Source organism: Mustela nivalis (genome assembly GCF_964662115.1).
Source record: "Mustela nivalis genome assembly, chromosome: 17".
NCBI lineage: Eukaryota > Metazoa > Chordata > Mammalia > Carnivora > Mustelidae > Mustela > Mustela nivalis.
The window spans coordinates 38,369,842-38,438,942 of record NC_139036.1 but is presented as its reverse complement, the minus strand read 5'-3'; the positions used below and the strand labels follow the sequence as shown (position 1 = coordinate 38,438,942).

The 69,101-nt window shown below is 47.9% G+C and overlaps 4 protein-coding genes across 8 annotated transcripts; 2 read left to right on the top strand and 2 right to left on the bottom strand.

Moving 5' to 3' along the window:
• Window positions 1–17,262: 17,262 nt before the first annotated feature.
• On the top strand, window positions 17,263–27,852 carry ATP5MC1 (ATP synthase membrane subunit c locus 1). Of its 4 annotated transcripts, none has more exons than XM_082704853.1 (5): window positions 17,263–17,715; window positions 18,281–18,328; window positions 19,121–19,198; window positions 19,694–19,875; window positions 20,227–20,443. In XM_082704853.1, the coding sequence occupies exons 2-5, from the start codon at window positions 18,290–18,292 to the stop codon at window positions 20,339–20,341; spliced, it is 414 nt and encodes a 137-aa protein (XP_082560979.1). In that variant the 5' UTR covers window positions 17,263–17,715; window positions 18,281–18,289; the 3' UTR covers window positions 20,342–20,443. The 4 variants fall into 4 exon arrangements, with proteins under 4 accessions (XP_082560979.1, XP_082560981.1, XP_082560978.1 ...); XM_082704855.1 differs by lacking the exon at window positions 20,227–20,443 and adding an exon at window positions 27,635–27,852 and having other exon boundaries at window positions 17,560–17,715; XM_082704852.1 differs by having other exon boundaries at window positions 17,668–17,785.
• Window positions 27,853–28,082: 230 nt separating this feature from the next.
• Window positions 28,083–43,018, top strand: UBE2Z (ubiquitin conjugating enzyme E2 Z). The gene is made up of 7 exons (XM_082704790.1): window positions 28,083–28,480; window positions 30,438–30,510; window positions 32,423–32,610; window positions 34,990–35,101; window positions 37,600–37,712; window positions 38,594–38,684; window positions 40,959–43,018. The coding sequence occupies exons 1-7, from the start codon at window positions 28,158–28,160 to the stop codon at window positions 41,127–41,129; spliced, it is 1,071 nt and encodes a 356-aa protein (XP_082560916.1). The 5' UTR covers window positions 28,083–28,157; the 3' UTR covers window positions 41,130–43,018.
• A 1,326-nt stretch (window positions 43,019–44,344) lies between these two features.
• On the bottom strand, window positions 44,345–53,117 carry SNF8 (SNF8 subunit of ESCRT-II). Its single transcript, XM_082704833.1, has 8 exons — window positions 52,941–53,117; window positions 52,528–52,578; window positions 49,289–49,427; window positions 48,301–48,405; window positions 47,538–47,610; window positions 46,461–46,602; window positions 45,573–45,647; window positions 44,345–44,579 (listed from the first exon to the last, which is right to left on the bottom strand). The coding sequence occupies exons 1-8, from the start codon at window positions 52,992–52,994 to the stop codon at window positions 44,442–44,444; spliced, it is 777 nt and encodes a 258-aa protein (XP_082560959.1). The 5' UTR covers window positions 52,995–53,117; the 3' UTR covers window positions 44,345–44,441.
• A 4,972-nt stretch (window positions 53,118–58,089) lies between these two features.
• On the bottom strand, window positions 58,090–62,074 carry GIP (gastric inhibitory polypeptide; the record flags this gene model as incomplete). 2 transcript variants are annotated; one of them, XM_082704850.1, is made up of 5 exons in its annotated part: window positions 58,090–58,211; window positions 59,060–59,149; window positions 59,842–59,928; window positions 60,422–60,568; window positions 61,989–62,074. In XM_082704850.1, the coding sequence occupies 5 exons, from the start codon at window positions 62,072–62,074 to the stop codon at window positions 58,202–58,204; spliced, it is 420 nt and encodes a 139-aa protein (XP_082560976.1). In that variant the 3' UTR covers window positions 58,090–58,201. The 2 variants fall into 2 exon arrangements, with proteins under 2 accessions (XP_082560976.1, XP_082560977.1); XM_082704851.1 differs by lacking the exon at window positions 61,989–62,074 and adding an exon at window positions 60,668–60,717.
• Between the last annotated feature and the right edge of the window lie 7,027 nt (window positions 62,075–69,101).

Here is a 69,101-nt window from a genome sequence, read left to right as displayed (position 1 = left end):
TAAATAAATATTATATATACAGAGAGAAAGATCACAAGTAGACAGGGAAGCAGGCAGAGGCGGAAGGGGAAGCAGGCTCCCCACTGAGCAGAGAGCCAATGTGGATGCGGGGCTCTATCCCAGGACCCTGAGCGGAAGGCAAAGGCTTAACCCACTGAGCCACCCAGGCGCCCCAATAAATATATTTTCTAAAGGTGCTAAATACTATAAAGGATATAATAGAGCTAAGGAAGGAATTTGGGGAGAGTGGGAGGTGGTGGTTGTATTTTTAAATAGGGAGGTCAGGGCAAGCTTCATGGAAAAGGCAAGCTTTGAGCAAAGACACGAAAAAACAAAGACAAAAAACAAGGCGTGAGTTCCATGGACTTAAAGGGGAAGAGCAGGAGCAGGCCCGGGTGTTCAAGCAACAGGAGGGGAGCACTGGGGAGCGGAGGCGCAGGGGCGGTCAGGCAGGCGTCGGGGGACCAAGGGGGATGGGCTTTAGGACTTTAGCTTTCGTTCCAAAAGAAATGGCAAGCCCGTGCAGGATTTTGAGCAGAAGCATGACGTAATGTGTGTATATCTTGAAAGGATCTCTCTGGCTGCTGGGCGGGAGGAGGAAGATGTTAAGGTTGTAAGGAAAAGCAGACGTGTTAGGCATTCCGTGCAGTGATACCGATGAGAAACTGGAAGCGGCTGGAACCAGAGCGGTAGCCCTGGAGGTAGCCAGGAAAAGTGGCCAGACCCTAGATGCATTCTGGAGGCAGAACCAGCATGGTTTCCTGGGACGGAATATAGGGCGTCAGAGAAACCAGCTTTGTTTAAAGGACAGAAACAAACCCCCCAAAACCAAAACTTCAGATCTCTCCAAAGTATCTTCCCGTTGAGCCCCCTCTGCTGGACAAATACGAAATTGCCTCCCTTTTAAAAGACCACGGACTGCTGCGGAATGCAAAAGTGCAGGTTAATTAACCTTCCAGGCTGATTAGTGGAGAAATGCTCCCCTTAGACATTTCCACACACCTCCCCATGCGTAACATTCATACCCTTGGGTCTAAGACCCTTAACTGAAGAGGAATTGGTATAGATGAGCAGAGCACCCTAGCCAAGCCAGGTTCTGACTCTTGACTCTTTACCAGGCCTGGGAATTATCAAAGAAACATAAGATTTCTGGTTTGGGCTTTATAGCAGAGACCCCCCCCCACACACACACACCAAATAAAATGCTCAGGCCAGCAAGGTTTTATGGGAATTGTAGCACCAGCAAGAATATGTGTACAATGCTGGCAATCAGAGGTCTGAGATTTTCTTAACCAATGTTGCTGGGAGACTCCGTTCCAAAGCACATCAAAAGGGTACCCGCAGTAGTAGGACGTGAAAGGCACAATCCTCACAACTCCCTGTAGGAGACCCTACCCACTGGTCTTCTTTGGACAGTCTTGAAGGATGCAGGTTGTACAAAAGCCATCCTCCAAGCGGGTAGATCATAGGCACCAAGGAATTCACTCCAACTGCCCAAAGAGTTAGTTACATGACAGCACCTGTGCGATTTGCTGGTTCTGTCATTTACCTGCACAGACTTGTTCAGCAAGATAGAGCACAGCTTCTAGATCAATGGCCAAGTACGGCGCTTTCATAGAGCCTTCCCACTAAATCCTTTGCTTAAGGGTACCTATTATGGTCGTCTTTTTTCTTTCCCACTACTGTATATGAGTAATGGTTAATGGTAGGTACTCCCAATTAGAACTAAAATTGGAATTTTGTTAAGGTTGGTAATATAGAGGGAAATATACCTTATAATTGATGCTAATGTGAGCATGGATGTTTAGGAATATTTTGTGTCAGGAAAAATGTAAGAAAATTAGATGAACACCGCTGATGGTCACAAAACAGTGTGAATGTGCTTAATGCCCTCGAACTGTAATGGTGCATAAATGTAAGTGGTTAAGTTGGAGGTGCACCTGGGTGGCACGGTTGGTTAAGCATCTGGCTCTTGGTGTTGGCGCAGGTCCTGATCTCAGCGTTGTGGGATTAAGCCCTGCATCAGGCTCCCCACTCAATGTGGAGTCTGCTTATAATCTTCTCTCCCTCTGCCCATCTCCCCTGCTCACTCTCTCTCTAAAATAAATACATCTTTTTTATAAAAATGGTTAAGATGGAGGGAGAGAGTATATTTTAAAATGGCTACAATGGTAAATTTTATGTGGTGTGTATTTTTAAAGATTTTTTAAACTTTCTTTTCTAAATTTTTAAAAAATTTATTCATTTGAAAGAGAGAGAGGGAGCACAAGCAGGGGTGAGGCAAAGGGAGAAAGAGAAGCAGAGTCCCCATTGAGCTGGGAGCCGGACATGGGGCTCCATCCCAGAACCTAGAGATCATGACCTGAGCTGAAGGCAGATGCTTAAACGACTGAGCCATCCAGGCGCCCCTCATTTGACATTTTTTTAAATCATGAGAGAGGGAGGAACTGGGCTGGAACTTGGAAGTTCCAACAACTTCATTATCTTTGTGCAAAGATAACGACAGATATAAGTTGTGGATAAAATGAAATACAATAAACCCAGGTGCTCCGAAAGGACTTGACACTACACCTTCACAAAGGAACCAAGTGTCCGTGAGTCTGTCCTGACACTTTGCATCAGCAGAGAGCTTTGCTGCGTGGCAGGAAGCCCACGTGAGCATCAGGGAACAAGAACTCCTGTCCTTTGCAAGGGTCCCTCTGGCTGGGCCAACAATCAAATTGACATGAGACAGATTAACAGGAGAAAATCAAATTTAATAGCATGTGAGTGGGGAATCCACACAGACGTGGAACTTCCAAAGACAGTCAGGCAAAATGAGGTCTATATGCCATTCCAAACTAAAGAGAAGGGGTAGAGGTCTGGGTAAAGGTCTGGTAGAGGACTTCAGAGGGAAGAAATGCAATTCACAGGAGAGTGGAAAAGGGTCATTGTTTGGTGAACAAATGTGTGCCCTGCCAGACAGATGGGTTCTCGGATAATACTCATCTCTGCAAATAATCCTTATTTTGGAAAGACCCTCCAGTTATATGCAGTTAAGGGAGGGGCAAAAGTTTGTATTGAGCTCATAGGATCTCCATTGCCATCAGAATAACCTTCATGGCAAAGTGGCCATCTTGGGGTGGCCTGCCCTTGGCCCCTACCTGAGCATAGGGTGGGGCAGGTGGACATTATATTCAACGCTTAGTCTGGAGATGACAGAGTGATGTGGAGCCATACCGAGGTGAGACTGAGCCTGAACTACAAGTCATTCGTAGGTTACATACTTGGGGAACAGCCACCTCATCATGGTGCCTCTGGAAATGAGCTGGACGTGGATGATTTTTAACTTTGGGAACATGAGTTGTAGTTGTCTTTGAGGTGATTGGGTCATGCTTAGTGAGCTCATCTTGGGCTGTGCTGGGAGAAAGATGTGTGCATGTGTGTGTGCGTGCACACACACACATGACTAGACAACATGGTGAAGACCTTTTGGGGTGTCTGCTTGGTTAGGACTCTTCACTTACCCTTTTCCCGAGACAACCCCTCAAGACTTGATATGACTCCAAGTCATATTTGAAAGGTTTTTTTTTTTTTTAATGTCTAAATGCATAGATTCTAATGTCTTGATTTCTTATTTAATTACATTGTGGTCTGAGAGTGTGGTCTGTGTGATATTGATTCTTTGGTATTTATTGAAGCTTATTTTGTGGCTCAGTAAGTGGTCAATTTTTATAAGTGTTCCATGTGTGCTTGAAAAGAATCCATATTCTCTAATGACTGAGTTCTATGGAAATTCAGTAAGTGAAGGTAGTTAATTGTGCCCTTCAAATCTTCTTTACCCTAGTTAATTACTGGTCTGCTAGATCTGTCTATTACAAATAGAGATGTGTTAAATCTCCTATTATGCTGATGAATTTCTGAATTTCTCCTTATAATTCTGTCAGTGTTCACATTGCATGCATATTATTAGATGCATACAGTTTAGAACTACTATAGTCTCTTTATGAATTGAACCCTTTACTAATATATATGTGACCCTCTTGTCTATAGTAGTGCTTTCTGCTTTACAGGATATTGTGCCCAATATTAACATACTCACCGAAGACCAGCTTCTTGATCCCAGGACCTTGAGATCATGATCTGAGCTGATAGCAGAGGTTTAACCAACTGAACTACCCAGGTGCTGCCCCCCAGATAACTATGTTCTTAAACCCACCCCAGTCATTTTTCACACCCAGGGATCCACAAAATTTCTCTTGTGAAGTTCACCAATCACCTCTAGGCTTCCACATTCAGAGGTCAAGTCTAGACCTCATCTACTAGATCATTCCTTCCTTCCTTTTCTTTTTAAGATTTTATTTCCTGGGACACCTGGGTGGCTCAGTCAGTTGGGCGTCTGCCTTCGGCTCAGGTCATGATCTCAGCATCCTAGAATCTGAGTCCTGCATTGGGCTCCTTGCTTAGCGGGGACCCTGCTTCTCCATCTCCCGCTCCCCCTGCTTGTGCGCGCTCTCTCTCTCTCTATCAAATAAATAAATAAAATCTTCAAACAAACAAAAACAATTATTTATTAGCAATAATCGCGCCTCGGATAAACCTTATTGGCTACGATACTGCCACTGCGCAAAGCTAAACAATTATTTGTTTATTTGAGAGAAAGAGCGTGCACAGGAGCAGGGGGAGCAGGAGAGGGTGAGGGAGAAGCAGACTCCCCGCTGAGCTGGGAGTTCAATGTGGGACTTCATCCCAGGACTCTGGGAATCATGACCTGAGCTAAAGGCTGTTGCTTAACCAACTGAGCCACCCAGGTACCCTGATCACTGCCACCTTAAAACACACTTCAGGGGCCTGGGTGGCTCAGTGGGTTAAAGTCTCTCCCTTTGGTTCAGGTCATGATCTCAGGGTCCTGGGAACAAGCCCCGCATTGTGCTCTTTGCTCCGAGGGGAGCCTGCTTCCACCTCTCTCTCTGCCTGCCTTTCTGCCTACTTGTGATCTCTGTGTGTCAAATAAATAAAAGGAAATCTTAAAAAAAAAAAAAAAACCACTCTCCATTTGACTTTCAAGACAACACTCTGCTTTAATTATCCTCCTACTTCGCTAACCATTCCTTCTCAGCCTCCTTTGCCAGTTCTCATTTCCCTGACCTCTCAGTATTGGGGTGCCCAAAGCTCCCTCCTTGAACTTCTCTATCTATACTCATTCCTTTTTTTTTTTTTTTAAGATTTTATTTATTTATTTGACAGAGAGAAATCACAAGTAGACGGAGAGGCAGGCAGAGAGAGAGGGAAGCAGGTTCCCTGCTGAGCAAAGAGCCCGATGCGGGACTCGATCCCAGGACCCTGAGATCATGACCTGAGCCGAAGGCAGCGGCTTAACCCACTGAGCCACCCAGGTGCCCCTCATTCTTTTTTTTAACCTTGAACCAGAATGTATGCTTTCTTCTGAATTTGTATGCCATTTATTTATTTATTTATAAATTTAATTTTTTTAAAGATTTTATTTATTTTTTTGACACAGAGAGAGCAAGCGAGAGAGAGCATGCAAGCACAAGCAGAGGGAGTGGGAGAGGAAGTAGCAGGTTCTTCACAGAACAGGGAGCCTGAAGTGAGGCTCAATCCCAGGACCCTGAGATCAATGACCTGAGCTGAAGGCAGACACTTAACCAACTGAGCCACCCAGGCACTTCTATAAATTTAATTTTTTATTTGAGTATAATTAACATGCAATGATACACTAATTTCAGGTGTACAACATAGTGATTTAATATCTCTATACATTATCCCATGTTCACCCAAGAGGTACGTTTTTTTTTTTTTTAAGATTTTATTTATTTATTTGATAGACAGAGATCACAGGTAGGCAGAGAAGCAGGCAGAGAGAGAGGAGGAAGCAGGCTACCCGCTGAGCAGAGAGCCCGATGCGGGGCTCGATCCCATGACCCTGGGATCATGACCTGAGCCGAAGGCAGAGGCTTTAACCCACTGAGCCACCCAGGCGCCCCAAGAGGTACGTTTTTATCATTAACTAATATATTTGGTCTTTCAAAGTAAATGTGTAATACATATGATTTTGTACAACTTCGACAATGCAAAAAAGTAAAAAAATAGATTAATTAAAGCATCTATTACTTTACAACCTAAAAACCCAGAGGAAATCAAGGTTTTGTTTTGTTTTTAAAGATTTTTATTTATTTGTTTGAGAGAGTGAGAGAGAGAACGTGAGGAGGGGGTGAGCAGAGGGAGAGGGAGAAGCAGACTCTCCGCTGAGCAGGGACCCCCAACGTGGGGCTCGACTCCAGGACCCCGGGACTATGACCACAGCCAAAGGTAAAGGCTTAACCGACTGAGCCACCCAGGCACCTCAGGAAACCATTGTTAATAGATGTATCTTTCAGATTTTTCTGTTTTTCTCTCTCTGTCTAGGAGTTGTGACATGCCATTAAAAAGTATTTACATATCACTTCGATCTATTTTCCTCCATATTGTCATGTGTATTGCATGTATGTGTGATATACATGTATATATTTATAATTGTAGTTAAATATACATAGCAAATTTACCATTTTAACCATTTTTAAGTGTACAAATTAGTGGAATTAAATACATTTACATGGTTGTATAGCTTAGAATTTTTTTTTTAATCTCTAAACATTTCACAATTTACATAACATATAATTGGACTACTTGAAATTTACAATTCAAGAGTTTTTAGGATATTCAAAAGAGTTGAGCAATCAGCACCATGGTCAGGTTTAGAACATTTTCATCATTTTATTATTTTTTAAAGATTTTATTTATTTATTTATTTGACAGAGAGAGATCATAAGTAGGCAGAGCAGCAGGCAGAGAGAGAGGGGGAAGCAGGCTCCCTGCTGAGCAGAGAGCCCGATGAGGTGCTCAATCCCAGGACCTCAAGATCATGACCTGGGCCAAAGGCAGAGGCTTACCTGACTGAGCCACCCAGGCATCCCTGGCCATTTATATATTTTTGAAAGGGAAATGTCTCTTCAGATCATTTGCCTATTTATAAATTAGGTTTGGTTTGTTTGTTTGTTTACTGAGTTATAAGAGTTCTTCATATATTTTAGACTTAAGTCCCTTACTAAATCTATGATTTGCAAAAATTTTCTTGTTTATGTGGGTTGTCCTCTCACTGTCTTGCTGGTGTCCTTTGAAACACAAAAGGGTTTAATATTAATTTTGTCCCATTTACGTATTTTGTCTTTTGTCATTTGTGCTTTTGGTGTCATATCTAAGGAAATACAGCCTTAATCCAAGGTCAGGAAGATTTATACCACTTTTCTTCTAAGAGTATTATAGTTTTAGCTCTATGTTTAGGTCTGTCATGGATTTTTTTTTAAAGATTTTACTTATTTATTTGACAGATAGAGATCACAGGTAGGCAGAGAGAGGAGGAAGTAGGCTCCCCACTGAGCAGAGAGCCTGATGCAGGGCTCAATCCCAGGATCTCAGGATCCCAGGCAGAGGCTTTAACCCACTGAGCCACCCAGGCACCCTGGTCTGTCATGGATTTTGTGCTAGTTTCTGTACCTGGTGTGAGGCTGGGATCCAGCTTTATCCTTCTGTGTGCAGGTATCTGGTTTCCCTGGCACTATTAGTTGACACAGTATTCTTTTCCCTATAGAGCTGTCTTAGAACACTTTTTTTTTTAAAGATTTTATTTATTCATTTGACAGACAGAGATCACAAGCAGGCAGAGAGGCAGGCAGAGAGAGAGGAGGAAGCAGGATCCCTGCTGAGCAGAGAGCCCGATGCGGAGCTTGATTCCAGGACCCTGGATCATGACCTGAGCCGAAGGCAGAGACTTTAACCCACTGAGCCACCCAAGTGCCCCTCTCTTAGAACCCTTTGTGCAAATGAGCTGACTATAAATGTAAGGATTTATTACTGGACTCTTCCTTTTTTTACCTTGATCTGTCATCTCTCCTTACACTAGTACCACACTGTCCTGAGTACTGTCACCTGCAGTAAGTCTTGAAATTGGGATGTATGAGTCCTCCAACTTTGTCCTTCTTTTTCAAGATTGTTTTCAAGATTGCATGCTTTGAATTTTCTTTTTTTTTTTTAAAGATTTTATTTATTTATTTGACAGAGAGAAATCGCAAGTAGGCAGAGAGGCAGGCAGAGAGAGAGAGAGAGAGGAGGAAGCAGGCTGCTCCCTGCTGAGCAGAGAGCCCGATGTGAGACTCGATCCCAGGACCCTGAGATCATGACCTGAGCCGAAGGCAGCGGCTTAACCCACTGAGCCCCCCAGGCGCCCCCATGCTTTGAATTTTCATTTGGATTTTAGCATCAGCTCTTCCATTTTTTTTTTTTTAAAGATTTTATTTATTTGTCAGAGAGAGAGGGAGAGAGAGCGAGCACAGGCAGACAGAGAGGCAGGCAGAGGCAGAGGGAGAAGCAGGCTCCCTGCTGAGCAAGGAGCACAATGTGGACTCGATCCCAGGACACTAGGATCATGACCTGAGCCGAAGGCAGCTGCCCAACCAACTGAGCCACCCAGGTGTCCCGCATTTCTTTTTTTTTTTTTTTTAAAGATTTTATTTATTTATTTGAGAGAGAGAGTGCAGAGCCAGAGAGAGAGAGAGCGAGCACAAACAGGGGGAGGAGCAGATCCCAGGACCCCAGGATCACGACCTGATCCAAAGGCAGATGCTTAACCAAATGAGCCACTTAAGCACCCCCTAGCTCTTCAATTTCTCCAAAGAAGCCAGCTGGGATTTTCACAGGGATTGTATTGAATCCTTACTGCAAAGAGTCCCTTCTATTCCTAGTTCATTGAATTTTTTTTATCATGAAAGTATGTTGTATTTTGTCAGTGCTTTTCCTGTATTTATGGAGATGGTCATGGGGGTTTTGCTCTTTATTATATTAAAATGCTATATTGCATTAATTGTTTAGTGTGTTAAACTAACCTTGCATTCCTGGGATAAATGTCATTCTGTAATGGTTTATAATCCTTTTTATATGGTGCTGGATTTGATGTGCTAGTATTTTGTTGAGGGCCCTTGTGTCCATATTCGTAAAAGATATTTGGCTTGGGGTTTTCTTATGATCTTATTATCTGGTTTTGATAGCAGTGTACTATAGGTTTCACAGAATGAGTTGAGAAGTGCTGCCTCCTATGCTCTTCTATGTTCTTAAGAGTTTGTAAAGGACTGATGTTAATTCTTCATTAAGCATTTGGTAGAATTAATGGGTGAAGCCGTCTGGACCTGGACTTTTCTTTTTTTTTTTTTTAAGATTTAATTTATTTATTTGATAGAGAAAGACACAGCGAGAGAGGGAATACAAGCAGTGCGAGTGGGAGAGGAAGAAGCGGGCTTCCCGCCAAGCAGGAAGCCCGATGCGGGGATCTATCCCAGGACCCTGGGATCATGACCTGAGCCGAAGGCAGAGGCTTTAACCCACTGAGCCACCAAGGCGCCCCTAAAATTTCTTTATTTATGTGACTACTCTCTACATCCAGTGTGGGATTTGAACTCGCAACCCATGCTCTTCCAACTGAGCCAGCCAGGTACCTCAAAATTTTCTCTTTCTTCTTAAGTCAGTTTCAACAGTCTGTGACTTTCTAGGAATTTGTCCATGTCATCTAAGTTGTCTAATTTGTTGGAATATAATTGTTCATAGTATTCCCTTATAATCCATTTTATTTCTATAAGGTCAGTAGTGATGCTTCCTCTTTCACTCCTGTTCTTGGTAATTTGAGTCTTCTGGTTTTCTTGGTTACTCTACCTAAAGGTTTGTCAATATAGTTAATCTTGGGGATGCCTGGGTGGCTCAGTTGGTTAAGTGTCTGCCTTTGTCTTAAGTCATGATCCCAGGGTCCTGAGATCGAGTCCCACATTGGGCTCCTTGCTCAGCAGGGAACGTGTTTCTCCCTCTCTCTCTCTCTCTGCCTGATGCTCCCCTGATTATGCCCTCTTTCTTTCTCTGGGAGGCTCAGTGGGTTAAAGCCTCTGCCTTCGGCTCAGGTCATGATTTCAGGGTCCTGGGATCGAATCCCACATCGAGCCCTGCATTGGGCTCTCTGCTCAGCAGGGAGGCTGTTTCCCTCTCTCTCTGCCTGTCTCTCTGCCTACTTGTGATCTCTCTGTGTGTGTCAAATAAATAAATAAAATCTTTTAAAAATAATAAAATAAATAAAAAACATAGTTAATCTTGTCCAAGAATCAACTTTTAGTTTTGTTGATTTTCTCTACCATCTATTTTCTATTTCATTTATTTTCATGTTATCTTTTTTTTTTTAAGATTTTTTTTTTTTTATTTGAGAGAGAGACAGAGAGAGAGAGCATGAGAGGGTAGAAGGTCAGAGGGTGAAGCAGACTCCCCATGGAGCTGGAGCCTGATGTGGGACTCGATCCTGGGACTCCGGGATCATGACCTGAGCTGAAGGCAGTCGCTCAACCAACTGAGCCACCCAGGTGCCCCTCATGTTATCTTTTTTTTTTTTTTTTAAAGATTTTATTTATTTATTTGTCAGAGAGAAAGAGAGCACAAGCAGGCAGAGTGGCAGGCAGAGGCAGAGGGAGAAACAGGCTCCCTGCCAAGCAAGGAGCCCAATACAGCACTCAATCCCAGGACCCTGGGATCATGACCTGAGCCAAAGGCAGCCACTTAACCAACTGAGCCACCCAGGCATCCCTATTTTCATGTTATCTTTATTATTTCCTTCTTTTCTGCTTGTTCTGGGTTTAGTTTGCTTCTCTTTTTTCTAGTTTATTTTATTTTATTTATTTGACACACAGAGAGAGAGAGAACAAGCAGGGAGAGTGGAAGAGGGAGAAGTAGACTCCCCGCTGAGCAGGGAGCCCGATGTGGGACTTGATCCCAGGACCCTAAGATCATGACCCAAGCTGAAAGTAGTCCCTCAACCAACTGAGCCACCCAGGTGCCCCCTTTTTTCTAGTTTCTTATGGTGGAAGAGTGTGTTATTGATTTGAGATCATCCCTCTTTTTTAATATAGGTGTTAACAGCTGTAAATTTACCCTTAAGCACAGCCTTAGCTGCATCCTATAAAGCTTGGTACATATGTTTTCATTTTCATTTATCTTAAAGCATTTTCTAATTTCTCTCATGATTCTTCTTTGACCCATTGGCTATCTCAGAGCATATCATTTAATTTCCACATACTTGTGAATTTTTTCTTTTGGGTTAAATAGACATTTCTAGTATGTCATTTTAATTCTCTTGTTTCTTTCACTGTATTTCCTTAGTTATTATTTAATGGCTTCTGTGGGGATTTCAATTAGCAGCTTAACTTAAAACACTCTACTTCAAATTAATACTAACTTGATTTCAATAATATGCAAAAACTTGGGGTGCCTAGATGGCTCGGTGGGTTAAAGCCTCTGCCTTCGGCTCGGGTAATGGTCCCAGAGTTCTGGGATCGAGCCCTGCATCGGGCTCTCTGCTCAGCAGGGAGCCTGCTTCCCCCTGCCTCTCTGCCTACTTGTGATCTCTGGCAAATAAATAAATAAAATCTTTTTAAAAAAAAATAATAATAATATGCCAAAACCTAACTCCAATATGGCTTAATTCCCTCACTCTCCTTTGTATACTTACTGTCATACAAATTATGTCTTTAGATATTATAAAGCCCTTTAACACAGCTTTATAATTATTTCTTATGTAATTGTCTTTTAAGTAAGACAGAAGAGAAAAAAGTTACAAACAAAAACACATTATATCGTCTTTTTTTTTTTTAAGAGAGAGAATCTTTTTTTTTTAAGATTTTATTTATTTATATGACTGAGAGAGAGATCACAAGTACGCAGAGAGGCAGGCAGAGAGAGAGGAGGAAGCAGACTCCCTGCTGAGCAGAGAGCCTGATGTAGGGCTCGATCCCAGGACCCTGGAATCATGACCTGAGCCGAAGGCAGAGGCTTAACCCACTGAGCCACGCAGGTGCCCCCACATTATATCGTCTTTTATATTTACCTGTGTGCTTACACTTACTAGTACTGTGGGTATGAGTTACTGTCCAGTGTCCTCTCATTTCAGCCTGAAGGACTCCTTTTATTATTTCTTATAGCTCAGTTCTGCTAGTGATTAATTTCTACTACTGATTAATTTCTACTATAATTTTTGAAGGATAGTTTTGCTGTCCTTCAACAAAGCCCTGCAGAAACCTGAAAACTTATTCAATTTTAAATAATAACAAGTTTGGGATGTGTGGGTGGCTCAGTCAGCTAAGCATCTGCCTTTAGCTCAGGTCGTGATCCCAGTGTCCTAGGATGAAGCCCCACATCAGCCTTCCTGCTCAATGGGGAGCCTGCTTCCCCCTCTCCCTCTGCCACTCCCCCTGCTTGTGCTCTCTCACTCTCTCTGTCAAATAAATAAGTAAAATATTTAAAAATAGATAAATAATAACAAACACATCAGGGACCCTATGTGCCAAGCACTGTTCTATGATTTTACTTATTTATTTGACAGAGATCACAAGCAGGCAGAGAGGCAGGCTGAGAGAGAGGAGGGGAAGCAGGCTCCCCGCTGAGCAGAGAGCCCGATGCAGGGCTCAATCCCAGGACCCCGAGATCATGACCTGAGCCGAAGGCAGAGGCTTTAACCCACTGAGCCACCCAGGTGCCCCCAGTGTTAGTCTTAGTCTGAGCCACCCAGGTGCCCCAGGGCATAGATTTAAATTCAAAATCAGCATAAAATATAATCCTGTAGTTACAAATTCTTAGGAAAGGTGTGTGTGTGTGTGTGTGTGTGTGTGTGTGTGTGTGTTTCACCCAGAGCAGGGAATAGGTAGATAAGCTTCCTTGTTGCCTCCCTATGGATGGATTTTTTTTTGGGGGGGGGGGGTCCACCCATCAAAGAGTATAGCCTTTTGAGGATCTTAGCTTTATTTGGAAATTTCAATTCCGGCTCCCTTTCTCACACAGACCCCAAACCCTTCTGTCTTCATGGAGGGTTAAAACTCAAGCCCCTTAATGGGGCACCTGGGTGGCTCTGTCATTAAGTGGCTGCCTTCAGCTCGGGTCATGATCCCAGGGTCCTGAGATCGAGCCCCACATTGAGCCCCGCATTGAGCCCTGCATCGAGCCCCACATCGGGCTCCCTGCTCAGCAGGGAGCCTGCTTCTCTCTCTCCCTCGGCCTGCTTGTGCTCTCTCTCCATCTCTCTACTAAATAAATAAAATATTTAAAAACAAAAAAACACTTTACTTGAAAAAAAAAAAAAAAACTCAAGCCACTCAATTCCTGCAACTAACACTCCTTTCTCTATCCCACCATATTCCCAGCCATGGCTGCTTCAGTTTAATATAACATGTTTACTGCTCTGGTTTTATGTTCTTTCTTTGTTTCGGGTCCCTAAGGATTTTCCTCACTTTCTTGTGAGGCCAGCTATGCATTTAAAAGCCAGCATTTATCACCATGAGTCATCTTTCTCCTAAACCCCCCCTCCCCAAAAATCCCTCCTTTTATATTTGTTGCTATTGTTGTCCCAGAATATATCATTACCAGCTGGGTCATTTAGGAGAGGAGGTGTAATGGAAAATTGGTAATTTAATATGATAGAGAACACATTTTATTTTAGCTATCAAAAATAAGGCCATGCATTTAAAAATATATTTGTCATATTTTTTCTTTCGGTAGCATCTTTAGGTGTTGTGTCAGAGGACTCAGAATATTTAATATAGTTGTAGTGCCAGAAACGGAAGAGCAACAGTCACATTTGTGCCATGTCATGGCCATTGCTGACTGGTCTAAGATTGGATACACCAACTCTCCTGTGTTTTTATACATGTTGTTCGCTGTGCCTGGAATAGCCGCATCCATTCTCACCCTCTCCCCTGACATATCTAGCTAACTTATATTTATCCTCAAAATTCAACCCAGAAATTTTTTTTTTGTTTTCAAAAAGGCCTCCCTTGGTTCTCTTCAGAGGAAGTTAGTCTCTCCCTTCTTTGTATTTTGTAGGTAGTTTTCTTGTGGTGCCCATGAAGATGATTCGTTTTAATGATTTGTTTGCATCGTGATTTTCTTGCTAGTTTTGAGTTTGTTTGGGGTGGAAACTGGTATTATTCATCTGTGTTCAAAAATGTTTGTTGAAGTGAATTTCTAGTGAGGAACTGGGCTTAAAGGAAGAAAGAGAAGATGTTGCAATAAGACTCTAGGCAGGAAAGGAGGGTTTTAAGAGTCAGAAATGCCTTTGGAAAGAGGGCCCACCTGACTTATTATCCACAAGTTTGCTCTTTGCCACCTTCATCAATAGCATTTCTGCCTACACAGCAATCCTCTGAGTTCCCACAGTTTTTTTGGCCCCTCCAAGAAAGCTTGTCTCACCCCAAGATGCCAGGGCCAGATTTGAAGTTTCCCAACTACCTTTCACTTCACATCCACTGCTGGTTACTAGTACTTTTTAGTTCAATAATGAAAAGTCCACCTCCACATATACTATCTCATTTACTCCTTAAAACAATCTTGTTGAAAAAGGAATATCTCTCTTTTATAGATGAAGACTGAGTCTTAAAGAGATTAAGAACCTTGCCCCAAATCACACAATAGTAAGTGGCAGTGCCAGGATTTGAAACCTGCTAGTTAAGACTTCAAGATTCACATTGAACGGCCTGAATTATAGTAGGTCAAACTCGACAACTTTGAGTGTATGCTAGGAGTACAGCTGTATGACAAATCTGTATTTGAAAAAAAAATTAATACATGTAGACAGAGATAATCCACATGAAAATATAACTTTTCTTTTTTTCCTTTTTTAAAAATTTTATTTATTTATTTTAGAGAGAGAGAGAGAGCACAAGCAGGGGGAGCACCAGGCAGAGAGAGATGGAGAAGCAGACTTTCCACTGAGCATAGAGCCCAATGTGGGGCTCGATCCCAGGACCCTGGGATCATGACCTGAGCAGAAGGCAGACACTTAACTGACTGAGGCACCCACATGTCCCAAAAATATAACTTACTTTCTTTTTTTTTTTTTTTTTTAGATTTTATTTATTTGACAGACAGAGATCACAAGTAGGCAGAGAGAGAGAAGGGAGGAAGCAGGTTCCCTGCTGAGCAGAGAGCCTGATGTGGGGCTTGATCCCAGAACCCTGAGATCATGACCTGAGCGAAGGCAGAGGCTTTAACCCACTGAGCCACCCAGGCGCCCCAAAAATATAACTTTCTTTAGAGTAGGAACAGAAAGAGAACATTCACCAGTCACCAACCTATGCCTCGCATTTATTTTATTTCGTATTTCTATAAGGCAAGTAGTATTAACCCTTTTTTACATGTTCCTCGGTTTTAGGAGGCCCAAGAACCTCCTTAGCCATTAGGTTAAGAGTTTCTGCTTTGGACCCAGACACACTTGGGTTCAAATACTGACTTTAGTGGTGCCTGGGTGGCTCAGTTGTTGGGCGTCTGCCTTCAGCTCAGGCCATGATCCCAGGGTCATGGCATGGAGCCCCACATTGGGCTCTCTGCTCTGCAGGAAGCCTGCTTCTCCCTCTCCTACTCCCCGTTTGTGTTCTTTCTTTCTGCCAAATAAATAAAATCTAAAAATATATATATATACTGACTTTACTTCTTTTTTTAAAGATTTTTGTTTATTTATCTGAGAGAGAGAGCATGCCTAAGTGGGAGAAGGGGCAGATGGAGAAGCAGGCTTCCCACTGAGCAGGGAGCCTGAGGCAGCTCAATCACAGGACCCTGGGATCATGATCGATTGCAACCCCAGACAAAGACAGATGCTTAATGAACTAAGCCACCTAGGTGCATCCTGACTTTACCTCTTCACCAAAGATGTCAAACTGGAGAAAGATATTCTGTGAAATGGAGTAATCTGTAAAATGAGGATAATAATACCTACTTAAAGGGTTGTTCTAAAGATTAAATCATCTAAGAGCTGAAGGAATTTTAACACAATACTTGCCCATCATATGGCAAATATGATGAGGCCTCAACCAATGGTAGCTTCTAACACTAAAGCCAAGAAAGATTTGGTAATTTGGTAATCTCAGACACAGGTGTATCCATTTATATGGCAGAGCCATGCCAGGAACTCAAGCCTGTGTTATCTCAAAACTCCACATTCATTCCTGGGGCACCTGGGTGGCTCAGTGGGTTAAGAGGCTGCCTTTGGCTCAGGTCGTGATCTCAGAGTCCTGGGATCCCAGCCCCGCATGGGGCTCTCTGCTCAGCGGGGAGCCTGCTTCGCCTTCTCTCTCTGCCTGCTGCTCTGCCTCGCTGTGATCTCTCTCTCCGTCAAATAAATAAATAAATAAATAACTCCACATTCCTTCCATTTTACCATGCCAGCAAGCTATCCTAATCTCCGTCATAAAATATTTTTCTAAGAATCCAGAGGTCTAAACTTTCAGATTAGTATGATTTTTAATCTTTTGCTGTGATTATAGACTCATAAAAATATAAATCAACCTTACTACACTATCCAGAATTAGCTATTAGTATTTTGTTTTATTTTCCTCCAGTCCACATTGTTCTCCGGAAAGGTTTCCTAACTCAGAATTTCACTGGCAATAGTATAAGATAGCGCCTGGCTTACACTAATAAAAAATTTTGAGGGGCGCCTGGGTGGCTCAGTGGGTTAAAGCCCCTTCCTTTGGCTTAGGTCATGATTTCAGGGTCCTAGAATCCAGTCCCCCATCAGCTCTCTGCTCAGTAGGGAGCCTCTGCTTCCTTCTGCTTCCCCTCTCTCTCTGCCTGCCTTTCTGACAACTTGTGATCTCAGGCTGTTAAATAAATAAAATCTTAAAAAAAAAAAAAAAAAAAGAATGCTGATAGCTTTTAGGCCTTTTAGCTAATGTCAAGTGTTATATCTATTCTTATCAGCGTAATATCTGACACGTCCTCTATCCTAGAACAATATATTAAATGGATTTTTGGAACTAGGAGCTAGAATAAGACCTTGCTCCATCCACTTCACTTCTATTTCTTTGATTAGCGAACTTAAATATTGTTTCCTTGAATGTCTATTTCTACTTTAGCGGACTGCCTGTTCCTATCCTTTGCTCGTTTTTCTGCAGGAGTATTAAGTGTTTTATCCGTAGAATTTGCTTTTTGCAATACAAAAAAAAAAAAATCTTGCTGGTTGTCCATGGCTTCAGAACTCTGGTGGAGGCCCACAAAGCCGCGGTAGCCCACTAGTTAACTTTCAAGGCCAGCGGGAGGCCTTTATTCTCCAAGGCGGAAGGAAGGCTTCCACGAATCACGAGGGCGCGAATTGCTGCAAAGGCGTTGGCTCTCCGGGCCTCGGGAGGAACTTCTCGCGAGATCTCAGCCGTCCTTGGTCCTCCGACCTGACTACAAATCCCGACATACAACGTGCCTGAAGGTCCAAGCGCACGAATGAAGGCGTAAGTCCAAGGTCATGTGTCTGTGTGCGTAAGGCGTCTCGTCATCTCTCCCACGCCTTTTTCTGCGGCGTCCACCTTGGCAGCCATTTTGTGCGGCAGGTTCTGGAACCTCTGAGCCCCGCGGACTCTATGGTTGAGCATTTCAGGGACTGACCAATCGGAAGCCAAATCTCTGATGAAAACCCCGCCTTCACCCGCATGAAGGCGGGAACTGCCACGAAGCTCCTGTGGAGAGAGAGGAAGAAGCTGCGGAAAGCCAATAAGAAAGGAGGACTTGAGGATGTTAGCCAATGAGGATGCGGGAGGATTGCGACCAATGAGACTGGGGGGACACCGGGACACGTGGGTGGGGGAGCTGAGTGCTGAGACCTAGAGCTAAAGCCGGGAGGTGAGTCAGTCACCTTGAGCGGGGCAAACGCTGTGGTCGGTGTAGGGACAGCGGGGCAGTGGGAGTGCAGGTGACTCGGGGTCGGAAGGCAGCGATGGGCAGGGGCGTGGGCTGGGCTGTGTGAAGGGGCATTTGTTCCCCGGGCCGGGAGAAGCGATGGTTGCCTATATCCTTAACAATTAATGTTAATTACCAACGGTAACGAGCGATTAACTATCCCCACTGAGGCGGGCCGAGAACAGCTGTGTAACATGGGCAGCACTCTGCCGCGCACCGACCCAGTATCTGCCTCCAAAAGTCTTCCCTGGAGACCACCCTCTTTAGCAACGTTTTCTTATTGGGGTTTGGGCCCTCCTTCCTCTACTGAAGATCCCCGTGACCTTCCTTTGCAGACCCTTTCGCGCTGTCCCTCTGACCTCTAATGCCCTCCTCAGCTGGGGCACGGTGCAAGGAAGAACGTGGTGGTCCAGGGAGGGAGGACGGACGGGGTGAAGGGGACGACCGAAGGTCGCCGCTGTACGTAGACGACTGGGCTGTGAATGAATCTTTATTTTTTCCTCTGCAGACTGAGAAAATGCAGACCACCGGGGCACTACTCATTTCTCCGGCTCTGGTAAGCTGCGGCTCCGGGGTGATCTGTAGTGCCAGATGTGGGACCTGTCGACATGTAATGAATGACCTGAGAGAAGCTTGGCATCCAGATGTTGTTGGCCTTTTGGGGGGGAGGGTGTAGTGATGCAGTTAACCCCTGTTTATTTAGACCTGTAAACCAAGCTTTCTTGGCTTTGGAGCGTGGTCAGAGTCTGGAGATAATCTTGACACCCAGGCTGGCTTGGCGGTAGCCAGACAGCCCACTGAAGCAGTCAGTCAAGCTTGGCCAGAACTCTGCAGGTGATTCCAGTGTTCAGCCATGTTTGAGAACCACTGCATTTTGTCAGCATGTTTCAAGAAAGCTCGGTTGCAGGGAGGCTCTGCTTAGCTGGTGGTTCAAGGAGCCTTCTTGACCCAGTCCATACGGGGTGTGTAACAGTGAGTACACTCTAACAAAATAAGATTTCCCCCTTCTGATTCTTTGGGTGATCCGGGTGCAAACCCTCCCTGTCCCTAGTTTGATGTTAGTGTGGTTTCTTCCCTTCTGGGATAGTGATCAGGGCTGTGCCCGTAGAAATGAACTTTGGTACCTGGGTTTAAATGGGAAAGTTGCCACTGCTAACTGCACCTGGGTCTTGGACAGCTGTCTCTGGTGTAGGCCTGTCTGGTAGAAACAGGAATGCATTAATTGACCTTGAAACACATTGGGCGTTTTTTCTGTTTATAATCTTGTCATTTTTGACACAATTTCAGCATCTAGGTTTTCCCGTTTCCCTTGCTTGATTTGGAGGAATGTATCTTTCTGATTTGACAGATTCGCTGTTGTACCAGGGATCTAATCAGGCCTGTGTCTGCCTCCCTCTTGAGTAGGCCAGACATCCCAGCTAAACAGGTAAAGGACTGTGGGCCCTCCTGTAAATTTCCCCAGGGGCACCTGCCTGGCTTAGTCGGTAGAACGTGCAACTCTTGATCACGGAGTTGTAAGCTCGAGCCCTACATCGGGTGTAGAGATTACTTAAAAATAAAAATCTTAAAAATTAATTTCCCCAGCGAGGGGTTCTTCAAGATAGGGACCTTGTAATCCAGAGTAGAAGGACAATTAGAGAATCTGTGGTACTTTAATAGCTCTTAGCTCTAAGTACCCTAAGGTGAACGTTGTAGGTGAGAAGTTTGCAAAAATGAAGTTTCCCTAACCTACAAAATTTCCCTGGCCCTATTGGGAAATGGGCCTGAGGACTGATTCCCAGCATGCTCTGCAGTCTTGAGCATTCTCTTCCTACCAGGCAATTTGCCAACAGTTTCAGAGCCCAGGTGGGTTGAGTGAGGGTATGGGAGTCAGCAACCTGTCCTGTGCCTCACTACCTCTCCTTCCCTGCTTGCCTCCCAGCCATCCTATAGCAGCAACTCCCCGCTCCAGGTGGCCCGACGGGAGTTCCAGACCAGTGTTGTCTCCCGGGACATTGATACAGCAGCCAAGTTTATTGGCGCTGGGGCTGCCACAGTTGGTGTGGCTGGTTCAGGGGCTGGCATTGGAACAGTGTTTGGCAGCTTGATCATTGGCTATGCCAGGTAAGTTTGGGGGTGGCCTAGAACATCTCCTACCGTAAATTCCACCCCATTTGAGAGAAGCCTCAGCAGGAGCTCCCGCTAGCTCGGAGTTGATTCCATCGACCTCCTGTTTTCTCCAGTGATCTCTGAATCAGTATTTAGATATGTCTCCAACCTGGCTGTATTAAACTTACCATGTCGGTACTCTGCTTACCTGTCTAAATCCCCAGGATATATATAGGTTAGGCCCTCTCCCAGTTTCAGCAGCCTACCCCACCCCCCCGCCATTGGCCCACTCTTCCTATGTCCTTCACCGCCCATGCCCTCACCCCTTCCTCTCCCCTGGCTGGCATCGATCTCTGTCCCTGGCAGGAACCCGTCTCTCAAGCAGCAGCTCTTCTCCTATGCCATTCTGGGCTTTGCCCTGTCTGAGGCCATGGGGCTCTTCTGTTTGATGGTCGCCTTCCTCATCCTCTTCGCCATGTGAGGTTCCATGAGGGTCACCTACCCGCCCCTGCTGCTTCGACTTCAGGCCATGCCGGTGCTGGAGTGTGCTCAGCTTTACCATTAAACACAACGTTTCTCTAAACCCATATGCCTGTGCCTCTGTCCTTTGCCCCTATGGAGGGTCTTGGTGGAAAGCTGGGACAAGGGAAGTGGGAATGGGTCATCCGTTCGTGGTTTGCAAATCTTCAGGGCTGAGAAGTGGCACTGCCATGACCTGAGAACATGGAGGGTTCCCTTTATTTCTCAGAGGGAGCATGGATTTCTCCAAGTAATGATAATTGGTGGGTTTTTTCCGTTTGAATTTAATAAAATAATAATGTGTCATTCTTGAGGGGCCTAATTTGCACCAAGCTCTGTTTTAATTAGGTATTTCTTTTCTTTTTTTTTTTTTTTAAGATTTTATTTATTTATTTGACAGAGAACACAAGTAGGCAGAGAGGCAGGCAGGGAGAGAGAGAGAAGCAGGCTCTGCACTGAGCAGAGAGCCCGATGCGGGGCTCGATCCCAGGACCCTGGGATCATGACCTGGGCAGAAGGCAAAGGCTTTAACCCTCTGAGCCACCCAGGCACCCCTAATTAGTTATTTCAACAAACGGTTTATACCTGTTTTACAAATGAGGAGACCAAGCCTTGGGGCAGCAAAATAACTTGTCCAACATCACAAGAGTTGGGCAGTGGAAGAACTGGGGATTCCACCTCAGGCCAGCCTAACCCGTTAACTGCTGTGCTGTCCCATCTGTTTTTGTGACAGCCCCACAAGCAGGGTGGCACCGATAGGGAAACAGTCCCAAAGAAGTGATGTAGCTGATTGGAAATGGAGGCGGGCCTCCATCTGCCTGCCTTTAGTCCCACTTGTAAGTTTCACTTTCATTCTTAGATGAAAGAATGAAAGACACTTTTTCTTAGAGTGTCTAAACATTCTAGAATAAGCAGATGAGGTACAGTTCCTGTTCTTGGAGAATTTATAGTCTTAGCCTTGCTAGGGAAAAAAAAGGGGTGAGGGGTTTTTTTGGTTGAACCAACCAGTAAATTGTTTAGAGAGCCTTGCACAGCATCTTCCTTGTGGTTTCAGTCTTGGCCCAGCAGGCTTCCCCAGCTTGGCTAAAGCGTGACTGATAACCCAGGGAAGAGAGCGCTCAGCTGGTCTACGCACAACCACTGCTTCTCTAAGCCCCAGCATGAGCTAACTGTAACAAAATAAACACAGAGGTGCTGGTTAACAATGATCTGTCTCAAATTGGATGGTCTCAAAAGTGGTAGAAGTAGGGACCCATTTTGTGAAAGCCTTATACCACTTCTGCGAAATGGCGAAACCAAGAATATTCCTATCCAGCTGAAGGTTAGCTAGCAAAGAGGGTTGAAACACCAAAAAATGTGAATTAAGAAGAATGGATACAATTTCCATGCAACTAAGGAAAGTCTGCAAGTATTTAAGTGCTAAGCATCCTCCTAATAGTCTTGGGGAAAGCAGGGAAATCTAAGATCCTGTCCTTAAGTAGTTGGGGGCATTAAGAGTGGAAACCTTGAACAGTGTCCCACATTGAATATGTGGATACAAAACTATGTGCTATAGGTGAGGGAGAGCAAGGAAGCCAGTGGGGTAATAACCTCAGCTAACACAAGAGCTCTTGGGGGTCAGGTGCAGTGCAAAGCATTTTCTGTGAATGGCTTCCAACATCCCTATGAGGTCATTTTTACAGTCAAGGAAAAAGGCTCAGAGAGGTGAGGTGACCTAATGAAGGTCACACAGCTGATTAGTAAAGCTGGAATTCAAACTTCAGAACCTGTGTTCTTATCACTGTGCTGACTCACCTAAGCTTTACCCAAGTTCACTGACATGCCCGGTAGCACACAGCACATTAGCAGTTCCAGTCCCAAGTCCATCTGACATTCATTCAACAATCATGGTCTCATATCACAGGATTTTTCAGCCTTGGCACATCTGGGGCCAGATAATGTGCAATGTGTGGTGGTAGGCAGCATCCCTGGCCTCCACACCCCCAAGTTGTAACAACCAGTTAAACACCCAAATGTCTCCTCATTGGGGGCAAAATCACTGCCAGTTTAGAACTACTCATCTCGGGGTGCTTGAGTGGCTCCGTGGATTAAGCCTCTGCCTTCAGCTCGGGTCACGATCTCGGGGTCCTGGGATCGAGCCCCACATCGGGCTCTCTGCTCAGCAGGGACCCTGCTTCCCCCTCTCTCTCTCTGCCTGCCTGTCTGCCTACTTGTGACCTCTCTCTGTCAAATAAATAAATATAATCTTTAAAAAAAAAAAAAAAAAAAGAACTACTCATCTCCCATAATCTGCTGCTTGTCCTCTTTAATTCTTAAGGTTGTCCCCAACAAGCTACTATTAGAAGCTGAAGCAGAGGGGCGCCTGGGTGCCTCAGTGGGTTAAGCCGCTGCCTTCGGCTCAGGTCATGATCTCAGGGTCCTGGGATCGAGTCCCGAACGGGCTCTCTGCTCAGCAGGGAGCCTGCTTCCTCCTCTCTCTCTCTGCCTGCCTCTCTGCCTACTTGTGATCTCTCTCTGTCAAAAAAAAAAAAAAAAAAATCTTTAGAAGCTGAAGCAGAGCCCAGGAATCATAGGGCCAAAGAGAAAGAATGGAACTCAGGTTGAACTGGCAACTGAGGTATCCCCAAGGGAGCAATGGATTAAACTGGCAATGTTAAAAAAATGGAATGTAGTAACCCTTCGGGATGTCAGGCCGGCATCCTTGCCAGGTCACTCTAATGGTAAATCAAGGAGCAGCCTCCAGGGAAGGTGATTCTCTTGATTTCCTGTGAAACTCCAGGAACCTAATTTTTGGCCAAGGGGCTGGCAAGGATTTCTCTTGATCGTGAGCTCCAAACAGCCTTGGAGTTGCTGGACTTACAAATCCAAATCAGCAAGTTTGGGAATGTAGTTGGCCTAGAGAACCCTAGAGAGTGAGGGGAGAATGCTGCCCCACCCCAACAAGGCTAGTTAGTCAATTACTATTGCGATTCTTTAGGGTCTTTAGGGGGGAACCATCTTGCTTAATGCAAAATACTTACAGAGGTGTATGATTCTTCGGTGAGGATCCGCTGTTTTCATTATACTTCAGAGGCAGTGACCAAAAACAATTAGTACCTATTCCAGAAGAGCTCAGCATGGTAGCAAAGAACATAGAGGGGAATGCAAACAAATCCCTGCCACTTCTCAACTGGGTAATTCCCCTGAGATTCGATTCCTCACCTCTAAAATGGGGATAAGAACAATTCACGGTGGTGGGGACAATAAGATAATACAGGTAAATGTATGCAAATAATGATAATACATGTAACATATGCATTGCAGTGTTAATGAGATACATGTAACATTCCATGTATTCAGAGAGATGTAATAACACCTGTATTCCTAAATTTTTTAAGAGGGTACCTGGCTGGCTCAGTTGGGAGTCCATGCAACTTGATCTCGGGGTTGTGAGGTTTTTTTGTTTTGTTTTGTTTTATTTAAGATTTTATTCATTCATTCGACAGACAGAGATCACAAGTAGGCAGAGGGGCAGACAGAGAGGCAGGCGGTGTGTGTGGGGGGGATGCAGGCTCCCCGCCGAGCAGAGAGCCCGATGCGGGGCTCCATCCCAGGACCCTGGGACTATGACCCGAGCCAAAGGCAGAGGCTTTAACCCACTGGGCCACCCAGGCGCCCCTCGGGGTTTTGAGTTTGAGCCCCACGTTGGGTATGGAGATTACTTTAGAAAAATTGAATCTTTTTTAAAAAGTTATTTAATATTTTTTTAAAAAGTTCTTTAATATAGCTATTCTCACTTGTAATCAGAAGCCACAAACTCCCAGTCCAAGCTCTGATTTTTAATTTTTGTCCAGGTTTTATGACCTGGATGGGAATTCATCTATCCCTGGCATTGAGCCCAGGACAAAAGACTGGGCCTTATGTGGGGGAAGGACTGCTCCTGAGGGACATAGAACTTTGGGGAAGGGGAGAAAGATCTTCACGATTTCTCCTCTTAGAGTTGAGGCATATCAGTGACCTGGACTCTGTGACACTTGCTGGCCTCTGTCCTTGGGGGAGGACATTTGTCTAGTTGCTATGAGCAAGGTGTTACCAAACTTTATCACACTAAGAGACGGCTAGACGCAGGGAAGTCCGACGCTGTGGAGGAGAGAGGCTTGGATCCAAATTCCTGTAGGAAGACAGCTTAGTTGTGTCATCCATCCCCAGAAGACATGGGAGAGGCTCCAGAAGGCACACTCTTGCCCTCTAGCCAAGCTGCCAGAAAAGCAGCCAGAAAAAGTCAGTAAACACTGGACTGAGCAATTCCAGCTTCTAACACTCTGCTGCTAGCCTCTCCTTGGCCTTTCCTCTTCCCTGGCTTAGAGTTACCTGGAGCTCCCTTAGAAGGTGGCGAGTTGGTCCTTTAAGCAGCTGCCATGCTCTAAGGCCCTTCGGGCCTTGACTTGCAGATTCCTTGTGCAAGCCTGGCTCAGCCTTTTGAAAAGAAAAACAGGCATATCTGAGCAGGAGGAGGGGCTGAAATTCTAGAGACCCATGGCCAGGGGAAGGGCAACTCGCTGCCCTGTTCTCATTTCCGCTCTGTTTGTCATGTCTGCAGCATTCACTGGATGTCAGTTCGTGGAGATACAAGATGGTGCTCCATGTTTTCTGCCCTCGAGTATGTCACACGTAGTAGCTAGACAGGGTAACCAAACCAGAAAAGTAAAAAGTAGTATGTGCTGCAATAAAGGTATGAATCACTCGAGGACAGAGTAATTCTAAATGACTAATAAATAGTAACAATAAGAATACACCCGGAGGTGCAAATCATGGGAGAGAAAGTGGTATTTCAGCCTGCATTAAAGATGAGTCAGAATAGTAAGAGTTAATAATTATTGAACATTTACTCTGAGCAGGTATTGTGCACATTAGTTATCACATTATCTCTCTCTTTTTTTAAAGAGTCATTTATTTACTTTAGAGAGAGAGGGTGTGAGTTGGGGGGAGGGACAGAGAAGAGGGAGAGAGAATGCTGAAGCAGACTTCCCGCTGAGCATGGAACCTGACGTGGGACTCGATCCCAGGACCCCAAGATCATTACCTGAGCTGAAATCAAGAGCTGGTCGCTTAACCAACTGAGCCACCCAGGCGCCCCATGTTCGCTCTTCTTTATAGCTACTATAAAGTATTACTGATGAGAAATAGAGGCTCAGTGTTTCAATAACTAGGGTTTCCCCTGGCAGAGTAGAGGGAAAGAGTATTCCAGGGAGAAAAGGTTTGAGCAAAGGCCTGGAGGAGAGACCATACATGGGCAAGTGGGATGCCCATTGTTCAGACAGTGCTTGACACTCTACAAAACGCTTGTAGAACTGTCACACTTAATCCTCAGAAAAACCCTAAGAGGTAAGAATTAGCACCATTCTGTGGATGCAGAAATAGTCTCAAACAGGCTATTTGTAAGCGGTACAGATTAAAAGCTGGAAACTCTTCTGGATCCAAGATGTTTTCTGTCCACTGAAAACAATAGTCCAACTAGTAAGGAAAGAACCCCATGCAGGAATCCTCTTGTCCCCGAGGCCATCTCTGGGCCTCTGCAGACTAGAATCATGGAGGAGGGATGGAGTAGTGTTTTTCTTTGTAAGGTTATCAGTGAGTTGACTTTGACCACCTTACTAAATGAATAATAACCAAACAAAATTCCAGAATCCTTTAAAAATGAATAAAACCTAGTCTGAATAGTCAATAGATACACAGTACAATATTAAAAAGGTACCCATCCATACACACACCTTGGCCCACCTTGTCAGTGATCAAACCATCTGGAGGCAACCACTGTTACCATTTTTTTGTGTATCCTTTCATAGATATTCTGGTATCCTTATGACTATGGAGTGGTAAAATGCTAAACCAACAAAACATGAAATCTGTATAAAACATTGTGTTGATTCATTTCACTTCATGTTAAGTACCTAAGCTATACCAGGCCCCCTGCTGGGTTCACAGACAGTACATGCTTGAGAGCCCCAAGAGAGCGAGTGTGTGTGTGTGTGTGTGTGTGTGTGTGTTGTGGGGTAGCGGTTGGGAGCAACAGGTAACAAAGGACCACATGAAGTAAAATTCAGTCAATGTGGGAGAGGTCCAGGCTGTGACAGTATCACACAGCAGTTAAAACGTTTTCTCTGGAGTCAGACAGATTGGGCTTACAGCCCCAAATCTGTTGCTTGCTCTCAGTGTGACCCTGGTTAAGTGACCGAATCTCCGTAAGCCTCTGTTTTTCCATCTGTCAGAACGGACTAATAATAGTACTTACTTCATAGGGCTGTTGAAAGGAACAAATAAGACAAAGTATACAAAATGCTTGGCACATATTAAGCACTCAGTAAATGTCAGCTAGAGAAACAAAATTTTTATTTTTTATTTCTTTAAAGATTTTATTTATTTATTGGACAGACAGCAAGAGAGGGAACAGAAGAAGGGGAAGTGGCAAGGGAGAAGCAGGCTTCCCACTGAGCAGAGAGCCTGATGCTGGGCTCGATCCCAGGACCCCGGGATCACTACCTGAGCCAAAGGCAGATGCTCAATGAGCCACCCAGGCACCCCAGAAACAAATTTTTAGTCTCAATAAGTGCTGGCTATTATCCACTCAAGTCTATGGTCCCTTATTGGAAAATTCAGGAAACAGTGAAAAGTGTACTTTTTCCTAAAAACCAGACGGGCAGCCAAATAAAACACAGAGGGAGGTTATTTGTTTGATGTACTATGGATATTCACACGTGTACCCTAAATTAGTAAGAATATCCATACATTTTGCTGTCGAAATATCAGCTTGGTTACTGGGAGGTGCCCCAGACCTTACTGGGAGTGTTACTTTCAATTCTGAAATGCGTCTGGGCAAGAGTTTCCGGACAAGATTATGAGCCTGTGTTGTTGCTAAAAAGAAAAGAAAAAGTCTATTTTAGAAGGCTTCTGTGTTTCTTAGTCCATAGTATGCTATTTCACCTTACAAATCCCAGGAAAGCCCTGAGGAATCCTCCCAGGATTTAAACTCACAACCCCTTGATTCCTGTATATTCGAGGACTTGTGGGAAGAAAAAAGACTGAGCTTGGAGTCAGGAGGCCTGATTTTCTTCCTTTTACCGAGCTTCTCTAGGTCTGTTTCATTATCCCTATGGCAACGCCTAGCAACAGTGCTTGGCATTTACTAGCCCCTTCATAAATGTATACTGAATAAACTCTAAAACGAGGTAGTTTTTCGCTCGCCGGTTCTGATTCCTTCCTTTTGGTTCTGTTGCAGGAAGGGGGCAATGGCAGCCTGCCCTCCGTGGGTGACGGTGCGGGAAGCAAGGATAAATTAGAGGTTTTCAGACAGCAAAGAGCCCTGAGCAAGTCGACTCATCTATTCAGAACCTTCCCCAAAGAAGCTCTATCCCCTCTCCTGGCCCATGGACAGGACCGAGGAGGGTCTCTTCCTTCCTTCCTCTCCCTGCCACACTTGAAAATTAAATATTGCACACTCAGCCGCACCTCGGCGACTCCGCACGCTTCAGAGCCTCCTCCCGCAAAGCTAGGGCCAACGCCGGCCCTGGGCCCCGGCTCCAGTTCCCACCCCCTCTCGCCCTGGAGGACCGTGGGTGGACGCTCTTGCAGAACGCCTCTCGCTGGTCGGGCGGGGGTGGGCGGAGCCAGCGCCGCCCGGGCTGTGGAAGCGGAGGGTGGGGACACTCTGGCCCGGCTCTCGGTGGTGCGGGAGCGGTAGGGAGCAGCGGCCGCTCTGGTCGGCGGACGTGCTGCCGAGCAGTCCCGGAAGCGAAGCAGCGATGGCGGAGAGTCCAACTGAGGAGGCGGCGACGGCGACGGCGACGGCGGGCGCCGGGGCGGCGGGCCCCGGGGCGAGCGGCGTCGCCGGTGTTGTTGGCGTTAGCGGCAGCGGGTTCGGGCCGCCTTTCCTGCCGGATGTGTGGGCGGCGGCGGCGGCTGCGGGCGGGGCCGGGGGGCCGGGGAGCGGCCTGGCTCCGCTGCCCGGGCTCCCGCCCTCGGCCGCTGCCCACGGGGCCGCGCTGCTTAGCCACTGGGACCCCACACTCAGCTCCGACTGGGACGGCGAACGAACCGCGCCGCAGTGTCTACTTCGGATCAAGCGGTGAGCCGGGGTTTTTCCTCCCCCAGCCCCGAGCTCCGGGGCTCGACCTTCCCCGCCCCCCCCTTCCCACTACACCCCCCCTCCGCCCGCTGCCTCCGCGCTTCCCTCGCGGCGGCCCAGCTCCAAGGCCCACGTCTTGCCAGCCCGAAGCGTCGCGATCCAAGTCCCCTCTCCCCCCACCCGCAGCTCCACACGCACCAAAGCCCTCCTCGCGTGCCCAGGTCCGACCCCGCCCCTCGGCTACCTCCCTTGAGCCCTCCGTCTCGGTGCCGGACACCCTCCCCCATACCTCCCGCCCGAAACCCGACCCTTTCGCGCTTCAGCAACACCCCCTCCCGCCTTCCGCGCCGCCTCTCTCCCCCCTTCCCCACCCCAGCCCTGCTAGATGCTGCCCGGAGGCCCCACCCATCGCCCCCCCCCCAGCCCCGCGTCGTAGCCTCCTGAGCCCCGTTTGTAACACACGTAGAGCTTGGTTTTCGTGGCTTCACAGTCGAGACCAACCTTTCTTTTTATTCCCCATGTCCTCAAACCGACTCCCCAAGTCTAGATCGTTTCCCTCACATACCCGCAGTCTCCCCTTGAACCACTTCTCCAGAACCCCAACGCTCGCCACTCACACCTGTTCCGGGAATGCAGGCTTTCTCCCCCAGTCTCACTCTGGCTTGTATTATCCCACTCAGGACTTTCTTGTATTTTTTCTTCTCCGTCGTCTGGTTTACTTTTCTGAAGCAAATATACCTAATTCAGATAGAGGAACAAAGGCCCAAGTCCTTTCTGTGCTTATTTCTTGGGTGACTGATCTTAGATCCTATCATTTAATAGATAATGTTTCTGCAAAAATGCTTAGCGTAGTACCTATTGCATAGGGAAAAAGTAATGCTTTTTGACCGCTATTAATTCTGAAACCTGTTTCCTGATGACCGGTCTCTACCTCTCCCTGTGCCCCTCCACTGCAGCCATACTCACCTAGGTAATCTCACCGCCCCCCACCACCACGCTCCAAGTCCCTTCAGATGTCTCTGCTTATCTTTCAAGGTTGTAATAACCATTAAACAGCACATTGTGTATAAAGTACCTGGCCCAGTGCCTGACACAGACACCAGCTCTATTAGGGTCCAACAGGGTCGCCACCTCTAACTTCAGAATCTCAGCACTCCCTTCTACTCCTGTCCTCCATCCCCTTCAGTCTGCCAGTCCTGACTTTGACCTTTGAGTTCTGCCAATACTTCTTTCCTCTGATCTCTCACTTGTGTGCACTTTACATCCCTATGTACCCTACCAAGCATCTTCCCGCCTAGAATGTCCCTTAGACCCGCGCTCACAACGGATGCATTCTAGATTGTGCACGACAACCTACAGATCCTCTCTCTGTAGTAGCCAGTGCATGTCATCTTTCAGATGTGAGTCCCAGCGATTTCAAAGGGTACCCTCTGCAGTCTGAAGAGATCTCTACCCTGTTGGTACCCTGGGCAGGAAGACCATGATTGCTCCTTGCTAGCTCACTTGTTATATAGAATTCCTGTGCCAACAACGGTCCACTGTCTACGGGATTCACTTTTTTGATGGAGTTGATTATGTTTTCCCAGTTACTGAACAGTCTTCGTTTAGCATTCAGTCATAGTACCTGGGAGTCTCGGAGGTGGGGAGTGAATGAATTGCCTGTGGGAGGAAGAGAGAGTAAATGGGATGTGGCTTTTCCAGGGTGACATCTGATGCCATTGGGATCTCTGATTTTTCCCCCCTCCCCCTGAGGAAACAATGCCCTTTTGATAATAATTTGCTCTCTGCTTGCCTGACAAGTACTCAGCTGAGATTTCTCAGCCAACAAGACAGTGTGCACATTTGTGGTACCAAGCACCACTTTCTCAAACCCTGCCACCAGCTGTCCTGCTCAAGGGATTCCCCTTTTTCCTCCTCTCCCTCACTCCCTTCCCCACCTCCTCTTGGTGTTATACAGGGATATCATGTCCATTTATAAGGAGCCTCCTCCAGGAATGTTCGTCGTACCTGATACTGTTGACATGACTAAGGTATGTAACTTGGAGGGGGTTGGGGGCTGTTGGGAAGTTGGGCCCAGAAAGTTGGAAGAGCCTAAAAGATTATCCAGCTCACATCTCTGACTACATAAATGAATAAATCAAGATCCCAAGAGAATAAGTGGCTTTCCCAAGGTCACACAGTGAGGTGGAGCAGAGCCTTGAACAGGTGTCTTTTACTCAGGTGTCAGTAGTTCCGGTTGACTTGGAAAATCCCAGTTTATGCCACTTGTCCCAGCTTAACTATTATTAGGGTACTCTTTCAACTCTCAGAAATGCACCAGTTGGGCTGATAGATGGCATAGTCATTCGTTTCATCCCAATTTTTCTCTCATCCTGTCACTCTTGACTCTTAAGTATGATGCTGTAAATCACATGCAGAGAAGATTGGGGATGGGGCCAACCTGAATGAACAGAGTTTATACTCAAATGGGCTTGTTTAGGCTCCTATCCTCACTGGTTGCTTTTGAATATCCTTTCCACCCCAGAGACCATTCCTGTCTTGTCCTCACCACTCAAACACAGAGAGGCTGAAATTCCTCTGACTTACTCAGGCCTCTCTGTCATTGAGTGCTCTACCCTCATTTAAACGCTCTACCTTCACTTAAACTGATGGGAAGAAATCAGATTTCCTAAATCTAGTATAGTTTAAATGAAACCTCTCCATAGTTTCAAATTTCTTAGAGTAAAAGTTCAGACATTGTGTTGTTGGCATTTCTGTTTTGTTTCAAATAGGTTTCCCTGTAAATTGATTTTTTTTTCTTTTTATGTGGTTGGAAATGTTTTTCCTGGGACATCTTGTCCTCAGTCAAGTATCAGTGTTAATAATGCTAGTTCCCCGGGTCCCAGAATTGATGTCCTATTGATGCTATTTGAGCTTGCTATTCCAAATGACTGAGGGCTAGAAGATAATCCGCGGTGCCACCAGGGCAAAGTAGGGCCTGAGGCATTGCATTGCAGGTCCTTTTTCGTCTTGCTGTTTAAATTCTGAGCAGCCCTTAAGTGCCTAGCAGCCTTTGTAGGAGAAGAAATATAACAGAGTTTGTTCAGGTTTTCCTCCTTTCAGGAAGGGAAAGTTTGTTCAGTATTCGTGGCTGGAGGAAAGAGTTTAGCATTCTGTTCTAAATGCTACCGATCTGTTTTCTTCTTAAATTAACCAACAGTATTGGGGAAATTTCTGAGGTTGGTTGAAGGGCTCCAAATGGACCCTGAGTTTTCCCCATTTTTCTTTCCATCTTTGGCACAAGTTGGATACAGCCTGAGCCGCATCATCCACAGTAGGTTTGATCCTCTTTGGAGGCAGCAGACCCCCTAGGCCTCCATCACAACCTCAGCTCTGCATCCTTACTGGCCCCGGTGCTGTGGCCGCCAGTCCCTGGGCTCTTTTCCATTCAACTTACCTCCCCTTTCAGCCACATAAGTGGAGGGCGGGGTCGCATCACATGCGTGTTTTACCCATTTCCTCGGTAAAAATAGATACTCGTTTCTGAAAATTAAACGTGCTAGGATAATATTTTACAGGTGCATATTTTAATGTGTGCAGTGGTGTGCCGTCTAGACTTGTCACATACGGCACTGATGAAGGAAGTCTAAACAAAAACCCTGCTGCCGGGGAGTTCTAAGGGACACTCAAGGGTCATCTTGGATCGGATTCACTTTTCACCTTAGGCTCGAACTGTACAATGTAGCCCCCGAGTCAGATGCCACTCCACCAGAATGGGGTTTCTTAAGTTCCAAACCTGTGTATCAGTGCGAGTGAGTCCCGGCTGCTCCTCCTGCACGGTGAGGGCATGGAATACAGATGCCAGCCGAAGGGCCTGCTTCTGGTGTGGGGAGCACGTGGAAGCCAGGCGGGGTTGGGATGGGACATCACCTCACAATTTTGAGATGGGGTTTTATTTTGCAGATTCATGCATTGATCACAGGCCCATTTGACACCCCTTATGAAGGGGGTTTCTTCCTGTTCGTGTTTCGGTGTCCGCCCGACTATCCCATCCACCCGCCTCGGGTCAAACTGATGACAACGGGCAATAACACAGTGAGGTTTAACCCCAACTTCTACCGCAATGGGAAAGTCTGCTTGAGTATTCTAGGGTAAGAGGAGACTCTTCTAAGTGGCCAAGTTCGTTGTTAGCAAATAATTGCTCTAGGCCAGCCTTTATCAACTGGGGTTCCTCATCTGAACCACAGAACACAGATAATGATTGGAGGGACTGTCACCTCAATTCTCCTCAGGATGGTACACGACAAGTATCATTCTAGGCGCCAAAGAGAGAAGTTCATTTATGACCTACGATGGCTGCCTTAGCGAAGTGCTTCTCCCCGAGCTGCACCAGCACCCGGGCGCTTGCAGCCCTGCGGACTCTGGGGTTCCAACCCCGGCCTCCTGTGTCAGAAACTCCAGGGGTCGGGTTCCACAGTCTGTGTCCTCCAGGCCCTCCGGGTGATTGGGGCGCACGCTCCAGCTTGAGAACCACTTCTTTAGGGCATCGGGGCTTGATTCTCTCCCGAACGGGTTGAGAAAGGCTGCAGATCTGTGCCATGTACGATTGTGGGTGTCTTGTTTCTGAGTCTCTCAATGAGTGGCTTTGGAGGCGGTGGTGGTGATGAGGATGATATGATATTCTAACATCTGAATGAAAAATGTCTAAGGTTGGAAATCACATCAGATGAGAAACACAAGTTTCAAGTGCATTTTGTTTTCTGGGCACTGCTGAGATTTTTGCTTAATGCGGTTCTCATTGGTTCCCTTTTAATTGCCTAGGGGGGTTACAAATTCAGAATGGAACCGTCTGCTGATGTTTTCTGGATCTGTCTTGTTCGTGTGATCTGAGTTTCCCCTGGGGCAGAGAATAAGTGCAGGGTGAAGTTGGGAAAGTCGCCCAAACTGGGGGTGCGTTTTCTTTCTTGTCTAGTGTGTTTCTCAAGTGTGGGGTCGTGGGGGAGGGGTGGGGGAGGGAGAAGGCAGCTGACCCAACCTGAGGCGCAGCTTCTTTTATTGATTTTTTTAATCTCTCTGATCCAGGGGTATGTTCTGTGATGGTGGCAGTGAGGAAGTCCTTCACAGGAGGTTGTCCTTCAAGAGGTCCTTTATGTTGTTAGGGTATCTGTCTCTGCAGGTAGGACAGGGGTATACATAGCCCAAGGTGGTGAGGATACTCGGTGGTTATTTCTGTATGACATCTGTTCGAGACAGGGTTTTTGTTCAGGTTCCCCATTAGGCCAGTAGGAAACAACTCTGAACGAACCTCAGCTCACAGTGGAACCAGGGGAAGTAAGATGGTTGGGTACAAATGGCCGAAGCCTGTTGGGTAGAAAAGGAGAAGCTACCCTGAACTTGAATCTTGACCACGAGGAATCACAGGGTAGAAAATTCCCATGTGTTCTTAGTTGACTGTTCCCTCTGTCAGCCTCAGTCCTTTCCTCCCTACGTAGAAAAAAAGATTGGGACTGCCTTACTGACGAAAGAAATGTAACGAAAATTTACCCTATTGGCTTGCCTCTCAAATAGGTGAAGTCTTAGTGGCAGTCTTAGCGCAGAGTCTGGCTTTCCTGGAGGAGTAGAGCTAAGGGGAGCAGGCTGAGAGGCTCTGAAGAGCGAGCCTTGACGATGATGATGATGATGAGCTTGCTTAACTGGGCTTTCCTCAAGCGTAGCAGGGAAAGGGAATTGGCCAGTGAACTTGAGCAAGCCAGTCCTGGCTTAGGTTGTGTTCAGCTTCCAGATCAGGTGCCACCTCTTCAGTGAATTGAGCTAAAAAATGCCATTGTTGTCCAAGTCGCGCTCCTCCTCCCAGGATCTGGTCAGGTTGATGGAAGAGAGGAGCAATTCTGGTGCTTCTGTTTTATTCGGGATGGCTTCCATATATTATTTCAGACCGTCCTTGGGTCTGACCCTACTCCCTTCCTGTCCTTTGGCAGAGTCCTGTAGTCTTCAGAGAGTCTGACACTCTGCGGGCTGATACAGGGCAGGATCCCGGGTCATCAGCCCTGCTACATGGCCTTGAACCAGATGGCTGTATTCAGGCTCCCTGCCCCTCTGTGCTCAGCTTCTGTCTCCTCACTAACTCCTTCACCACCTTCCGGATTTAGGATTTACAGAGGTTAACACTTAGGCTGCGTTTGGTACTGTTTTCATACCTTTTCTCTTCCATTTTGATGATTGGAACCTTCCCTGGCCACTGTTTATTTCCTAGTTGGATGAAAATCACTTCAAAGTTACAGGGCTTGCTTTACCCTCTTTTCTTTTGTCCCACTTGATAAGAGGATTAGGCAGTTGATTGATTTCTGGTGAATGAGGGTGAGACAGGCTGGGGAATTCCAGAGCATTAATAGTGAAAGAGAAACGTTTGGTTTAACTCACTGACGCGGGTTCTGCCAGGCCCCAGGGTGCTGGTGCACTAGTGTTTCTGTGGTGGCCTTCACCATCGCTCTCGGCCTCACCCTCTTCCCTCTGTCTGCTGTGTTTTCCAGTACGTGGACTGGCCCCGCCTGGAGCCCAGCCCAGAGCATCTCCTCCGTGCTGATCTCCATCCAGTCCCTAATGACTGAGAACCCCTATCACAATGAGCCTGGCTTTGAGCAGGTAAGGCAGTGGGGGGAGAGGGGCAGCTGGGAAATGGAGTACTGAGTTTGAAGAGCTCTGAGAGGTGTGCTTAAGGGTCTTGTTTGTTTGTTTGTTTGTTTAATGTCACCATAGGAGAAAAAAGGAGCTGGTATGTGTGCTCCTTAAAAATGTCTTTTTTTTCCTTGTAACTTACAATACTGTTCGGTTATTTCCATTTGACTTGGATTAATCTACAAGGTGGGAATCAGTGGAGTCCTCTGGAAATTAATTCTAAGCCTGCTTTTGGGGGCTGTTGCAACTGGTGGGTTCTTCTCTATGTGTCCATTCTCCCAAAGTCCTTTTAAGGTACTTCCTGGAGTGACTCCTGTTCAGCCGGGTGTTTTTCCGGAGTTACAGAATCCTGTTACCTGAAGAGCCAGAGGACCTAGTCATTTATTAGCTAGTAGGGCAAGAACATTGCAGTCAGCGCTGCCAGAGAGAAGGGAGAGGAAAATTGCGTTTTCCAGGGGTATGCTATGTGCCAGCCGCTGCCAAATTTTTGTGTATATATATATATTATCTCATTTAACTTTCACACTAACTTGAGGTAGGGGCGCCTGGCCAGGTTAGTCAGAAGAGCAGGCAGCTCTTGACCTTGGGGTCGTGAGTTTGAGCCCCACTTCGGTTGCAGAGAATACTCACTTGGGGTAAATGTTATCCCCATTTTCAAATGAGATATTGGTGACATGGACAGGTTAATAACTTTCGCAAAGATACACAGATAATGGTAGAACCCAATATTTGCCCTGGAGCCAAGAGTTTTTCCACTGTTCCAGAATGCCTTCCAGGATTACTCTGAAGTACAGGGAAAGAGTTCCAATCATAATCCCCAAAGATTCTATTTAGGTGACTAGAACAGTTTAACTAATTTTTAAAATATTTGAAGTAATGCTAACATTGACGGTTCATTCATAGACCTGAACAATAGGAAATACTCTTTAAGAGGGAATAGAAGCTAGTCCCAAAATCTCCTTTCCAAACAAATAGTGTATTTGATTTTAGGATTGGGTAGAAATGGAAAAGGGCCTCATTGGCCAACCAGGGAGCTGATTTGAAGGTCTCTTCTTTGTTTGGAAATTCAGGAACTATGACTTTTATTCTCCCAAACGTTACTGGTCCACAGCCGCAGGTCCCTGGGTGCCCTTTTTCATAGCCCCCCAGGCAGAAGAAAGTGGCCAGCTGTTTGTTTCTTAGCGGTTAACATCCGGACAACTCACCTCTTTCTTAAATAACTGAAATGTCTTAATGTCAGGAAGGATACACTTGTTGGGCACCACACAACTTCGAAGATCGTGGAGCCTGGTCGAATCACCACCCTCATTTCTCTTCCCCACTGTTTTCATATGCTGCTTGCTGTTTACCTAAGTAGTGATTGACAGTCCAGCTTCACAGACATCACGTGTCATCAAAAGGAAAATAATGCAGTTTCATGTCCAACCTGACCCACTGAGCTCAAGCTAGTAGTTGGCGTGCTGACTGACAGGTGGTGAATACTATGCTTTTCCTAAAAAAGTTGAACGTATCCCATGGCACCCCTGTGAGCCCGTTATGGTGCATTTTGGAAACCATGGTAGGAGAGTGAGGGTATATATGTCTTTCCTGCTCATGATGTGTTTTAATCAGAGGCCAAGGTTCTGGTTGTCAGGTTGGTGGTAGGGGGACCATTGCGGAGTAGAGGAAGAGTTAAAAGGACTGGAGACGGGGTGCCTGGGTGGCTCAGTGGGTTAAAGCCTCTGCCTTCGGCTCGGGTCATGATCCCAGGGTCCTGGGATCGAGCCCCACATCGGGCTCTCGGCTCCGCAGAAAGCCTGCTTCCTCCTCTCTCTCCCTGCCTGCCTCTTTTGCCTACTTGTAATCTTTGTCTGTCAAATAAATAAATAAAATCTTTTAAAAAAAAAAAAAAAAAAAAGGACAGGAGACTGTGCTCCCTTCCGTCTCTACCCACACATTCATATCGGCTTTCTCAGTCAGTATTGGAGTTTTCTTTTGGAAACTTCAGGTTCTACTTCCAATAGGTTCGTAGTAGTTGATTTCAGTGATGGTGGAATCCTACAGACATAAAAAGGAGTTAGCCGGAAAGCATCCAGATATTTACAGGGTTTTTTACTGAAACTCTTAATGTCACGTTTACCCTTTGGTCCCATCACCATTCTTAACATTTGGTTCTTTCCCATTCAGTCTTTACCTCAGAGGCCTCTCATTTCAGCCTTAGGAATCTGATGGGTCTAGTTTGCTGCCTACAGGCCGGGTGACCTGTAACAGAGGATGGGTGTTGGCACGCATGGGGGGAGGTGAATGATCTCAGAAAGAGAAACTCAGTTGCTCTTCATGGATCTGCCGTAGTTGGAAAGGTATCTTCTAGGTTTGTTTACTTGGTTCACGCGCCCCACCCCACGTTAATCCCGACTTCTCCTCCTGTTGACTTTTCTCTTTGCCTAAATTTGTACTTGGGCACTCTGGTGTCTGTTACATTATAGGAGAGACATCCAGGAGACAGCAAAAATTACAATGAATGTATCCGGCATGAGACCATCAGAGTGGCAGTCTGTGACATGATGGAAGGAAAGTGTCCCTGCCCTGAGCCCTTACGGTAGGTGTATGCCAAGAGCGCACACTTGGCACTTTGGTTTTGCTGTTGGGAGGCTTAGCTCGGAGAACCTTTGGGGCAAAATCCACTATTGGGCACCAGGGGAGATACAGAAAAACATAAAGCTTTGGTTCCCGTTTTCAAAGAGTACTGGCTAAGGATCACTCAAGAGAAAGTTGAGCAAGCTGCTCTGTTCTAGGAGAGTGCCAAGACCAATGGGAATGACATAGCCGTAGCCTCCAGTTTGCTGAGGGCCGGGACCTAGTGAAGAGCTTTACTTGTTCTATAACCAAATGAGGCGTAGAGCCCTTCATAATGAATCCACTTCTCAGTGTTGGAGTTTACTCATAAATGTTCAAACTAGATGAATAAGGTTGGAGTTACTGAAACAAACTTCTGGAAGAATTTTGAGTAAGAGTTGGGATAAGGGATGGCCTATGGAAAACACGAGATTGAGGCATGAGTTGAAGTTGGGATTCAAATGATCAATATTAACAGTCACCCTCCTTTAATAATCCCTGAGGTATAAGAGCAGTCTTGGGTTGTCAGCTTTCTTTTTCCATTGAAAGATCTTTGTGAGGGGGCGCCTGAGTGGCCCAGTCAATAGAGCATCTGACTCTTGGTTTCAGCTCAGGTCGTAAGATCAAGCCTTGCGTCGGGCTCTGCAGTCAGCACAGAGTCTGCTTGAGATCCTGTCTCCCTCTGGCCCTCATGTTCTCTCTCTCTTTCTCTCTCTGAAATTTTTTTTTTTTTTTTTAAAGGAAGGTCTTTGTGAGATGCCAAATCTGGGCTTGGGAACTCTAATTGGCAGTAAGGTTAGATGGTGAAGGGATAATTCCTTCCCCACCACGTTCCTAGCTCAGGCTTCTCTGCTTGTTTTCCAGAGGGGTGATGGAGAAGTCCTTCCTGGAGTATTACGACTTCTATGAGGTGGCTTGCAAAGATCGCCTGCACCTTCAAGGCCAGACAATGCAGGTAACACAGCCCCTGCCACCAACTCCACAGGCCGCACGGCAGACTCCATAAAATCCCTCCCCAAGGATAGCTTCTGCAGCTCTCAGAGAAGTCAGAGCCGACAGGAACTTGTCATTTAAGTTGCTGTGGCCCAGGGAGGAGACCGCCCTGCCTAATTGCTGTGGAGTTGCCTGTCAGTCTTGCCATCAACTAGATGCTCATGGGTAGAGTCTGAACCATCCTGCTTTCTAGCCTGGAATGCCTCCCCTTCTTAACAGTCTTTTCAAACCATGAACATTCAGCCCTCTCAGACTCCTAGTGATGATAAGGGTGAGTTCTCTACTGAGTCCAGTCCCTGGCTCAGAGAGGTGCTCAGAGATCGAGGCTAGGGAAATGTTGGGTATGTGCTCTTACATGTTGAAAGACTCCTGTTACGAAGACAGTAAGCATTTGTTTACTTCTGGCCTCCATTGGAGAAATGTGCTTCCACTTCCAGTTGGAATGTAGGATTTAAGCTTCCTCTAAAGGGAGATTCTTGGGGCATCTGGCTGGCTCAGTCGGTAGAGCATGTGACTCTTGATCTCAAGGTCGTGAGTTTGAGCCCCATGTTGGGCATGGAGCCCAACAAAACAAAACAAAAAAAGATTCTTATGAAACCAAATTGTTAACATGCTCCAATATAAAAGACCTGGTTGGTAAGAGGGTGAGACCCCACCTCCCCGTCCTGAAGGACTGGTTCCTTGGTCTTTTGGATCATTACCTGTGGTTTTGCTTAGGTTCGTGCTGACTTGGATGAATGACTGAGGCCACTTAAAGTTCTCTCCAGCTCTTCCTGAGCTGCTTTCCCCACCCAGGCCGCACCAGCAGCAGTAGGAGTAAATGTCTTCCTTCCTCAGCTGCTGCTCAGAAATGGTAGTTGCCCTGTTTTTTCCTTCAAGGCTTTCCCACCCATCTGCCCAGTTAAAACTCAAAGGGCAGGGGCGCCTGGCTCGCTCCGTCGGGAAAGCCAGTGTGACTGTTGATCCCAGGGTTGGAAGTTTGAGTCCCATGTTGGGTGTAGAGATTACTTTTTAAAAATAAATAATTAAAATATAAAACAAAAAAACCTTAAAGGGCAAGGCCAGATCAGCATTAACTTGTTCCCGACCCCTTTTTCAGAGTCCATTGTAGGTGATGCCTGCCATGCTTTGTGCCCCATCAGGAATTCTCACTGCTGGCATTCAAAAGCATTTCCAATATTCACTCTGTGGAGGAAAAATAACTCATGATGAGAGAAGGAAAGGGAAGAGCAGCGTCTGGGGAGGAGGGAAGTGGGTGGAAATGGAGCCAAGGATGAAAAAAGGAAGATTTGAAAAATGACGGCTCCAGAGTAAGTGTGGAGTTCAGCCTGTGGGGAACGTAACCCTGAGAAGCAGAAAGTGTGGGCTACAGTCACAGTGACTGTGACTTCTGTTCACTGGTCCCCGATCGTGAGGGTGATGTGTGGGCAAAAGTGTGGAAGGAGTCTATGTGGGAGAAGCAGAATGTGGGAGGGAAAAATCATGTACCTTTTTGTGACTCAAGAGGTCTCCACTTGTCTAAACCCTGGCCGTGCACTACTTCGCTGCCATATTCTCTGTGTAGCATTTACGTTCCTTGTGTTTAGACTCTCTGCTCCCACCCTGGTTATATTTGAGATTTTAAGGACACTTAACCCCTTTCTAGAAAACTTATGGAGATGTTCGGTGTAGAATGACAGGGACTGAGATCAAGGCTGGGCAGCCCTGGAGTGATGCGTACAAAGTGGACAGGGAGGTGTTGACAGGTCTCTCCAGAAGAGTGGACGGGTGCTTATCTGGAAGTCCCAACTCCTGAGTTCCAGACTTGCCTGTGATGTTGGAAAAGCAGATTTCCCCTTTTGAATTATAGGAAAAGAAAAATGATACTTCCCTTTGTATGGTTTTTATGAAGTTAATTGCGAACACAGGCACACATAATGGTCACAGTTCTGGTCTTGAGTTTCTGTTTCTTGCCTGTCTCCCCTTTCCTGTAACCCTCTTCTGCATAGTGGCTTGCTTTCAGGGAACAAAAACGTTTGAATGTTGTCCCAAGCCAGACCTGTCTGGGTGGCGGTTAGTGTGCCGTAATATTTCTAAGCAGAGGGTGCGCTGTCTGCTGTTGGGATCGAGCGCTCTACCCTCTGCCCCCATGACTCGGAGGTTGACCATGCGTCCAACATGGGCCCAAAGCTGCTCTTTCTAGGGTGAGCCCTCCAGACTCGAATCTTCCATCCTGCTTGTCTCCTTTCCCCCACAGGACCCTTTTGGAGAGAAGCGTGGCCACTTTGACTACCAGTCCCTCTTGATGCGCCTGGGACTGATTCGTCAGAAAGTGCTGGAGAGGCTCCATAATGAGAACGCCGAAATGGACTCTGATAGCAGTTCGTCTGGGACAGAGACAGACCTGCACGGGAGCCTGAGGGTTTAGACCCTGCTCCCTTCTCCCCTCCCCCCACTCAAGGGTCCCAGCAACGTCCCTTCCCCCCCACCCCAGGGATGGAGAGGCACTGTGTATCTCCCTCCAAACGTGACGTCATCCTGCAAGATGGCAAGAACCAAGCCAGCTCGGATCCCAGGGTGTGGGAGTGGGGAGGCTGTTCCTGACCTGACCTCCCTGGCTCTCGAGCATCCGGGGCTGTGTTCATCCCATAGCAGGGGCCAAGGTACCGACGCAGGAGCACCCAGGGTGAGGGCCTCTGGCAAACATAAGCGGCCGACACACCTCTCCGCGGGGCCAGATCCTCAGGGGGAGGCGGGAGACAAACTGTAATTCCAAGAGGGAGCGTGCCCACATGATTGAGGGGGATATCTGGAAGGGAGCTTTGGGTGGGGGCTGTCTGTGACACTTAAGCAGTCTGGGTGGTTGTCTGTCTGTCTGCAGTCTTGAAGCAGGGCTTCCCGATGCCCTTTTCCTCCCTGCCTCTCTTCTCCCAATACTTCCCATGGGCCAGCATAATTTTGTTTTTCCTAATTTATAGTCACTGTTCTAGACAGACCAAAGAGAAGGAACAGTGGTGGAGTCTAGGCTGCTGATCAGTGAGCTTTACCTAGCACCTGAGCACCTTTCTCCTCTGCCCGCCCCCATTCCCTCGCCCATTTCCAGATTTAAGACAGAAGGTAAATGTGACTGGGATGGAACTGAGGTCCTGGTAGAGCCTGCACAGGCACCATGAGAAGCTGATTTTGTTCCCGCAATCACTGATTTGAAAAGTTCCCAACGCAGCCAGCTGCTGTTTGTGGGGTACGAGAGCCACTACATAGAATAGTCTTTTACAGATGTTCCTAAATGCTACCCACAATGAGGGTATTTCCCCTGGGGGTGGGGTGCAGTGGGGAGACTGATGCTAGTCCTCTTGTGTTCTGTTTGGCTGTCCTTGTGTATTTTCACCCTGGCCTCTAGTTACCCCCCCAACCTCCCTCCCACTTCAATGCCCAGGGACTTGTGGGGAGCAAGGGTCGCCAATGGCAGAGGGGCTGGGGCTGGGACTGTGGGCCCCGCTGCTTCTCTTGCCTCTCTGCCTCCCGTCCTTCCCAGCTGCTCTGTCACTGGCTCTGATGGCTGTTTGCCTGGCTGTGTTGCTTCTCTGTCTGTATCTAGCTGCAGTGATCCTTTAGCTGGTTGGCTCAGAAGAATGTGTGTTAGACGCCCTGTGGTACTGGGCACTGAGAAACTCCAGCCTTCCCCTTTTTGGTGTGTTCTCCCCATACTTTACAGATTCTTACTGTTAGGGCTCCCAGTGGGGTGTTGGTGATCCGTGTGACGCAGGGCCTCAGTCAGTATCCAGCCGCGTGTATGGGAGAGGATGACTTGGGCCTGCCCTGCCCGCTGCTGTGGAGGCTTCTGCCTGCGGGTCATGGGACTTCCAGGGAGTTCGGAAGGGGTTGGGCAAGAAGGAGAATGTCCAGCTTGGGAGGGCAGGAAGCAAAGAAACTGGACAGGAAGTGGGCTTGGGGAACGGAAGTTTATCTCGGATACCTAAGGCTGGGTCTCTTAACAAGGAGACTTAAAGAGGGACCCCGCTGCCAATTTCCCTCTTCCATTCCCAGAGCAAGTACAGGGCTTAGCAGAAGGCCCTTGGCCTGTTGGTCCAGTGGTTGTCTGTCATCCATTTAAGTGTTCCCACTTTCAAGTGACAATCCTCTCCTTGGCCCTGCCGTGGGCAGAGCATGTCTGGCATACCAGCCTGACTTTTATGCCCTAATCTTGAGTTGAGGAAATATATGCACAGGAGTCAAAAGAGATGTCTTTATATCTGACTGTACATAAATGAAGTTTTTTTTTTTCTTTTTGGTGCAATAAAGTTTGTTTTGGCAGAAGGAGGAAGCGCCTGTGGGTGTGGGAGGGTGTGTGTCAAGGGAGACTGGGATCCTTCAACAACCACACCTCTCACCCAGGTCTGAAACTGCCAGGGAGAAAGTGCTCGATGCATTGTCTGGAGGCTGGAAACTCCGGTTACAGGGCGTGGGTGGAAGCAGGGCGGCCAGGGATGGGTCTCCGGCCAACCAGAAGTAGCAGGGCCTTTTCTGAGACCAAGTCTGGCCATCAAGGAGAGGAATGCCATTTTGGCCTCAATTGCTTCAAAGGAGCTCCTTCACAAACTGGGAAGGGAGTATGTCCTCCAAGGACAGGCAGATCTAGACTGTATCCCTGGGTAAGGAAAGGGCATCTTAAGTTCTGGATAATCCAGACCTCACTTGATTTTTGGATATCTGGTACAGAAACCAGCTCTTAGGAATTCTGCACGGACTGATTCATGCAGCCACCTTCCTTCTCTACTTGATATAGAAAGGCTCTAGCATTCTGGCGCAAAGGCTTTCCCTCTTGGCTGACCCCGCAGCAAGGAAGACATTCCATGGGACACAGCCAGCCGTTGCTGGGGAAAGCCACGATGCGGGAAGGCGAAGGCCCGCATGCCAGTGCACTTGGACTCTGGCTCCTCACTTTGCCTTTTAAATTGGTGGCCCGCGCCCAGTGAGTTAATTCAAAAGGAGACCTACTCCCTGAGCTGATGAAAGTGGCCATGAGGATTTAAGTGTGTTTAGAAGGCGGCACAGGGTAGGTGTTCAGTAAGTGATGCCCTTCCCACTGCTAAGGCAAGAGGGACCTAGTGATCACAGGAGGGAGAGCTGGTACGAAACTCAAGGACTAGACTATGTCCACTGTTGGTCCATTCCCCTAGGTTCCATTGTTTCCTCTAACCACCATTTTACTTTGACCTCTACTTTCTTCACATTCAGCCAAGTCTGTCAGAACCTGGAAGCTCCAGAGGAAAATGGAGGAGACTGAACAAGTGGCTGTTACTGGTCCATTAGGATCTGCTCCCTTGAGATAAACATTTTTATAAAGACAAGGTTTGAATTAACGGGCTGTAATTTATGTCCCAGGACTACCAATAGCCAAGAGACTGTCTAGCCAGGAGATGGACTGCCTTCATTCTAGACCCATCCCTACCGTGAACTTGGTGGTGACCCATGCAGGTCATTTCGTACGTGCTCGCTATTCTCTGTGCTGCTCAGGTTAGCCTTACTGGATAAATGAGTTTTTCTCCAATAAAAGATGCAATGTGAAGGCACTTTAAAAAAAAATAAAATAAAATAAAATAATGGGTGAAGAGTATTGAGGAAAGAAAAAACTTGAAACTCTTTTCTTTAAAAAAAAAGTTATTCAGGCTTTATTCACACCAGCAGCTCTGCCCTCCTCTTCCTGCCTGTTGCTGGGGCTCCTTCGACACTGCCAGAGTCAGGGGAGGGCTTCTCTGGCCTCCTCGGCTGTAATCTCCTGGGCGTAGAGGTCAGTGAAGAGAGCCGGCAGCCAGTAGCGGGCCTCCCCTGGGGCCTGTAGGTCCAGCCAGGCCAGCCCTTCCTTCAGCAGGTGTTCCTGGAAGGAAAAGGTAGGAAGAGTCGGAGTTCCTGTCCGGTGGACAAACGACCCCCAGACCTGTTTTGGCATCAGTGGGGTTTTCAGACTAAATCTACACGAGTGCCTTCACACCTTTACACAACCAGACTGGAATTCCAGGTTCTGTTTGGCCCTGACCTTTGCCTGAGGTGCAAGAGATGCTACCAAATCACTTAGCCTGTGCTGGGAAGGAGGGTAAAGACCAGTAGTGTGGGATGTTGGGAGAAGGACTCGGGGGCTGCAGAGACGTCTGTCCTGTGGCCTGAAGCAAATCCCTGATCCCAGTTCCCTGAAGCAAAATGGACACCACTGTTGTAATTATGTTTCCGTTAACTTGTGGGTGAACCTTCGTGGACAAGTTATTGGAAGGACTCTCTTAGTTTAGAATGGACTGGCAATTCTTACAGCCAGAAATAGGCTCAAGATGGGCCCGGTTGTCCCCAGCAGCAGTAAACAGATGTTTATGTTACCCTGCTTTCCAGAAAAAATTAAGTCTATAGTTTAATTGCCTGGATAAGGAAGAAGGTATGAAAAGCCAGAATTACATTCTCCTGCTACTACTCATCGGCCTCTCACTAGCATCACGAGATCTGTCTATAGAGAACACTAACTATATAATACACAGTGTAATAGTATGCCATTATGGGTATGTAATTAAGTAGGTAACAATTCCCTTTACTCTGAATTGACAGTGTTACTTCCAGTACAAACCGTATGAATTGTCTGACCAGGCCTGACAGGCTGGGGGGGAGAGGAGGTACTGGTGACTGTCCTACGCAGAGTTAGAAGCCTGCCTCTGAGTCGGACCTCAGGGGCACCTTCAGAGGAATGCGGGGGTTGCCTTGCTTCTCTGTGGTGACAGCAGCCTTCAAGGCGAGAGGCCAGCAGAGCAAGGCTAAAGTTTCTGCCGGTGTGCTGTCTATCCACCCATCTGGGGCCCGTCTCTTCTGGCCCATTCCAGAATTCACATACCAGCACTTGACGCGCTCGCTCGGTCTCCCATTTAAGACTGGCTTTGATATCACTGACAGTCACGTAGCCATTTTTCTGGAGGAAGGAGGAACCAGGGAGTCAGTTAACAGTGGACTTTCCCTAAGAACCCAGCGTCTGCCCGGCAACAACAGACCGACCCAGACAGGAGGAAGACCTGCCCTTGAAACCTAAGAGCAGGGGAAAAGAATGTTTGGAAGCCCCAGCAAAGAGAGAGAAGTGACTTTCAGGGTGACAGGTTCAGTCTTAAAAAGTGGGGTCCCTGGTACTAAAATACTAATTTAGACTTTCTCCGAGAACTTCAGAGTATGACAAGATTCAGAATAATTCACTGAAAGCAAGAAATGGTGACAATTCCCTGGCTCATCTTACCCGTTCCCCAGTAAGAAAAGTTCTTCCTTATTTAGTTTTGTTTTCCATTATCGGATTAAGAAAACTGAACATGTCTTCCCTCAATCTGGGGTAAGGAATGGGGAAGGAGGGGGTACGCTGAAGGCATGCCAAGGGACAGGGGACTGGCAAACGAGATGAAACGTTTATTTGGAAGAACCCATTCAGAGTGTAGTACTCTGAAGACCTCAGAGAATCGGTCTACCCAAGCAAATCCAGCCTGCTGTCTGCATGTCTGTCTGCTCCACTAGACTGTACGCTCCCTGAGAGCAGGACCTCTGGTGCCCGCCGTTCTGCCCCCGACAGCCTGGCCCGGTGCTTTGCGCTGTAGCTGCTCAATAAATGTCTTCTAAATAAGCACCGGTCTGAGTTGTGTGTCCACTGGACAGTCTCAGTGGAAGACCTGAGTCTGTGCTACTCCCGAAGTCTGTAACCCCCACCTGGGCTCCGCCCCCGCGGCCCCCAGAAGGCAGCAGGTACCTCAGCCAGCTGCAGCACCACGGTGTGGTCCATGTTGAGCTCAGCCGGGACGGACTGAATGAGGTAGGTGCCGCCCACGGGGATGATGCCGAAGCCAGTGCCCAGCGCCTTCAGTTTCTTGATGGCCCTGATCAGGTCATCTCTGAGGGAAGAAAAAGCTGCTTAAAGACCCCTGGCACAGCAGACCCAGCCGCGACGCAGTTTCAGCTCTGGTCTAGCGGGGACCCCCTAACAAGACTCAAACGGCTGCATGATGGTCAGTGACCTCAGTAAGAAGGCAGGGCCAAGGGGCACCAGACGGCGCTGGGACACTACTGGGAGATGGTACAGGAATGGAGCAAAAACCCGCCCACAGGAGCCCACCAGGGAATGGGAACGAAGGAGCTCCATGGGACAGACGACAGGGAGCAGTGCGGACTGTGGTAGAAAGGAAACCGGAAACCACGCATGCATTTAGCATGCATTTTATAGACAGCGATCCAGCTGATGATCGCCATTGGGAAATTCAGGCCCGCTCCTGCCAGATCAACTGGTTTCCCGTTAACAACTGAACTCGAATTAGGGAAAAAGAAAACCCACAAGACCATGTGTAGAACCTATATGCAGCCCACATACCGACAGCCTTTTTTTTTAACCTTTTCTCAAACTGAAGTTCTGCATGGAGGCTGCTAAACTAGATTGACATGTACCCCGCCTTCTGACCCCCACTCCATTCCCCAGCCTTCCCAGATGTGTGCACTAGTCTCCTTCACCACAAATAGCTCAATATTAAGCCCTAAGAATGTAAAAAAAAAAAAAAAAAAATAGTAACAATACATGCATACATGTGGGGAAAAAAATGCTTAGAAGAAAATACACGAAAATGTCAATAACTGTGATCTTAGTTGAGAAGTAATGGGTCATTTTTGGTTCTTTAGGTCTATATTTCCCGTTTTCTAAAACGCAGGTTTTCTGATCATAAAGAAGAACAAAATGATCCCCAAAACAGCCTAGACATGTGAGCAGTAAAGAGAAACGATTTTCATATGATTTTTAAAGACCTTTCCATACTCCAAGGGGTTGGGAGGCAAGACCTACTGGCTGACGTCCTGCGCGAACTTGCCCCTTCCTTTCAACACCTGCTGGTGCAGCTCCTCGAGGGTTATCAGGCCTGTGCGAGCGGTGAGGAAAGCAGGGGGAGGGTGAGCTTTGTGGCTGAGCCAAACCAAACCAAATCCAAAATACAAATTATTAAGATGGGGGCGCCTGGGTGGCTCAGTGGGTTAAGTCGCTGCCTTCAGCTCGGGTCATGATCTCAGGGTCCTGGGATCGAGTCCCACATCGAGCTCTCTGCTCGGTGGGGAGCCTGCTTCCTCCTCTCTCTCTCTCTGCCTGCCTCTCTGCCTACTTGTGATTTCTGTCAAATAAATAAATACAAAAAAACAAAAAAACAAATTATTAAGATGACCCTACTGGATGACCATTTTTAGGTCACATTTTGGGGAGCCAAGAAAGTGGGCAACACCCCACCCTGGAACACCAGGACACACAGTTACTAATCTTAAAATCATAACCTGGGTATGTTGTGTATCGAGGGAAAGGCCTATTTCCTACCTCCCTATAATTTTCTATAATCACCAGGGGCTAAGAACCTGCTGGGCGAAGCTCTCTAGGGAACAGAGACCATCATTCAGGCCGTTCCATTTTTCAACCACATGAAGCCGCTAAGATGCTTCTGAAGACCTAAGAGCTTCTCGAGATCTTATTGGCTTGCAGTCTGCAGGATGGAAAAGATCACCTTTCAAGGTCTTCTCCCTCCGAGAAGTCCAAAGCCCAGCACTCAGGACTCAGCCAGCCTCACCTCCATTCCGGTGCTTCAAGGCCAGGCACACCTCAATAATTTGGACCCCCAGCTCGTAATAGAAATCCCCCACGCCTAGCATCTCAGACCAAAATCCTTTTCCAGCTGAAAGAAAGAAAGAAAAACAAAAGCCAGGTTATAGGTTGGTTTCTATCCTTTCTTTTCTCTCCAAGCTAGATTAAAACATCTACCCCGTGGGAAGCGTTCCCTGCCTAGCCTAAGTCCTGGGGTTCCATTTACTACTCAGGATCCTCAAGACAGTTGAACTCTTGGGAAGTCCTCCTAAAAACCAGCTTGGACAGTTGGCAAGGGTGGGCAATCTAAAAGGCATTTCTGTTTTGCTAATTCTGGCTCAGAACACTATAAAAATGAGTCTTCCATTACCAAATTATACAGTGAAATACAATGGGACAGAGGGTCTAGACAAGGCTGAGAGAAACCATCCGCAGACCTGGCCTTCAAAAATCCACCAGAGACAACAATTCACTGGGGAAAAAATGCAGGTTACAGAGTAGTAATGACAGCATAATCTGATACGTTAGAAGTTTATAAATGGGATGCAGGCACCCAGAAAGCTACCTCAGACCGTTAATGTTTATCTCTGCAACTACGGAACAGGATCTGGAGACTCGTACTTTCTTTTTCTTTTTTTCTCATCTATTGACTGACTCCAGGATGACATGCTACTTTCATTAAAACTCAATTATCTTTTTAATAAAGGGAAGAAAGTCCACTGTAGGTCACGACTCACGGGAAGGCCGGTACCCTGGCTACGAGCCCGAAGGCAACGTCTCCAGCTTCCCCCTCACGCTGCGCACTCAGCCATCCTGCTGGGCACTCCCTGGAGACAACAGCCTCTGGCTCTCCCTGCAGGCCCTTTTTGAAGGGCCTTCTGGAAGATGGCCTAGCCACAGCGCTGACAGACAGCAGAGCTGCTGGCCCTCTGGAGCCCCAGGAGAACACCGCAGCCCCGCACACAGCTCCTTACAGGCCAGTGGGTCCACCCCGATGGTGGCGCACATGTCCTGGAACTGCACCCGGAACTCGGGATTCTTCCGGATCTCCTGTTTGTGCTTGCTGGCGAATTCCTCCAGGTTGCTCTTGAACATGTCCAACTGCTTCGACATCTGTAAGGTGGACCAGGGGGAGGTCAGGGGCAGCCTAATCAAGTGATAACCTGATGCCAAAAGTAAGTTCCCGGCCCAGTGTTAGGGCAAAGGCTGAAATAACCTACCTCCTCCAGGCCTGCCATGATGCTATTTCTTGTTCCCTTTCTTGCTCTGCGGGGAGCCTGCTTCTCCCTCTGCCACTGCTCCCTCAGCTTGTGCATTCTTTCTCTCTCTCAAATAGTAAAATCTTTAAAAAGATTGATGTATCTTAGGGCGCCTGGGTGGCTCAGTGGGTTAAGCCGCTGCCTTCAGCTCAGGTCATGATCTCAGAGTCGTGGGATCTAGTCCCGCATCGGGCTCTCTGCTCAGCAGGGAGCCTGCTTCCCTCTCTCTCTCTCTCTGCCTGCCTCTCCATCTACTTGTGATTTCTCTCTGTCAAATAAATAAAAAAAATAAAAAAAAAATAAAAAAAAAAAAGATTGATGTATCTTAACTCGAGAGAGTGAGAACACGCACAGGCACACACATGAGCAGGAGGAAGGGCAGAGGGAGAGATCGTCAAGCGAACTCTCCACTGAGCAGGCAGCCGCACTGGGGGCTCAATGAGATCACGAGCAAAGCCAAAACCATGAGTCAGACGCCCAACCAACTGAGCCACCCAGGTGCCCCTATTGTTCCCTCTGTTTATCCCTAACTTTCCTTCGTGTTTCTGTTGTCAGCTGGATTGGGATGCCATAATGTTTCCTCAATTCTGTAACACACATTTTTGGGGGCACCTGGCTGGTTCAGTTGGTAGTAGAGCACGCAACTCTTGATCTCAGGGTTTTGAGTTTGAACCCCAAGATGGGTAGAGAGATTACTTAAAAATCTTTGGGGGTGCCTGGGTGGCTCAGTAGGTTAAGTGGTCTACTCTTAGTTTCAGCTCAGGTCATCCCCTCGGGGTCATGAGACTGAGCCCTACCTGTCTCTGCACTCTCCTTGGGAGTCCAGTTAAGACTCTCTCCCTCTGCCTCTTCCCACCTGCACACTCTATCTCTAAAATTAATAAATAAATCTTTAAAGTATGAATAAAATAAAACATTTTAAAGATAAAAAAATAAAACACACATTTCCCCCCCCCCACATGTTTCTGTTCTAAAGTTGGGATGCATCTAACAATTTTTACTAATGTGATACTTTTTTATTTTCCCAGAGAAACTGTTACTAGATTGAAGGTGCACCCCAGAATCCATTTTGTCTTAAAAATGAGAGAGGGCACCTGGGTGGCTCAGTGGGTTAAGCCGCTGCCTTTGGCTCAGGTCATGAACCCAGGGTCCTGGGATCGAGTCCCGCATCAAGCTCTCTCCTCAACAGGGAGCCTGCTTCCTCCTCTCTCTCTCTGCCTGCCTCTCTGCCTACTTGTGATCTCTCTCTGTCAAATAAACAAATAAAATCTCTAAAAAAAAAAAAAATGAGAGAATGTGGAGGCGTCTGGGTGGGTCAGTTGTTAAGCATCTGCCTTCGGCTCAGGTCATGATCCCCAGGGTCTTGGGATCGAGCCCCACATCGAGCTCCCTGCTCGGTGGGAGGCCTGCTTCTCCCTTTCCAACTCCCCCTGCTTGTGTCCCCTTTCTCTCTGTCTCTCGCTCTCTGTCAAACAAATAAATAAAATCTTTTTTAAAAATTGAGAGAATTCAGCATTCAGAAAGAAAATCTTCAGCCACTGACAGAAGAGAAAGGAAGCCTGGTATGAATTAAGTTTGCAGTGATTGTTGACTCTTTCAGTCATGGATCTTCTTGGGAATCAAATCTAAGTAAAGAATACCAAAGGGAGGGGTGGGTCTACCAGATTATATTCCAAAGCTAAATACAAATGGTTTGGGGATTTTCTGACTTATTTGTAGTATTCCTTCTCTTTCCCTAATTAACAAAGCCTATGTTCCACCCACCAAGAGTAATCACTCCTGGACCAATATCTCCTTGTTTGCTACATTTTATAAACTAAAACATAATCACCATTTCCATTTGATTCCTATATGTCACCTCCCCTATAAGTAGGAGGTTTTGTTTCTTTTTTTTTTTTTTAATATTTTATTTATTTATTTGACAGACAGAGATCACAAGCAAGCAGAGAGGCAGGCAGAGAGAGAGGGAAGCAGGCTCCTCGCTGAGCAGAAAGCCCGATGCGGGACTCGATCCCAGGACCCTGAGATCATGACCTGAGCCGAAGGCAGCGGCTTAACCCACTGAGCCACCCAGGTGCTCCAGTTTCTTTCTTTTTTTTTTTTTAATAAATAAATATGTATTTATTTTAGGGGGAGAGAGAGAGCACAAGTGAGAAGGGCACAGAGAGGAGAGAGAATCTCAAGCACACCCTCCACTGAGTGAGAATCCCAACACCAGGCTTGATCCCACCACCATGAGATCATGACCTGAGCAGAAACCAAGACTCAGACACTTAACCAACTGAGTGACCCAGGCACCCCTGAGGTGGGAGATTTTGAAGAGCACAGCCCGTGTCTACTCTCTTTCCTCAGTACAAGGATCCATTTCCTTGCTTAACTGTTTCTGCCTCTTCTTTACCAGTCCCAGTAACTGCGTGCACTCAGGACATGAAAAGGGAATCACAGGCACCGCACCCCATCACTAACACACACTTTTGGTATGCACCTAGATGTGACAGTGGTGGTGATAGGCCACACAGATTTAAGCCATATTTTCATGTAATTCTTAGGCACTTGAGGTGAAAGTCCCCAAAGACCTAATTCAAACAGCTCTACCACCTACTATTACCCATGTAATCTTGGATAAATCACCTGAATGTCCTCAATTCTAAACTGGGAAGAATAGAGTTCCCTCCTGGTAGGATCTTCAGGATGAACAAGATAGTGCATGTAAAAAAAGAAAAGAAAAAAAAAAAAAAGGCACATGCCTGGGACGATATAAGCATGCAACGACTCAAAGATGTTAGCTATCACTCTTATTAGCAAGTCCCATAAAAGATCTGAGCAGCCCGGAAGCAGAGATTTGCCAAATACCCTATTTTTAGTTCAATCCAAACAATCTAGTTTACATCAGAGGTACCCTGTTCAGCCTAGTCGGGTCTCCCTTCCTGCCTGGAGCCCTCCCACCGACTCACCTGGGCCAGCTGGTCTTCCGCCAAGACAGTGCCTCTCTCCTTATACTTGGCCTGTCAGACAAAGAGACCAATGTGAATTGAGAGTGGGCGCTGGGGGCTCCCACTTGTACTGCCTCCGATGAAGTATGAGAAGAGGAGGGTCTCTCTTAAATGGTTTTTCTTAGGGTGAGGGATGAGGAAGTAAAACAGACGGCTAGTCTGTAGTCATATTTGGGGACGCGGGGGAAAGGGCTGGTGGATCTGCGAATGCTGACATTCCAATCAACTGGAAACTGAAGAAAGTCAGTTTCCCGAGACCCGAAGAGCCCGTGTCAGATTCTGATGGGGGGCGATTTGAGGGTACAGAGCTCTCTCCGAGACTTCCAATCTCTCTCCGGTCGGGGATGGCTGTAGGTCGGCCTTCTTCTCCTCACCTCGGCAAGCTTCTTCTTGGCGATGGCACCCGCTCCCACCCCGCGGCGATGCATCCCCACCCTGGGCCCGGGGGCCGCCCCGCTGCCGGGACCCCGGGTCTCCGCGTCCCGGGATCCGCCGCCGGCTCCCAACGCGGAAGCGCGGGGCACGCGTCATCTCCGCGCGCCGGAAGCTACGCGCCGACTTCCTGCCGCGGGGCAGAGCGGCCCCGCCTTCCTCTGGTGGCCAGGACAGGAGTAGCCAGCCCGGCGAAGCCCCGCGCTGGGGAGGACAGGCGAGTGCAGACGCTGAGCCGCGGCGTCTTTGTCGGAGGCGCGCTCCCCACCCACGTGGGCGCCTCGGAGCCCCGAGTGGTAGCACGACTGACGCTCGCCGCCCCCCGGGCTCCGGCTCCCAGCCGCCTACTATGGGCCAGGTGTTGAGTCGGCCCCGAAGCTTCCAAATGGAGCATGGAGCACAACCCGTCAGCTCTAGTGGAGCCTACCTGTTGGAGTCACACGCAGAAACTCTAAGACCTTACAGTTAAGAACTTGGACTCTGGAATTAGATAGCCGGCTCCATAGCTCACTTCCACTGCAGTGGGTCCAGTCACTTTAGCCATAGTCCTGAATCTCTTGTGTTCTAGTGTCCACAGTATATAGAGTAATACCAACTCATGAAGTTGTGAGGATGAAGTGAGAAAATTATGACAAAGCGTCTAGGGCGATGCCTGACATATAGGTAAACATCAGTTATGATTGTTACTCAGCAGATTTGGAGTGGAATCAGCCATCTGTGTGTTTAGAAAGCTCCATAGGCGGTTTCTACAGCGTTGAGCCCAACAAAGCAGCTAACGAAGGATTCTTAAGCCAGGAAGCTGTTACTTGACTTGTTAGATCAAATTCCTGTTTTGGAAGAATTAGTGACAAATGGGGCGCCTGGATGGCTCATTCCCTCAAATGTCTGCATTGGGCTGTGGTCAAGATCTTGGGGTCCTTGGGGCACCTGGGTGGCTCAGTGGGTTAAAGCCTCTGCTTTCCGCTCAGGTCATGATCCCAGCGTCCTGGGATAGAGCCCTACATCTGGCTCTCTGCTCAGTAGGGAGCCTGCTTCCTCCTCTCTCTCTGCCTGCCTCTCTGCCTACTTGTGATCTCTGTCAAATAAATAAAATATCTTAAAAAAAAAAAAAAAAGATCTTGGGGTCCTTGAATTGAGCCCCGCATGTGGCTCTCTGCTCAGCAGAGAGAGTGCTTCTCCCTCTACCCCTTCCCCGACTTGTGCTCTCTCTCTCTCTCTCCCTCTCTGTCAAATAAATAAAATCTTAAAAAAAAAAAAAAAAGTGACAACCTAGACTTAAGTCAGCCATAGCAATGCAACCTAGAAACAATGCAAGCTAGCACTAAGATATTGGCCATGAGGTAGAGAGAATGCAATGGTTTCAGGAGCTATTTGGAGGGCAGAATGGTAAAACTGGTAAGGTGGAGACAGAGTGGGTAGGGAAAAATGCTCTTTTCTGTCTTGGGCAGCAGGGTGGTGCCATTCAGAGAAGGGGGTGTGGGAACAGGGACTGAGACCACAGGATGAAGCTAGGGAAATAATTAAAAGTGGTTTTGAACAAGTTGAAATTGAGGTCTCTGTGACATCACAAGAGAGACAACCAATGGTCATTTGGATGTATTAACATAAAGGTCTACAGAAAGCGCTGGGCAGAGCTACAGATCCAGAATCATCAGCAAGGTGAAATCACAAATGTGAATAAAGTTACCAGAAGTTTCAAGTAAAAGGGTTAGAAGAGGATGTGAGCAGAGATTGATGACAGGATATGTAGCCACCACTTTGGACCCTGAGGGATTACGGAACCATGGCTCAGGTCCCTGACCTGAGGATTTTATGGAGCAGAGCAATCATACCAGCCTTGAGCTGCCTGCTTCTGGATGCTTACAAGAAAGAGAAACAGGGGTGCCTGGGTGGCTCAGTGGGTTAAGCCGCTGCCTTCGGCTCAGGTCACGATCTCAGGGTCCTGGGATCGAGTCCCGCATCGGGCTCTCTGCTCAGCAGGGAGCCTGCTTCCTCCTCTCTCTCTGTCTGCCTCTCTGTCTACTTCTGATCTCTCTCTGTCAAATAAATAAATAAAAATCTTAAAAAAAAAAAAGAAAGAAAGAAAGAGAAACAATGTTCTGTCTTACCAAAGCCACTGTTGGTTACCCAAACCCAGGTGTTTTTCTGTTATTTGCAGCAGAATCTAGAGTTAGTGGGTGTAAGGACCAAATTTCAGATTCATCCTCAGACATACACTTAGACACTGAGTTCTATAGATAGTCCGAGTCCCCTTAGAAACAAACTTCCCTAGACACAGATTTGCTCTTCCAACACGTACCAGCCATCTCCTAAAACACTGACCTTCAATAAACCTACCCATGCCTTTCTGCAAAACAACATGTAGCCCCTTACGTACACACATTTACCTCCTATTCTCATGTTCTTACTACACTGCTCCCTAACACAAAAATTTGATCTTTTCCTGATTCACTGACACACACAGACACACCTGCCTCGTTTCTCACTCTTTGACTCACACGGTATAACCCCTTAAGATGCATGCACTGAGGGGCGCCTGGGTGGCTCAGTGGGTTAAAGCCTCTGCCTTTGGCTCAGGTCATGATCCCAGGGAGCCTGCTTCTTCTTCCCTCTCTCTCTGCCTGCCTCTCTGCCTACTTGTGATCTCTGTCTGCAAATAAAATAAATAAAATCTTTAAAAAAAAAAAAAAAGAAAGATGCATGCACTGATCCTTCACTCACACTCCTTTCTTAAAATTTATTCATACCCTCAAATGAACACACACACTCACTCTCGTAGGTACAAACGTTGGCCAGAGACACACCTGGTTACCACACTCAAGCAGACACACTCCTTCCCTTATTCAGACACATTTGTTCTCTTTCATGATTTTAGAGAAAGTATGTTGACCAGTAATGTGCTGGTAAATGTTTAACAACAACCTCTCCAGGCTAGGAAGGAGGAGCTCTGATTTACAGCATTTGTCAATTTTCACGGTGTACTCTGGCCATGGCCGATTTCAAGCTAACAATGATTTTACAACCTGCTCACAAAATGCCTGACAATTGCACAATGGCTCTCAGAAGCGCTCTGCTCCAGTATACCTGAATGCCAACCATCTCACATGCTGTCACTTGCTTTAAGTGACTCACTGGCCTTAGCCACAGGGTGGCTGAGAGCAAGGGACTTTAATTCTCTACCTCATGGAGGCAGTGTAGTGCATGGTTAACAGCTAGTATGTTACTATCTTAAAAGCGCTGTGATGAGGCTTTAAATGAGGTTTATAGAGAGCTGAGCATAATGCCTGGCCCGTAATAAGGACATTGTACAAATTTATTCTAAACCTTTCTGATTCGCTCACCCCCAAAGACACCCAAGGCTCCAGAAATAGAGATCCAACCAACTTCTCCCCAAGACAACTTGGGGTTCTTTTTTTTTTTTTTTTAAAGACAGCTGATTCTACCATAGAGATTCACTAAACTATATCCTTCTGAGCAAAGGCCTAAATTGTGTGGTACACACTCTGCAAACTCAAGGAGTTTAGAGGAAAGAAAACCTAAAATGTCAGAGCACACCGGCAGCCCTTGGGCAAATTCAGTTCTCAAAAGTGTTTTGTTGGGTCAGCAGAAAGCGTGTCTCTTCCATTTTCACAGTCCCCATCCTTCCCATTGTCTTACCCCCTCCCCACTCTGCTCAGTTATGCCACAGGCCCAGCCCTTCAGCCAATCCAGCTTGCCACTCCCTGATTGAAAACAAATATCCTTGTATTTTTAAATTGAGGTTTAGGTGGGTAAATGATAATCAAAGTTAACTTACTGACCATTTACTTTGTGTCAGGCACTATCTTAATTAATACTTCAACCCTAGGAGTCAGGTACTTCCGAATCTTTTTTTTCACAGACAGGAAACAGGCTCAGAGAGAGGAACTAACTTGCCAAGTCACAGACCTAATAAGCAATTTGAGTCTTTGAATCAAGGTGTGTTTGACTCGTGTCTACTAAAATGTGACAAGATCAAGGGGAGAGAGGACATTCCAGGCCAGATAGCCCAAATGAAGGGGGAGGAGACAGGACTGCCTTCCACGGATACCAGGCATTGGTTTGAACACTGGCAGATAAAGGTATTGATTTTTGGACAAACTGATTGGGCTCTTTCCCTTCACTCCCCCTCCCACCACCCCAGGATAAGCCTGGAATCCTGCAAAAGAGGGTTCTCGTAACTGGTCTTTGTTTCTCACTGCCATCCTAGTTCATCTCCATATGTACTCCTCACTCATGACGGTGTGGGAACGAAAGTAACTCTTCAAACCTGCCCCTGCTCAAAATCCTTCAGGACCTGCCCCTGCTCTGAGGATAAAATCTGAAAAGTTTTAACATGGCCTTTAAGACCCTTTCTCTGCCCTCCCATCCAGCCTGATTATGCTAATCTCCCCATTGTTGACAGGGGAGGGGTCCCCTTTGTGCGAATAGCATTGAGGTAATGTTTATTAAGGCTCTCCTCATCCTTTGGCCATCTTGTCCTCACCATCGCACTCAGCTTGAATGTCACTCTCTCAAAGAGGCCCTGAGACTCCCTACTCCATTTAGAGGAGGCTGCTCTGTTCTCATAGCACTCTAGTCTTTCTTCACATAGCTTTGCATTGGCGCAATTATTATTATTTTTTTTTTTTTAGAAAGGGAGGGAGGAGTCGAGGGAGGAGAGAGAGACTCTTAAGCAGGCTCCAAGCCCAATGCAGAGCCTGAGGCAGGGCTTGATCTCATGACCCTGAGATCTTGACCTGAGCCAAAATCAAAATTTGAAGGCTTAACCAACGGAGCCACCCAGGCGACCCTGCATGTTACATGATTATTAATGTGTGTGTGTGTGTGTGTGTGTGTGTCTATAAATTCCTCGGGGACAGGAACTGTGCCCATTTCCATGATTGCTGTGATTGCTGTGTTCCCAGCAGTTAGCACAGCCCCTACCTGTACTGGTATTTGGAGAGTAAACAGACGAATTACAGATGCAGGTGGGAACCATATCTCCTTTTCATTGGGTGACACACGCTCACAGACAAACGTTGACAGTGCTCAAGCAGACATTTGAGTAAGTTTTAACAATGAGGACAAAGATTTATTTCAGCTTAAACTTTATTGGTTTGGCTTCTCTTGGGTACCCTGGAGTGGAGCTGAGTCCTGAGTGAGCGAAGGGCAGAGTCCGGGCTGGAGCTGGGTTTGGTCTGAGTCACTGAAATCTGGGGAGAGTGGAAGGCAGAGGGGAAGTGGTTGGAGAGGGGGGTCACTATCTACTCGGAGTCAGCAAATTAATTCATCCTAGTCCCCAGCCAAGGTTCAATGACCTTTTTAATTATAAGTAATCAAAATGTTTTCAAAAAGCAACCACCTCCCTTTGGAGAATTTCTCATACTCTCCTCCATTGCTCCTTTCCTGCCCTCTACCAGAAGCCATCAGATCTACTCCCTCCATGCCTCCCTAGCTCGCCAGCATCAAAGCCTGAAATGTATTCTGGTTTCCAAGCCTCGGTGTCTGCATCTTGAATGAGGGTCCCGTCTCATCCCTTAGGTAGATGGGCTCCTTCGTGGCATCTGGCCACCCCTTGCTTCTGGGACATAACAGATTAAAGGACCTCCTAGCTGGCAAGATGGGTTCCAGAACCAATGAGACCAACAATGGCTACAGACAGGGGCAACATGCCTCCAGCTCCAGGGGCCATGGGACAAGGGTACAGAGGGAGAGCTGAGAACAGATGGGCAGCTTGGCTCAGGTGTGCAGGGGAGGGGAGCTCAGCCTCTCACCCAGATAAGGTGGACACCCAGAAGTAACAACAGCTGCCAACATCACTGAACTCCTCCTCCCTCCCGCCATGTTGCTCTCAGCTCTTTCCTCCGATGATCTTATTTAAACCTGACAACAATCCCACAGAAGTGGTCTGAATAAGCCTTGTTTTCTTGAGAACACTGAGTTTCAGGGAGCCTTGTTGGTTTGCTAGCATGTCCTGGGGGGCCGATCCGAACCCATGTCTGGCCCCAAAGTTCAAGTTGTAAGCGCAACACGAGACGCCCGAAGCCACCAGACAGCCCACCTGCGCCTGCAGACTTCCATCTGATCCACCATCCAGGCCAGCAGCTCTCGAATCAGTAAATCCCTGAGCAAGTCTTCATCACTGGAGTTCCTGGAGCTGCCAAGGAGAAAGCCTCAGTTGGGCTGGGCTGTTTGAGCCTGGGCCCCACCCAGAGTGAGTAAATACAGGGCTTGGGGCTCCCAGGGGCGGCTGGGGTCCGGGGAGGGAGTCAACACAGCTGCTCTCCTTATCTCAGCTTTCCAAGCTCCACCCTGACCTGTGGGCCCGGGAATAGGGGTTCTTCAGTGTAGGAGGCACCCCACTCACCCACCTCTGAGAGCATCCCCGAATGCATCCCCAAAACCCAAGAGATTACTTTGGGGACAGTCACTCTTTAGAATGTCCACAGATTGCTCAGCTTCCCCAGAGAGGGGATCACTGATGTCAAGGGACTGGCCTTGAAAGGGTCCCTGTTCCTCAAACAGCCTTCCTGAGGTCTGTCAGGGAGAAGTAGGGAAGCCAGTTCCTGATGTCCCCCTGAGGTCTCTTTTGCTGCCCTCCTCCTTGACTCTGCACACCAAGTCATCAATCTTAGGGACTCTGACCCCAAACCCCTCCTAGGACTCCAGCCCCTATTCCTCCTCTGCTTCTCCCTTAAGCTCAGGCTGGCCTCCAGGAGTTTTTCCAAGACCCCTTTCTGAACCAGGAGTGGAAGGGGATGCTTATCTGGGGCCCTGACCCACTCTGGGGTCTGGGAGAGGGAACAATGAGGCCCTGCCCCCCTCCCCCGTGGGTGGACTCACCCCTGCTGCTCCCTCTCCTCCTTCCTGTCAGATTGATGGGCCAGCTCCAGGGCCCCGGTCTCCCTCTGGGTGATGTTGTGTTTCCAGCTGGTAGGGTAAAGATGCCAGAGTGGGTGGGGCTGGGAGGCTCCAGATGTTCCCCAGTCCAAAGCCTCCAATCTTTTGGGACCTTAACCCAAGTTGCCAAGCAAACCTCCTTCTCGGCTCAGCTGTCTACCAGGCCAACCGAGCAGCCAGGACGAGGTAAGGGACTCAGCCCAGAGAAGGAAGAAGGACCAAGTCCCAGGTGGCCACCACTGCCGGCAGCTCTGCTCCCTCTGCAACCCTGTGGGGATCCTCCGGGAGCCCCTACCTCTTCCCTGATCCCTCTCCTTAGAAGGAAAGGAGTGGAAAATTGCCTGGGTCCCACCCCCCCAGACTGGGCAGGTCAGGGCCACGGTGTCGCCCAGCTCCCCGTTGGTGCCTCAGTGAAAGGCACCACATGGAGTCGTGAGTCACCGACCCATGTGGCCCATGTGGCACCCTCAAAGGAAGGTGCGGACAGCCCCAGGCACAGGAAGGGGCATGTGCTTCGACTCACTCGTTCTTCTTCCCCTTCTGCGCCAGCAGCCAGTTCACAAAGTCTTGCTGGCGGATCTTGTCCATGGCTATACTGTAGTCGCTGATGAAAGTCCCCTCCGCATATCTGGGGCCTCGAGGTCGGGAGCCACTGACCTTCTCATGGACTCTGAGGGGCAGAGGGAGGAGAGAGGTAGAAGCCTGGACACCGCAGGAGGGGCAGGAGGTGAGGGGAATCAGGAGGCAGGGCCAGGTGATCCTCACGCACAGGAGGGTTTCCTGGGAGTCCATTTTTATGGAGATCCCTGCCTTTTTTTTTTTTTTAAGTTTTTTTTTTTTTTTGGACAGAGATCACAAGTAGGCAGAGAGGCAGATCGAGAGGAGGAAGCCGGCTTCCTGCTGAGCAGAGAGCCCAATGTGGGGCTCGATCCCAGGACCCTGGGACCATGACCTGAGCAGAAGGCAGAGGCTTTAACCCACTGAGCCACCTAGGCGCTCCTGGAGATCCCCTCTTGTCTAGGCATCAGGCCCCTGGGACTTTATCCTCAAGCTCAAGAACCCACTTCCTGCAGCCTCAGTGGCTGGCTTGGGGCAAAGAGGCATCCGGGAAGAGGACTGACCTCAGTTCCTTCCTTCACTCTTCTTGCCTGCTCCTCTCCCCACCCCACCCCACCCCACCCAGCCCCACCCAGCCCCACCCAGCCCCACCCCAACCCCGCCCATTCAAGGCTTTGTTCCCAGTTGCTAGGAACAAGAGTGAGCTTGTGGGGCCGGTCCTCTGGAAGGCCTTTACTACACAGACTCATTTGATCCTCATCTCCTCTATGAGGTAGACACTATTTCTATGACCTTTTTGGGAATGAGGAAACCAAAGGGCGGAGAGATTTTCTGGCACATCTCTTAGGGGGCAGATCCAGGATTTAGCCTCAGGCGGGCTGGGTCCAAGTCTAAGTTCACAAGCTCGAGGCCATGTTGTCCCTCCTTGCACCTGTCCGATGGCCCTGCCTCCCATCTACACGGCTGCCTGGATGGCCAGCCCGTGCATCTGACAAGGCACAGCTCTCCACTCAGACATGTCTCTCTTGGTCCTCCAGAGCACACAGCCCCCTGCTCCATGGGCTTGTGACACTCTGCTCCCCTCCCCACCACCGGAAGTGCTCAGGACAGTTGACAACTCCCCTAAGTGGTTCCCAGGAGGCATTTGGGGACCCCTCAGCCCTAATATATATTCTGTGGCTGATGTGCAGGGGGCCGCTGCACAATTTGATCAAATGCACACATAAGCGAATGGTCAAGGCTTCCATTAGGAAGGGAGACGCTGTCATCTCCTTCACACCTTTAACCACCGAGAAGTCCTTCCAGAGATCTAACCACAGTCTTTTCTGTGGCAACAGTAGCTCATTATAAAAACTCCTGGGCTCTGTGCGCGTACTCTCCACCCGGCCTGCTGGCAGGGTTTCCCCTCTGGCTTCTTTCCTCTTGGCTTGGGGATTCTTCCCTTTCCCACCTCCCCCCACCCCCGAAAACCAGAACTGGGTCATTCTCCCCAGCCTCCTCCTCTGCGCCGGACCCCTCCCCTGCAGCCCTACCTGGAGTGACCATCTGCCTTTTCTCCGAGCACCACTGCCAGGAGCAGGGACCCCAGCAGCAGACTGAAGACCTTTACAGCCACCATCTTCCAAGGGTGATTTCCTGAGCAAAGAGAGAAGAGAGACTGGGATGAGGGCAGGACGCGTCAGGGCCCGTGTGGGTTCTGCAAGTGAGGGACACTGAGCTCTGGATGAGGGCGTGGGGGGCAAGGTCCAGGCAGAAGAAAGCAGCCCAGACCCACGTGCCTGACAGCCCCCTGCCCAGCTCTGGCGGCTGGACCTCACATGTATGTGGTTTGGTGGGTCTCCCTTACAGCCTCCAGAGTCCATAGCAGCCCGCCTTCTAGCTGTCGGACTGGGCGGTCACCTAAACCATCACAGCCCTCTTGCCCCAAGTGAAAGCCACAAGTAGGACCATTCTATCCTCTCCTTCTCGGGCTTCACTCTTTCTACTCTGGGAAGCTCTTCCCGGGGTGCCCAAACATGTCTGGGTCTAGCTTTGGTTTTCAGGGCTTGGGAGGAAGGCTCTTTACTGCTCTTCACCCTTACTGAACACCCCTGGGGGGAAAAGGGGCCAGATCTCGCTCGTCGTCCTGCCTTCATCACCTGGGTGTTACAGGAATCCTGAGAGCCACCTTCTTATTTCTCAGGTAGAGGAAGACAAAGTGAGAGGCAAGGATGGCGAGCATCTCTGGGTGCTAAGATCTGCTGCCTGTCCAGTATCCCGTCCACCCACCCTCCATCCCGGCTGCTCGCTCACCTGGCTTTCTTCCCGACTCTTCCAGAAGGACAGGGCAAGGGTTTCTTCCTCCTACCTCCTGGTCCTTTGGAGCCTGTCTCAAGAAAGTCTCCCGCAAGTCCTTTATATCCAGGCATCACAGACCTGCTGATTAGCCTAAAAGCGTCTTATCTCAAGAAATTAGGTCCACAGTTCCTGCCACATTAAGTCCATTTTACGCGTAATAAAGTTGCCCTTTCCACCTGAACTGGGCTAATCGATGATTAACATTTGGGTATCTCCAGTTGCCAGGAGTAGGGGGCAGGCCACCTTACGCATCCCCTTCCTTCTCCCCCATCCTCGCTTTGCAGTACAGGACCCCCAAATTCTTCTAACCCCACCTCCTTTCCAGGTGTCCTCAGAAAGGGTGCCTTGGGTGAAGGGAGACTTAGGTCAGGTGGCACTAGCTGGGGTAGGACCGCTCCCACAGGCAATAGTCTACCCCTGCTTGGGTCCGAGACAGGGGGGCACAGTCATTGGAACCCCAGTTTTGGATAGTGACCCACAGCTCTGGCAGTGAAGCAATGCCCCTGCTATGAAGTCTAAGGGAGTGTCCCCGCCGGCTACAGAAAGGACTGGAGAGTGAGAGGGTTGAGGGACCATGAAGGATGGGGACTTCCTGGGGTAGCTGGGAACCGGAAACTTGCAGTCAAGCTGCCTTTCGGCCCAGGGGCAGGACAGAGTGGGGGAAAGAGGTACACTCACCCCTTGGGAACTTGAAGGAAGGTGGGCAGCTGCAATTCTATCTGTAAAGATTTATGACACCCAGTGTGGACCTGTCTCTGCCATCAGACTGGGGTACCGTGAGTTCATGCTATGCCTTTTGGACTGGGGGCTCTCCAGTGCTGGGGCTTTGTCTCCCCCATCAGACTGGGGGGGCTCTCTGAGATCAGGAGTGTGAATCAGCCAGGGCTATCTGTTCCCCATCCTATGAAACTTCCTGAAGCTATGGCCCATGTCTGCCCCTTAGAAGGGAAACTCCTCCAGGGGCACCGGGGTGGCTCAGTGGGTTAAAGCCTCTGCCTTTGGCTCAGGTCATGATCCCAGGGTCCTGGGATTGAGCCCCGCATTGGGCTCTCTGCTCAGCAGAGAGCCTGCTTCCTTCTCTCTTTGCCTGCCTCTCTGCCTACTGGTGATTTCTATCTGTCAAATAAATAAATAAATCTTTAAAAGAAAAAAATATACTGCCAAATACTGCCTCTGCCTTTCTCCAAGTGCTTAGTACATGCTTCTGTGCTCAGAGCTGGGTTTAGAAGGAGCAGGGGAGACCTCCAAGACCTCCAAGGCCCTCAAGGCCTCCTTCCTGGGCCCTTCCTTCTCCACTCACTGTAGTACTTTGAACCATCAACAACCAAGCTCATGCTCTGCTTATGAGCTCCAGGATCTAATAAAGGCCACTTTCCTTTCCAGGTAAACTGTGGCCAGGAAGCAGCTCCAGCATGAAATTAAGTGCTTGTGTGGGATGAGAGGTTACTGGACCAGGGGGTGCAATTCACTTCTGCTTCCTAGAAACCTCACCCACCCACCACCCATTTTATACAATCTAGAAAAACTTCTCTCCGGGCAAGCTCTCCAAATTCCATCTCCCGGCTATCCACAGGCAGTGATTACATGTCATTTCAGATTTGGTCTCTGAATGGGATGTGGGGGCGCTTGGGATCCCACTTCCTTTTGAGCCACAGTTAATGGGCTCAAAAGGGTTTGTGTCAAAACCTGGGCACCCCAAGCAGGGTGGACACCATTCCCTGGAACCCCTAAGTCTAATGCCAAACCAGAGTCAAGGAAGGTTCTAGAATGGGTCCCTCCATCTCTGAGTGCCTGCCTCATGCCCTGGGGATTTGTTTTTGGGGCAGGCTGCTCTGAAGGCCAATTGTGCCTCAAATTCTCACACACACCCCCTTGGAGGGGACCTCTCTGCAGCCCTCAACCTGTGTCCCTTTGATCTTTGGTTCTCACACCCTGCAGTGGACACACTAGGGAAAATGTAGCCTGGGCCCTGGAGGAGGAAGGATTCTGGGGAGAATCTGGGGAGGGGATCAGAGAAATTGCCAGAAGCCCAGGGGAGCCCACAGCCTCCACCCCTAGAGCATATTGGGAAGCTGGGGAATGGAAAAGATGGCCTTCTGGAAGTTTCTAGGGAATGGAAGGGCCTGCTGCCCTTGATCAAAATAGTTCAATAGGGCACCTGGGTGGCTCAGTGGGTTAAGCCTCTGCCTTCCACTCAGGTCATGATCCTGGCGTCCTGGGATCGAGTCCTGCTTCAGGCTCTCTGCTCAGCAGAGGGCCTGGTTCCCTCTTTTTCTCTTTCTCTCTGCCTGCCTCTCTGCCTACTTGTGATCTCTCTCTGTCAAATAAATAAATAAAATCTTTAAAAAAAATAGTTCAATACTCTACTGGCAATTCCACTAGCCTGTCCAAACACCATGAGAACTGCCCTGGTGTGCAGGGGAGGGAACAGGAAGGGGGCTTGGGCAGACCCTCAGCCCACTGGGGAGAATTTCCAGGATGTGAGGGGTCAGGGAGGTCAAAGGGGATGGGAAAGCAAGAGGAAGCCTGGATACAAACAGGCCCAGACAGGTGGAGAGAGCTGGGGTGCGCGAGGGGTGTCTAGGATACATGGAAGCTAGGCCATCAGTGCAGGATGGGGCGATAGCCATATGCTTGCCAGACACCCCAGGGTCCTGCTTTCCAGACCCTCCTGACTTCTGGACCCAGGCCCCAGGATGAGAACTGGAACCGCAGAAAAGCCGTGGGGCTTGCTGGCTCTACCTTCTCTCCATGGTGACTCACCACCCCCTCCGCAGCCCCAGGGTCACCGCAGACATTCCAGACCAAGCTCCGCAGCCAGGCCAGGGTGACTCAGAGGGCTGACTGCAGCCTCCCTGCTGGGGACTCTGCTTCAGACCTCTTGGTCTTCAAGCTCCCCGGCTGACTCAGAAGGCAGACATCCCTCTCCCAGCTCTCCTACACCAGGTGGCAGATTTATACTTCTTCTCCTGCAGAGGAGACAAAGAGACAAACTTTGCTGAGTCATGGGGTCTGTCCTGATTCCTAGAAGGGTCACCTCCAGCTTTCCTTGCTGGTCGTACTGCAAACACAATCGTGGTCCCAAACATTTTTGCCTACATCCAGCCTCAGTACCCCTCAGGCCAAGATAAACACTTTTCAGGGGGATCTTCAAGAAAGAATATATTTAGTCAAGAGGATTGTGCTAACTTCTTAGGTGACGGGTGGTAACTACATGTATGGTGGTCTGCATTTTGTAATGTATACAGTTGTCAAATCACAATGCTACATCCCTCCAACAAATACAATACATCAATTAAAATAAAGAATTAAAATAAAGAATAAAGAAATAGGGGCACCTGGGTGGCTCAGTGGGTTAAAGCCTCTGCCTTTGGCTCAATTAAAATAAAGAAATAGGGGCACCTGGGTGGCTCAGTGGGTTAAAGCCTCTGCCTTCGGCTCAGGTCATGATCCTGGGGCGGGAATCGAGCCCAGCATCCATCCAGCTTTCTGCTCAGCGGGGAACTTGCTTCCTCTCTCTCTCTGCCTGCCTCTCTGCCTATGTATGATCTCTGTCAAATAATAAATAAAATCTTAAAAAAATAAAACTCCCCATTAAAAACACGGAAGATACTATTTACAACTTCTCTTGGCTGTCTGCTATACGGAATCAGTTTGGAAGTCCCCTCTCAGCTCTAACCCCAATCCTTCTTGCTGTTTTCAAAGACCATATTTTGTCTGCTTTGGTTCGTCAAGAAAAGAGCTCAGCCCTTAGGAATCGTGACCTAATCCATGGGAAGAGAACTGTGGAGCCGTGATAGAATGGGGAGCGGTGGCCACAGGGGCCCTCACTTCCAGAGAGGCAAGAGCTCGTGGAGCATTTAGGGTGAAAGGCCAAAGGGCAGGGCCTCCCAGGGAAAATGGCCTTCCTGACCCCTTCTCTGTCCCCTAGGAGTGTCTCCTAGGGGACAGAGAAGTGCCAAGGGAGGGCTTCCCCTTCATTTTCGCTGCAGGGAGACAGCTTCCAGGGTCCCCAGTGAGGCCCCCCACCACATACTCATGCCTGCGGTGGGTGGGGGAGGGTCTCCTGCAACCTCAGCAACCACACTTTTCTTTAAGGAGATTAGCCTCTGGGGCGGAAGAGGAGGATTCAAACCCCAGCTCCGCCCACCAGCCTCTCCCTGGTGAGGTTTGGACTTGGGCAGAACCCTGATCCACTCTGAGCTTGTAGTTTGCCCATCTCAGAATTGGAGATAAGAAAACAATCTGGGGAAAGCCCTGCCATGCTTGATCTCAGGGTACTGAGTTCAAGCCCCACATTGGTATGGAGCCTACTTAAAGAACAAAGAAAGAACCTCCTCTTCCCCCTCCCACCCCCCACAAAAGAAAACCAGAATCAGTCCTCCTTGCTTCATAGGTAAGTGTGGCATTAATATCTTGTTAACGTGAAGGCATCCTGCCAGTGTTGGCGGGTGGTTTTCTCTAGAATGATCTCCTCCATCTTAACTCTATGGTGAGCAGGCAGATGAAAAAACAAAGCCAGGCCAGGAGACTTGGTGGCTTTTAGTTAAGCCGCTAAGTGTCTGCCCTAGGTTCAGGTCCTGATCTCTGGGTCCTGGCACAGAACCCCAAGGGCCAAGCTACCTGCTTACCAGGGAGTCTGCTTCTCCCTTGCCTCTGCCCCCCCCCCTCCCACTTGGCTCAGGCCCATGCACTCTCTCAAATTAAAACCAACCAAACAAAACAAGAACCCAGGCTGACTCGGCCCCTCACCTAGCAAGGAGAAGGTTTATGAAATTCCCTGTTGGGGTGAGGGCCCTGTAGACTGACCCTCTGGTGCTACTAGCTGGGTGGGTGATTTAGAGCAACCTGCTCTTCCCCTGCTGTGGTTCCCATTTCTGTAAAACGGGAGTATAAAGTTCCTACCCCAAATAATTGACTTGGGGGGGGTGCCTGGGTGGCTCAGTCGGTTAATCTGCTGCCTTTGGCTCAGGTCATGATCTCAGGGTCCTAGGATAGAGCCCTGAATCAGGGTCCCTTGTCGGTGCGGACTCTGCTTCCCCCTCTCCTTATCCCTCTGCCCCTCCCCATGTTTGTGGTCATGCTTTCTCTCTCTCTCTCTCTCTCTGTCTCAGATAAAGACAGAATTGGTTTGGGAAACAAGTACGCTGAGCAGATACATTGTGTTTCGTCATATCTTGATAAATTACTGATCTCTAGGTGGGTAAGAAATCACTCGGAACTTAAGCAGTGCAAAGCAACAGAACATTCGCTATCTCACACTGTTTTCTAAGACTGGGAATCTGGCAGGGGCTTAGCGGGGTGCTTCTAGCTCAGGGTCTTCAGGAAGCTGAAGTCAGCTGTCAGTGGAGTTGCAATCTCAGAAGCCTGGGGCTGTAGATCACCGTCATTCACTGTAGGCTGAAGGCTTCAGTTCCTCACCACGTGGACCTCTCTACGCTTCTTCCCTTGGAGCAAAGTCATGCACCTAAGACGAGTCTAAGTGAGGGGTACGTGGGTGACTCAGTCATTGGGTGTCTGCCTTCAGCAACGGTCATGACCTCAAAGTCCTAAGATGGAGCGCCTGCTCAGTGGGAAGCCTGCTTCTCCCTCTCCCGCTCTCTCCGCTTGTGTTCCCTCTGTCACTGTATCTCTCTCTGTCAGAAAGAAAGAAAGAAAGAAAGAAAAGAAAGTCTAAGTGAAATTCACAAATGACATACAATCCTTCAGCTTTATGCTACTGGTCACATAGACCAGCCCTGGTATGATGTGGGAGGGAGTGCGTAAGGCTGTGAATACCAGGAAGCAGTGATCATGGGGGCCCCCTTAGAGGTTGGCTCGAATATACCTAATATACCCTAAAAAATATTAACTATTATTGTTATTATTACAGAACGTCCTAGATTCATGAAACATTTCTGTTCATCGCCATGAACTCTGGCCATTTAATGCCTACTTATATTTATCTCAGTCCCCTTCTCTCTGCAAGAGTAAGAACTGAGATGATTTTGTACACAGAAGACAGATAAACAAGATATTTCTCTAATATTCCACAAAGACCAGCAGAATACAGATATCAGAATGAGTTGTATTCCAAGACAGACCTTGCTAGTCAGACAGAAAATACTGTATGGTATATACTTCTACTACAAAATGTTTTTGTAGTATAAAACAAAAACTCAGTGGCTCAGTCAGTTAAGAGTCTGACTCAAGGGGCGCCTGGGTGGCTTAGTGGATTGGGGCGCTGCCTTCGGCTCGGGTCATGATCTAAGTGTCCTGGGATCGAGCCCCGCATCGGGCTCTCTGCTCGGCGGGGAGCCTGCTTTCCT

Bases quoted from the DNA above. Each gene is read 5' to 3' on its own strand.
- ATP5MC1 (XM_082704853.1), top strand. From the start codon at position 18,290: ATGCAGACCACCGGGGCACTACTCATTTCTCCGGCTCTG. The intron at 18,329-19,120 runs GTAAGCTGCGGC...CTGATTTGACAG, and splicing joins TACTCATTTCTCCGGCTCTG to ATTCGCTGTTGTACCAGGGA. The intron at 19,876-20,226 runs GTAAGTTTGGGG...TGTCCCTGGCAG, and splicing joins TTGATCATTGGCTATGCCAG to GAACCCGTCTCTCAAGCAGC.
- UBE2Z (XM_082704790.1), top strand. From the start codon at position 28,158: ATGGCGGAGAGTCCAACTGAGGAGGCGGCGACGGCGACGGCGACGGCG. The intron at 35,102-37,599 runs GTAAGGCAGTGG...GTTACATTATAG, and splicing joins ATGAGCCTGGCTTTGAGCAG to GAGAGACATCCAGGAGACAG. The intron at 37,713-38,593 runs GTAGGTGTATGC...CTTGTTTTCCAG, and splicing joins CCCTGCCCTGAGCCCTTACG to AGGGGTGATGGAGAAGTCCT.
- SNF8 (XM_082704833.1), bottom strand. From the start codon at position 52,994: ATGCATCGCCGCGGGGTGGGAGCGGGTGCCATCGCCAAGAAGAAGCTT. The intron at 48,406-49,288 runs GTAAGGAGCTGT...TCTTTCTTTCAG, and splicing joins CGGGGTGGACCCACTGGCCT to CTGGAAAAGGATTTTGGTCT. The intron at 44,580-45,572 runs GTATGTGAATTC...TTTTCCTTCCAG, and splicing joins AGCGAGCGCGTCAAGTGCTG to GAACACCTGCTGAAGGAAGG.